Here is a 72089-nt window from a genome sequence, read left to right on the forward strand (position 1 = left end):
TATACTCTTTTGAGATGCTACTAGTTTCAGTGTCAATCAAGCGTTCACCTTGTAGGTCCCCACAAGCTTTATGCATTGCTCCTATCATATTTAAAGGTACAAGATGTGGCATTTCATCCCCCTCATGTGTTACCCAGGTCCTCCCCCTATTTCCCCAAGTGTCTATGGTTGCTTCTAGGTGGACCCAATCCACGTTGGCAGACTCAGTCATTCCAAGTAGAACATCAATATAAGGGGAATCTTCTCCAACGTCAGTGTCCTTTTTACACATGTAGCAATACTGCAATGGGGCCGAGTGAATTGTGGTGTCAGATCTATGATCAATTATAAATATGTTTCCTAGCGAATGTACCCAACTAGTCACGAGATCAACTCGAATGACAAAGTCTTAGAACTGTAAGTAGACATGGTTTTTAGACCAGTCATGCACCATTTTTGCTTCCCTCAAGAAAGGATGTCCTAATATCACCTCAGATGACATAGTGTGCTTGGAAAAAGCCATAACAATGAAGGTATGTCTTATTTTGTGTCCAAGGACCTTGATCTTGAGATCTTCTAGGATGCCAATAGGTTTAACAATAGTCTCATTGGCCATCTTTACCACTATGTTTGTAGTCCCAAGGTGAGGTCTTTCCATAGATTCCCATCAATTTTTAGTTACAATGCTAACCCAGTGCCACCATCAAGGATTCCCTTCATAGTTAATCCCTTGCCAGTGATTGGTATGGTCACATTGGATCCCTTGCTAGTGATTGGTATGGTCACATTGGATTCATTGACTTCAAAGTATTGTCCCAACTTGTTAACAAGTATTTCAACAACAGAGTTCTCATCTAGGTTGGGTTGTGGATTTAAGTGTTCATCCTCTATTGGCACCTCCCTAGCTCCATGCACCTCCCTAGCTCCATCCATCTATGCAAATTATGGTAGCCCAACTTTCAGTTCTCCATTGAGGAAAGCTCAAAGAGCTAAGAATAGCTCAAGGCTTCCATATAGTTTAGACATGATGGTGGTTCTAACTTTTGAAACCATTAAATCTATCAATTTGGCAATATTTAATGGCACTCTTGGGGCTTCAGTCCCTTGACATGGGAAAGATGGGATCTCGATTTCTTTGATAGGGTCAAGTAATCCCTCTGTAAACATTCTCTCCAACAAGAAGGGAGTACACCCACTTCCCAATGACTTAAAGTCACTTTCTTCTTGAATGACACTAGATATGGCTAGTGGTATATGGCCTTTGTGAGATTGATTTAGCGTAGGGGACATTGTGCCTGTAATCTGGATCTGCCTAGGTGTTGGCTCTAGATCCCTTTGGGTCTCTTCTGTCAAACTCATTAATTGCTTGACTCGCTCGATCTCCTCTATAGGGTTTGGGTAAGTTTCTATCTTCTTCTTGGGTTCCTTGGGTCCTAGCCATTGTGGCTCATGATGATCTTCCTTGGTTGTTTCTTTCCTAGTCACTGTTTTAGTCTCCATGGTCTCATTCGAATCAGAATAATCTTCAGTGTTGTTCATATACATGGGGTCGTCACCAGTCCCTGTGTTGGTCTTTGAACTGGGGTCTGACTTCAATGCTTTTTGCGATCTCTTCCTTTGTGTTTTCTTCTTCTTATGAGATTGGGTAATTTTGATTTTGGAGCATCGATGGTGTGAGTACATTTATTGGTACCACATGTTTACTTTGTGATGGCTACGTGTTAGCCTCAATTAAGTTCAATGGCATGATCTTTAGTGCATTTGTAGTATTAGGACAATGGGCAATCAAATGATCTATACCACATTGGTTACACATGAGTATCATCATTGTAGTTTTACTCTCTTGATTGGTTTGCATTAGTGTGGCATTCTTTTGTAGTCTAATAGGTTACTTGGCTACACGATGTGGACCCCACACTTGTAGCATTAAAGAGGTGGTCTCTTGGTAGTGAAATTGATATTTTGGCCTCTTGCCGCAAGAGCAACTACTTGATAGACAGGTTTGACTTGTCCCCAATAGTCCTCCATGTAGTATTGTGGAATTTCTTCAAGTGCATCAATCCCATAGGCAACATTAGGGTCTAACTCATCCTCGCAATCCACACAAGCAATAGATGACTCACAACACACTTGATTCACAGAAGTGGTTCTCGGATGTGGGGGTTGCGGTCCTAGCACTAGAGGTGGTAATGGTGTTGTTTGAACAACATTTTGGGCCCTAGGGACCATGTGTTGTGATGGTTGTTCAAGAGGTGGGGCCGGCATCAATGCAGGCACTCAAGATGTGTCCGTTCATGCTAAGGTCAGTCTATTGGCCATCGCGTGTTTAAATACTATACAATCCTTGGCTTGATTACCATACCTCCCACATGCATTGCAATTCCCATTAAATTTTACTATAAACATAGTAAATTTATTGGTACTATGTGGACCAAAGCAAATAGACAACCATTGTTGCTCCCTTCTTGGATACATATGATTGTTTTGTGGAGCACAATTGTCTTTAAGACTTTCTTGAATGGCCTTGGTGAGATCTACTAAAGTTATCTCAGATATATTTAGCTCTTTAGCAATAGTCTTTATGGTCATTGGCTCTTGCCATGATGCTTGCGAGCTAGTAGATTTAGGCTCAATAGACACCCTTTCTCCTTGAATCATTAAATTGTCCTCCAATTGGATCGCATTGGTGGTGACTGCTTCCCAAGTGATGATACCTCTAATGACCAGTCCATTATAGATATCCTCATGCCGTAGCCCCCTAATGAATCTATCAAGCAATTGGTTATTATTGAAGTGCTCATTTGGATTACAGTGAGAATTCAAATGCTTCAAGTGACTAATAACCTTTCTCACAGACTCCCCTTCCTCTCGTCGGGCTTTTTGGAGCTGAGAGGCTACACCCCAAAGCACTCCCTCTCGTATGTACTCTTTCAAGAACAAACTCCTAAGAGTAGGGTAAATTGTTTTCTCTTCCACCCTTAGGGTCCTTTACCAATCCACAGCCTTCCACTCAAGGTCGGGCTTAAAGCATTACTCTTATGCAGCTCATTGTGTTCTCCTAGTAAATCGCATATTTGTTCAAATACTTCAATATGCTTTCTCACATCCCCATCTCCACTAAATTTTTGTGTGAGCTTGGCTACTTGTTCTGCCTTACTTCTAGGCTCTCTATCAGGCGTGTTACACATATTTTCAGCAATAGATCGACCAATAGCTTGAGCAAATGTTGCCTAGTCAGTGCTCACTGAAGTGAGCACGTATAGTGGGCACACGCGCTGTCGAGACTGCATGTGGAATGGGGTTGCCATCAGGTTAGGCATACGGGTGATCCTCAGGTCCCAAGCTGGGTACAATGTTGTGCCATGTAGTAGCCCAAAGTTCATGTGTGTGGCCTTGGGCATAGCAGACATGGGATGTGACATGCTAATGCTAGCTGGTATGGTCTCATTGAAATAAGTACTTGGATGTTGTGGTCATTGAGCATAAGTTGTTGAAACAATGGGAGGGATAGGAGCTACATGATCACGAGGGCCCATAGGTGCATATGATTGATACACACTTGTAGGTCCTATTGTAGGCATTCGGCCACCATGTACGATGCTTTACTAATAAATGAGATCCATGGCGTGTTTTTTGTCATGCCCATCACTGGGGTAGGCATGGTAGCCATGGTATCATCAAGAGAAAGATGAGCTAAACTTGGAAAGGTAAAGCTATAGTTTGTGGGCTTAGATTGTATTGAGACCCCTGACGAAACCACATATGGAGGATCCATCGGGCTTACCAAGGGAGTATCCATTTGTGATAAAGTTGGTTGCTTAGCCCTCCCTATATCCAAGAATCTCATGAGACCCGTTGAAGGCATGTGGATCCCTCTGTTCTGCCTCTGCAGCTCAATAACCCTATGGATGACATCACAAACTCTTTGTTGTTGCTCCTCTATGCTAGTAGCACCCGACGTGGAATATAGGTTTGACATGTGTCTAGGTCCGTTAAAGTCTCCATTTGTAGTTCATACTCCCAATTTTCATTTAGAAACGCTCCATCTAGGATTGAGATGCAATGTGGCTCTCTATAGTTTGACCCTTAGTGGTTGATAATTTAGGAGCACTCAATTGCTCGACTAGCATGGATTTTGACATAGGGCCCTTCGCCTTTATCTCTCTCTATTGCTCTACCTTGCGTAAGCTCTAGATTTTCTTTTCCTAGCTGCAAGGATCTATTGTTTTACTCTTGCACTTCAGCAAGGCTTCTACTATCACGTAATATAACCTCAGAGGGGAATAGCTCTGAAGAGTCAGGGAGTCAGTGATGAATGGAATATTCACATGCACACTCTCCAAGAGCATGGGGTCTACATTGGTCATGAATGGTGAATTTACTTCCCCACCCCCTTCATTTACATCGCTAGCTCCATGTTCGGAGCGAGTGGCTCTATTAAAAGTCTCTTTCAAGCGGCTAAGCACGCTTGGCCTGGATTGTGGGCCCATGGCATGCATGTCTTGGCTTGAACTATTGGAATTGGGCATCGGGTAACCTTCCATGATGTTGTAGCTAGACGAAGAGTGACTAGATGTAATATGTGGGTCATGAGTGGTACTACCTTGGGTTCCCGCTGAGGGCCTAAAGCCTAATGTGGAGGAATAATGGGTGCCTACATAAACGAAGACACTCTCTATATGATCATCCTCTAGCACACAACTAGAATGTAGGTGCATGACCTCAACACTCTAGAAGTACTGGTGAGTGTCTGTGAAGGCCGCTCACCTATTTTTTGGGTGTTTTGCAACCCAAATATACTATTATGTTTTTGTTTTTTTTGGTCCTTTACCAAGCCACAGAATATGGCATGTGATAGCTCAAAATGAGCGCCATGGTTAGAGGGACGTGTCGTGCTTTAAAGCCCCTGATTCAGTTACTTAAGACCCTCAGAATCCTAAAAATAGTCTTTTTCTAGTCGAGAAAAAAACTAAAATTAGTATGTACAAGGGTGTAAGTGTGAAGGGAAGGGTGGAGGACTTGAAGGATTTGTCCCACATGCCTTTCCTTCCTCTTGAGGGGATAGTCTATATATATATATATATATATAGTAGTGTTTATACTAAATCATAAGACTGAAGGACTGAGGCTTATGCCTGGGCTTGGGCTTGGGGAATGATCATGTTCCCTTCCTTTTAATATAAGCTTTTTCCTTTTTGATCTCAAATTTTTCATGCATTTTGTTATTATTATAAATATTTCTTATTAATATTTTTTTCAAAAGAACTTTTTGTGGATAAGGTTGTGCTGCGTGGACGTCGAGTTCACGTGCATAGAGCCTACCTAACGCGTGCAGGTGCACCTGTTAGAACTAGTGAGGCGGCCTAGGAGGGGAAACAAGAGAGGCGACCTCTAAACACTCCTCGAGGCTCTGGTGCTGCTCAATTGGGGCTGGGGCAACCACAAGCAAGAAAAAGCAACAACAAACCCACAGCCAAACAAGTGAAGGAAAACCACCTAGTTATGGGATGCGAACTAGGACGCAAGAGAGATTTTGTCACAACCAAAAGAGGTGCAACAAAACACACACAACCAATCTCACACCAAAATACACACAAAATAGTGCAAGATAGTGTCAGAGAAAGGGAAGAGAGAGAGAGAGAGAGAGAGAGAGAGAGAGAGAGCAATGGAGTTTGTGCAAATACTTGATTGGCAACTTGCAAGATAAGGTTGTATATTATCACACTATCACGGAGCTTGCATAAACTAAACCAACAATTAGTGAATGGTAACATTGCTAGCGCACACACACTGTCTTAGGGTGTGGGAAACCTCTCACCACAAAACCCTCTTACAATGAACAAGAAACTTGGCAACGAAAACACACTAACCACTTTCTCAAACAAGCTCAAATGATGGAGCCTAAAAGATACTAGTCACCATGTATTCCCCAAACCACGCGGCAGAAGTAAAAGGACGATGATTTTAGAACCAAGACACGCCTTTGAAGCACCAAAACCTCAATTTTTGATAGTGGAAGAGCATGTAGAATTGTGTTTTGAGATAGGGCACTCATACTCTCTCACTTTGCAATGTGTAGCATCAACTCTTCTCTCACACAAATTGTGAAGCTCACAAGATGATGACTACACCTAAATCTCTCCTTGCGTATAGAGCATTGGGGTGCTTGTGAGATTTTGGGAGATGATTTACAAGAAGGAGAGGGGACTATTTATAGGTTGGAGACCCCTCATTAAAGTTATTGATAATCTTATTTACACACTAATCAAATCAAGAGTAGAATTAAAAATGAATATCAAAACATTTTGGGCCTTCTTTGTCTGTTTGAGTCATGGATGTGGGCTCAAAGGAGAGCATTATTGATGGTAGATAAGGTGAAAGTAGAGTTTTAAGGAAGGAAAGAGAGAGAGAGAGAGAGAGAGAGAGAGTTTTACTATGCATATGTCTTGAGGTGAGGTGCCTTGTATGGTTAGGTCAATGGCGATTTTGTGTTAGTAGGTTAGTGGTTAGTGTTAGCAATCACTAAAACATTAATGATATATTACAATGGGTAGAATGAGGTGGATGGTTGAAGGAAGATGCGTGCATGAAGTGAGGGAATCTTTGTGATGGTGAAGCTTTGAAAAAATTTTGAGCTTACTTGTGTAGGTTCTCAAAAATGAATGTCGATCCTCTCTTCTTACGTCGTTGCTGCAAAGGTTGAACCCCATGATGAAAGTGATGATGTTGATTGATGAAAATCCCTTAGTTTACAAAGATTAATCAAGGTTTTACATGCTGAATTTTATGTATATAGAGAAGAGGTAAAAGGTTTTGTGATTTAGAGCTAATAGAGAGAGAGAGGCATAGAGATGGTGTATGTACGTGTAGAACTCATATGAGAGCTATGAAAGTAAGAGGGTAGGTTAATGGTGAAGAGGGTGAGAGAAACCATGGGAGGTGCAGATTTGAGTGAGGGATAGAGAGGAATGAATGTGTGTGTGTGTGTGTGTGTGTGTGTGTGTGTGTGTGTGTGTGTGTGTGTGTGTGTGTGTGTGTGTGTGAGAGAGAGAGAGAGAGAGAAAGTGTGAAAGTGTGAAGGGAAGTGAGAGAAGACTACGGTGACTTGTGAGAAGAATTGGGCAGACTGGGACCCAGCAAAAATATCATATCTCACCAGTGCAGTGCCACAAATTATGAACAAATTTGAGGTGATTATTCAGCTTGTGAGCTAAATTTTTTATTTTGGACACATACTCAAATTCGGAGTGGAGGTAGACACCAAAAATCCCACCAAAATGCATGTTTTTCCTCTTAGAAAAGTCTTCAGTGGCCCCCCTTTTGTTGAATTTTCTCCAAGAATGAGCCCCTCCTTTCGTGAGAGCATGGCCTAATAGATTCTTGAGGGTTGAAAATATGCATGGATTAAGATTATTCACAAATATGATATATGAATATGATGGGAAATAACAAGTTAGTATATAAAGAATTTGTGGAATCTAGAATAATGTCAGTTGTATATAAATATAAAATGTAAAAAATCAATATATGAAAATATAGGGAATCAAATGATGGAGCCCTCATTTGTTTTATTGATTTAGAACTATTTACAAGAAGTAAAGAAGAATGCATGTAGAACAATGGTGATTTAGTAAAAGTGAATGACTGCGTGACACATATTTTTGTGATTTTTTTTTGGAGTGGTTCACACCAAGATTTACAGAGGCTTGCATGAAAATATTTGTTTATATAATAAAGAGTATGTACACTCGTAAGAAAAAAGTGGTAATGTGAGTATAACATACTTAGGCAAATAACGTACACCTAGGTAGAAATATCAATTATACTAAAAATTCCTATATTTAGGCCCTATATACAATGAATTTTTACACACAAATGGGTCATAATATATTTTTTGTTTTCTGTTTTTATTTATTTTTTTGGTTGAACTAGCCAAATGACTAGCTAGCTAAGAGTTTTAAGGAGATATGAAAAAAGTCCCCTAACGCACACACGCATATGTACAGTAAAAGGGTGAGGATAGCCACAATATTTGAGTGATTTTGATAGAATGAGGTAGCACCCTATGGAAATTCCAAAAAAAACGGCTTTAACTAGCTACAACTAACAGAATTATCTACACACTGCAACACTAATAGAACTAACAACATGCTCAACACTGCCAACTGCAAAAAACCTGCACATTATAGAGCTACTGACACTAACAGACATGCTCAAACCTGCACATTACAGAGCTTAAATAGATCTAATAAAACTCAAAAAAAATAAAAAGGACAAAAATGAATGGCTTCACGAGGTAGCATTGAGTGATCCTCGAGCTTGATGCAAGGCAATTGCCGACAACGGCGCCAAAAATGTGCGCTTCTACCACACGTGTCAAAGGTTGGGGACTTGCCAAACATTGTGTGTGAGCCACGAATGGCTTCAATCACACAACCAAACTATCCTAGTAAGCTCAAAGGGGGCAATGGTGTGTCACCCACCGCTCTATGCTTGTCGTCGTGAAGGATTCCATGCCGCAAAGAAGAGGGAGCCACTGCTCCCACACTCAACCAGCTCGCCATCGCCAATGAGGTGCAATGCTCTCTCTCTCTCTCTCTCTCTCTCTCTCTCTCTCTCTCTCTCTCTCTCTCTCTCTCCCCCCCTACACACACACACACACACTCGTGAGCACAATGGATACGAAGGTAGAGGTAGAGCAAGAGCGCTTCTTTAGCATGCACCTCAAGAATGAGGATTTTAGGTCAAAATGGACCTTTTATATGAATCTAACCCATTCACACATGGACACCCACAATAGCCATAAAAATGAGATAAGTGGTGTGCCTCTCATCGAAGATCACCTACCTCCCCATAGGACGAGCAAGCACGGTACATGACTCAAATAAAGTGATAAGGCATCCGTCAAAGGTGATAGGGTGTTCGTAAGTGTTAACTCTCTCTCTCTCTCTCTCTCTCTCTCTCTCTCTCTCTCTCTCTCTCTCTCTCTCTCTCTCCCTCCCCCCCCCCTACACACACACACACACACACACTCGTGAGCACACAATGGATAAGAAGGTAGAGGTAGAGCAAGAGCGCTTCTTTAGCATGCACCTCAAGAATGAGGATTTTAGGTCAAAATGGAATTTTTATATGAATCTAACCCATTCACACATGGACACCCACAATAGCCATAAAAATGAGATAAGTGGTGTGCCTCTCATCGAAGATCACCTACCTCCCCATAGGACTGGCAAGCACGGTACATGACTCAAATAAAGTGATAAGGCATCCGTCAAAGGTGATAGGGTGTTCGTAAGTGTTAACTCTCTCTCTCTCTCTCTCTCTCTCTCTCTCTCTCACTCATACACACACACACGCATTGAGTAATTAGTGTAATAATTAAGTATATGAATATGAAAGATATGCTTATCAATCCCCCCTTAGCTTTTCAGATTTCCCCTTCTTATCATCCATGAACCATTCCCAAAGGTTGTTGTGTAACCCAAGTTTCAAGTTGACCAGCAAATATTGAAATCTTTGCTACCTTGGGGACATGTCTTAACATTCTTGAGTATGAACTTAGTGCCATTATGAAAAACTAGCTTAATGTCTCCAAGAGCATGTATCTACTGTGATATGTAGTGTACGTGTTCAAATAGGTTCCATGTGAGATGCAAGTAGTAGACAGCAATGCCTACAAGGATATAGGTCTCAAAATAGCTCACTACTAGCACTCTAAGTGCTCATAGAAAATGTGTGTCATCCATAGTGAAATTGCTGCAAAAGTCACCACCAAAAGTACGTGCAAAAACCTTGTATATGTCCAGCAAGAAACCTATGAATTTGTGTACGTACTAAGCCAACTAGGCTATACGCATGTACATCAGAGACTCAAAATATCAAAAACTAACCACAAATGTCATACATGAATGCAAAATTCATATGGAATACCTCTGAAAGATATAGAGAATCTATAGACAAATGTGACCACAAAACAATGCATATATGGGCTATTTGCCCCCCAGTTCCCAAGGAAACAGAGGCACTCATCAGAGTGTAGTGAATAATGATCCATGAGGAGGGGGATGTACTTGTCACTAGTAAATTGGTAATATTAAAAAAACAATGGAGTAGGGTGAGCTTATGTGCTTGTGACCAAGGGGTGCCAAATGACGTCAGGCCTCAATGTTATGTCATTTTTTGCCTTTAAATATGAATGATAGCATTCATACTTATGGCATGACAATGTTCACTATTCAACGCATGAAGTTACTTCTTGCAAAACCATTATACTTCATTATAGAGAAATGTGAAAACACTCTTACCAATGCAAACTAGATATGTAATGTTCAATATCAACATAACAAGACCTCTATACGACACTGAAATTCATGCAAAAGCATTATACTTCATTATAGAGCAATGTGAAAACACTCTTATCAATGAAAACTAGATATGTAATGTTCAATATTAGCATAACAGGACCTCTATACAACACTAAAATTCAACTTCTCTATGTGTGCTCAAAGGAAAGCACGATGAACATACTATATGGGACCCGAGTATTTTTTTCCCTAACTTTGCCTTTGGAGGGAGTTGTGCCACGAGGTGCGCATGTCCACTTCTCTAAAGAGGATCTTAGACTATGGCATCTACCTTACTCTCTTCTAATCACAAGCAGTTGAAGTGGATGGTAAAGATATATCTCCTACAAGGGAATCCAATGTTGTAGCTATGGAATCCAAAACCTTCAAGACTACAGTAAATGTCCAAAAATTTTGTTCAAAATCACCAATGTAGTCAACATTAGTAATCACATCACATCAGCACTTAATTCAACCTTAGACATCTAGTTCACATTGGCAAGCTGGTCAAACACCAAGGGGCAAGGGGGACCAGATTGCAAAGGATCAAATTTTAGATGGTTTGAGATTTTAGTTGATCAAATTTCAAGTGATCAAGTTTTAGATTGTCAAATTCTAGCTGATCAAATTTCAGATGGTCAAATTTTAGGTAGTCAAATCTTAGATCACCAAAGGATCAACTTTTAAAGCATCATATGGAAACCAATTGTACAAAGGACAAGACTTCATCAGAGGATGGAGCTTTAGATGGTTTCACATCAGTTGGCTACCCCATGATTTTTAGAAATTGGAAGCCAGCTCATCACACAATATGTGGACTTGAACTTCAAAGTATCCAAAGACACAAGCTTATAAATTGTAGAACCTCCAAAAGGTCTAAACTTTAGACTATCAAAAGACAAAATGCTCGGAGGTCTGAGGTCCAAAGGTATGTACTTCAAACTATTAGCACTTCATACACTTCTTCAAATGACTAGAGGTTCAGAACACGTGATCTTTAGAGAGACACCCAGACACGAAAGGACAACAAATCAGAACTCTAGACAATGTCACATATGTGGTCCAATCCATGGGGTTCACGAGAGCTCGAGCAGCATTCTCATACAAATTAGGATCTAGACACGCTCTGATGGTGTTAACCTAGCTTCTTGTGAGGACACAAGCCAATATCCAAAAAGGAGGAATAGAAGTAGAGCATAGGGTGGACCCCAAGGTATTTGGCTTAAGCATAAAATGATCGAACACCAAATGTGAAAGTAGGGCAAGAGATGTAAAAGGGGGATGACAAGGGAAATAATGTGGTGGTCTTTGGGGAGAGTTCTTTTGAGCACTTTTACATGTAGCTTATTCTGAATTTGTAAGAGCTTGAGAGTTTGGCCATGGAAACATTCAAAATTGTTGGGTTTCAAGCCCTGTTCTGCTCATTGTGTCTAACCATATGGAAACTACTCTTGTGGCGTGCAATTATATACCATTCTTTTTGTGGAGTTTGAATGTTAAACTAGTGGTTACTCTAGTTATATATATCATGTAAGAGGTTCATCATAATAATAGTGTGGTTCTTTTGTTCTCTATAGCTCATCAAAAATCTCTCTCTCTCTCTCTCTCTCTCTCTCTCTCTCTCTCTCTCTCTCTCTCTCTCTCTCTCTCTCTCTCTCTCTCTCCAACACACACACACACACACACATTGATATTTGTTGCACACCCTCCAGCTTCCATGGCTCCTCAGTGGCACCCTCCATAACAGTGGTACCAGAGCATCCATATGATTGTGGCCATATGATTGTGGATAGCATATATCAAAACATCATTGTTGTGGAGCATAGCATAGGCGTAGTAGCATGGGGGAAAATCAGTCTCACGCTCCATTGCATTTCAAAAATAGCACCTCTGTCGATTGCATCTCAAAACTCCATCATCCCTAGGCTTGTGCAAACGGCAGCATATCAAAACGCTACTGCAAAAGATGGATGCTCTTCGACTATCTTATCAAAGAGACTAACACCAAGGGTGCATAACGCCCTTGTCAACAATGGTGGTTGTAGCCGACAAGGTGGTGCTTGGCAATGGTGGTGGCAACTTTTTAGCACATCAAAATGCCCATTGTGCCGGTAGTGAAAGCTAACGATAGGTGGTAGTCTTGGAGGAGTTAACAACTTCAAAGAGTTGCTAATTGGCTAGATTTTGTGCAAGCTTCTCAAAATTCTTGCAAAATAAAGGGAACCCATTCAATTGAAAATGGTTCAATGCTCTCTTCATCACACTACATGCAATCTTTACAAAGATCTTGTGCATTAATTGTAGTGAGAAAGGGAATGTAAGATTTAGGTATGGTGAATTTACTCAAAGCCTTTAGCAGAAGATGGGAAGAGAAGAAACACTGCTAAGGTTAAACCAATGCCTCCAAGTGTGAACTCATGGACTCGACAGGCATAGCAAACCCAAGGTTATCACAATGGCGCTTAAGGTCTCAATATGTTCCTAAGGAAGCACAATGGTATGTATTTTAGATAAGAATTTTAAAAAATATATTTTTTCATCTTCATGTCATTCCTATGCAAAAATAGAGTACCCGGATGGCTATCCGGGTACTCAATTTTTGCATAGAAATATATATAGATCAAAATGTTGTCTCGTCTCTAAGAAAAATTAGGGCACCCGGATGTCTATCTGAGTGCTCCATTTTTGCATAGAAGCGACACTACAAGATATATGAAATGTTTTTAGTTGAAGACATGATATATGAAATGTCCAAGGTGTTGGTTTGCCTCTATGCAAAAATAGGGCACTCATGCATACGTCCGAGTGCTCTATTTTTCATAGAGAGGACAAGATATGGTGTCTATCAAAGTTATAGCTATGAAACATGTTGTGTTGCCTCTATGCAAAAATAGAGCAATCGGGGCAGACTTCGGTTACTCTATTTTTGCACAGAGATGACATATCATCATGATATTGTGCGAGTCAATATTGTCAACCCTTTTTTTAGATATGTTATCTATTAATGTTTTTTTTGCGTCTTCTGCAAAAAGGCATCTTCTGCAGAAAATGCTTCAAGGAAAATTTTGGAGGGTCTTGATATTGAAGAAGTTGAAGAAATATATGATGATAGGTTGATGGACTTTCTATACCAAGTGAAGCAATTGTCCAAGTTTTCCTATGTGAAAGAAATGTTCAATGTGCCTTTAAATTTGAAGGATTTTTTGCAAGGCTTCATCAATGACATTATTGACTATTAGAAGGTTTTTGTTGACCTTACTAGTGAGCACAAGACATCTTTGTGCACTTCAATGATATTTTTAAAGCAAGCAACTTAACACCAAGCACAGGCTCAAAAAAGTTGGCATTACTCCAAGATGGTTGGAAGAAGGTCCTAAACCCCTGTCAGTGACATGGATGCAAGCTTGTGGTTAAACATATTAACTTTTTTCTCTTTTTGACTCATATTTTATCAAAGGAAGGAGAGTCCAAATCTCTACAAAATACAACAGCTGTGAATGTTCAAGATGTAGAGGAGACACCTGAAGATTTCAGAGAGGAAATGGAGAGGCCTGAAAGCAAAGAGATGGTGGTTGCAGAGTTCAAGGCAAGGAACGTCACCAAGGTGGAGGAACCCATCCACATTCCAAAGGAAGAGCTTGATCCCTTGCTCTGCACAACAATCATGCCCATCTACAAGTTAAACAATAAGGATTATTTTCTGCTATAGGATATACAACACCTCTTTGATCTAAGAGAGGACTACTACCTTACTATTTTGGCAGAGTGGTTAGAGCATGATAAAGGCTTTGTGGACCACGATACACCATGCCCATTATCATTACTTGATACAGAATTTGAGAATTTTATTGATGAATCCCATGCTGGGGAGCATTTACTAGATATTGTTCAAAGCTATGAAGAGAAAGGGCTTCCCACAGCTAAGGAGTTCCAACAAATTCAGAAAAGATTGAGCACATGGGCAAAGAAGTTTCAAGGGAGAGCATAGAAAATAAACCAAGCTTTTCCATTGACCTTTGGAAAGAGAAAATTTTTGAAGATAATGAAAACCCTAAGGTAAAATGGTACATTAGTTAGGATATTGAAACTTCATTTCTATTAACTGATTTGATATGTTTTTTTGCATAGATTTATATTGTAGATCTTTACAAGTTTCCAGGGAGAGGGAAGGGCTCCAGGTCTTTGGATCTAAAGAGGGATTAGAGTTTGTTCCATTACATTGGGAAGCTCAACAAGGAGACAATAGTTATGTACCACAGGAATCTTTCCCAATCACCCACTCTCCCCATACTTGCACTAGTGGCTCTGTCAAGGGTGGTAGGTTCACATCCAATAAGAGTTGGAATGGACAAGATCATACTTATTGAGAAGCAAAAGGCCATTAGAGTTTTTGGACTTGCTCCAGGATTTATGGGCTCAAGAAGTGCATACTTTGGCACAATGGCCAGTTATATCCTTTTCTTCTGGTGACTTGATGCAGTTGCGGGGCTACAAGAAGCAGGAGTACTTGAAGTGGAGAGGGAAAAATGAAAATCTTGATGTTGGCTCAAGCAGCAAGAACTGATCCTTGTATTACTCCCCTTTTGCTTCCTTGCCACTCTCTAGTGGAAAGCCATTGTAAAAACCTTTCACTTGCAGATGATCTATTGTATGTGTCCTTCTTTTTTTGAATACTCTTCCTATAGCTGCAGCATTATCAAAATTGTCTAAAACTTTTTGGTCTCTTGTGATCTTGTTCTGTGTCACACTTGTCTGTAAAACCACTGGAATACTTCAAGCAAGCTATTGGCTTTTTGAGCTCCTCCACCATGTTTAGTGTGTTTGAAAAACTTGATTCTTGCTTGATAGTGGGACTTCTCCATACCTTGAGTAGACCAAATTGACAAGCTTCCATATTTCTTTACAACCATGGAGTGTGATTGTAGATAATGTGTTGCATACAATATATATATATACTCTATTTAGCAATTTATGCAAGTATTGAAGCAGATTAAAAGAATCAAAGCTCATAATTATTACCATGTAGTGTGTGAAGTGCTTTGAGCTCCAAGCACTTGTCATAGCTTTTTTGAATTTGTTCAACTCTTTCTTAAAGTTGGACAGGTCATTCTTTCCCCAATGACTTTGATCACAGTCAGAAAAGACTGCATCCAGGGCTTCCCACAATCCTGCCTTCTCATTTCTAGCTTTTCCATCAACTCCATGGTCCTTCACAGCATTGTGTAGAGCCTTCCATTAGTTGTACTGGACTTTACATGCACCACTACCAAACTTTCCATAAAACCCCAAGAATGAGCTGGCCTTCATCCCACTAATAGAAGGTTTTTTAGGGACATTTTTTCCACCAGATGAACTTTTGGGGTCTGACTCAATCACAACATTCCCCCCATGAAGTCCAATATCAGAAAATACCCTCTCAATGCTTTTAATGGCAGTTTCTCTGGCTGATAAAGGTTGTCGTTTCCATGCAAACCCTATGTACAGGTGCACAATCTTCTCAATGATTCTACAGAGTGCATGTAGTGTGTAGAGGTGAACATTTGAAAGGGGAATATATAAAACAGCTTGAAATTTTGGATCTTTAGAGTGTCTATCTGGTGCTTTGTTCCAATTATCAAGATTCAGCTCCTTTGCAACACCCATGCAGTAGATACATGAGATTTTGGCATTGGCACCCCTTGATACATTGTACATACACTTTAGTGTCTTTAGGTCCCCCCCCCCCCCCCCCCCCACATGTGCCATTCCACCTTGTACCTACCAAAGCCCTCAACATCCAACTCTTCCCCAGCCTGTTGAGCTTTGATTATAGCAGGGATACTATTGTGGTGGAATACCCAATTCAACACATTTGAAATCTTCACTATCAACAAAGCACTCAACGACCAAATGTTATTCTCTGACTGCACACTAAAAATTTTAGGGATCCTCTGTGGTATGAAGAGATCTAATCATGAGAGTTATTGATACTCTCTCAAGCTTTCTACCCTCAACAGTTTTACTCTCATCTAATTTGATGACAAAAATGGCTTGCCCATTCACCTCAGTACGTTGAAGATCATAGAATTTTATCATAGCCCTCTGCAAAGTTCTCAAGTCAAAGAAGAGATTGTTGAAAGAGTTAAAATTGAGGTCTTTCTTCTTACCAGGATATATGTCATTGATGTGGAAGTTCTCTTCAAGCATCTCCATGACCTTGGAATTCATTCTTAGCCTGGCTTGTTAAACAATTGATGGCTTTGAAAGTAAGGACCCCCTTACTCTTGATTGCTTCAGGTTTCTATTGATGAGCTTGAATAGCTTTAGATAACCTGTCCTGTAAATTTCAACTTTGTCCAAAGTAGAGATTTGCAAAAAACCATTGATCCATTTCTGCCTAGCAACCCTAAATCTTCTTCCATTAAATAGGTTGCCAGCAAGAACAGGTGGAATCACTTCACAAAATGATTGTGAAGCACCTCTCATGTTTCCTTGTGTGACCAGTCTGGCTAAACCAAGGACCTGCAATAAACACAAGGAAAGGCTATAGCACCCAAAGATACCAACTTGCAAAACAAATATCATATTTTTTTTAAAAGGAAATTTTACCTCACTGCCTTGATTCTTGTGCTACAACCTCCACCTCCTTGCTTGAGACTCTCAATATTCTTCAACTTCCTTTGTCTTTGTCTAAGTCCAAGTTCTGTCTTCTTTGTTTTGACTGTATTCAGTAATGATTGAGGTTCTTTACCTTCTCCTTGCTTTCTTGAAGCTGATGATTAAGAGAATCCTTGAAGTGTAGAAGCAAATGGTTTTCCAGCTTAAGAATGTCCCTCTCTATTGTAAGGTTTTATGTATAGCCTAATAGCCCTTTCATACCATCTCTTACAAATCTCACAATTGAAGAATAGTGGGGTGCATTTGGTGATGGGGTCTATGGGAAATAATCTACCATCTATCCATAGATCAAGGTGCTTCTTTTTGTTCTAATATCAATGCTTCTATGGCAGAAGGAGGAGTTTCACAAAGCCTATTTCTTTTTCGGAGAGGGGAACATTTATCTTCCAACTCAACATGGAGATGATAGATATCTCTTTTAGCAAGATTCATGGAGATGTGGGGCAGATGATGATTCGGATATAGTGCAGGGAAAGATGCAAAGAAAAGTGTAGAGAAAAGACAAAATGAGGAGAGGGAAATTTGGACCAAAAGAGAAAAATGTTGCATTGGGAGGGAGAATTTTGGGGAAAGGGACACAATACCAAGAGATTTGAAAACAACACTACATGGGCCCCAAAAAGTAAAGTCCCGTGCACCCAGTAAAAGTATAAAGGTTTCCACCCAATTTTGAGATTGTTCTTTTTTTTTCAAAAATGAAAAGTATTTTCTCTCTCTACCATTTCTTACAGTGCCAATTCGTGACCTCAAGCTTCCCCTAATGTATATATCATGTAAGAGATTCATAATAATAATAGGGTGCACCCAAGGGAATGTCTCCATCAATGGCCATGGAAGTTGAGGCTTCTCTTAAAAATGAAGAGAAGCAACCAATGGGCAATCAATGTTCACCATAAGTGAGTCAGAACAACATACACCCTACTGGAGTGTTGGGATCTACCCAAGAATTTCCATTAACATCGGCATTTCCACATGGATCTGCAAAAGTGTCACTAGTGATGGTGCACAAACACTACACCAAGTGTTTGACAAACAATGGATGCTTGAGCTACATCTCAAGTGGACTCAATCGTTTGTCGCATGTGGGATTTCATTTAAAGATTCGTTGATAAGCACTACCAAAAAAGGGTTCACCATGCCAGATCATAATAAAATATTGCACGAAATACGTTGGCAAAGTGAAAAATAGTTGTGAGTCTAGTCTCAAACGCACCATGCTAGATTTTGTACCGTCATATGGTTGTACAATGTCACTTGATGGATAGACAAATTGTCAGAAAAAACCATTATTGATCAATGTAATGTTGATTTGTTTGAGAGGGTCCATCTATCTAGAGTCCATTTATACACCCTTGAAAGAGAAAACTAGTACTAGTTTTTTGTCAAGGACTTATGAGTGTGTGATAGCAAAAGCTAGTGGTCCTAAAAATTTTAGAGCTATCTTTATAGACAATGTGTATAACTATAAAGCAACCAGACATCAAACTCAAGTCAAATATCCTAAGATCACATGGGTTTCGTGTGCGGCGCACACATTAAATCTACTTCTGAAAGATATTGGAAAATTGAACTGTGTAAAACAAACACTCTTAGATGAAAATCACATAGTGAAGTTCATTCGTGAGCATCAATTTTGTATGCTATATTCTGAACAAAGTCTTCCAACAAGGCATTGCAAATTTTTTGTGCAGCAAGATTTGCAACAGCTTATTATGTGTTATCAACATTGCAAGATGTGAAGGCCGCTCTGTGTGGAATAATTGCTGACAAACACTGGGAAGCATGGCTCGCCAAGTACTCTAAGTATCAAGATGGTGCCCATTGATGCTCTCAGCTTATCCATTCTCCCGTTTTCTAGAGAAATGGGGAGAAGATGTGAATGTGACATCCCTTTATGGATTGTAGTGGACAAAGATTTATTTGTGTTTGGCAAAGTATATTGGTATATGTATGAATTCATTCAAAAATTTAAGGAAGGAACTGGATTGGCAACAAGAGTTATTAAGGCTACAATTATTACCCTTGCGATAAAACAATGGGGTCAGATGCATACGCCATTGCATGGCGCCACGTTTGTGTTGGATCCAAAGTTGTAGTTACACCAACAAGCTCTAAACAGTGAAGCGATGAAAGATTTTTAAAAAGTCTGTTGAAGATGGCGGAAAGTTGGCATTCCATCAAAGCGTTGCATATGCTAATTGGGAGAGAATATTTCACAATCCTTGGCACATTGATGCAATCAATGTGGTCGGCGTCCCAATTTGGTGGAATTTATAGGCTTGAGTTTCTCAATAGCTTAGATGGTGGTGGCTTTCCATTACATGTATTGAAGTTAAAAGATAATGCTTTGATCATGCTATTGTGCAATTTATATCCAAGAGTGTAATAGAAGCAAAAATAATCGTTGGTAAGAATGTGAGAGATATGGTGTTGATGTCAAGGATTGATTTTATTTCTTTAAGCTCTTTGCATTTCCCTTTGAAATGAGGTGCAAGCAATTCTCTATAAAGCTTGCCTTTGGAATGACAATCAAGAAAGCACAAGGGCAAACACTTAGTATCTGGGATTATATTTGGCATCACATTATATGTGGTTATGTCATGTGTCAGATTTTCAAATGCTATCAAATTTCTTATTAAAGGTAGAAAAGTAGAGAGACAGTATAGCACTAAAACAATTTCTATGAGAACTCCAAATTTTGTATACAAGGAAGTGTTGCAGTTCGCTAATATGAAAATGTTGGTGCCTCCATTGGAAATAAACAACCTATTGAGTTTTTAATAAACCATATTAACAAGAGTGATTTAAGTTCCTTTCTCTCTTTTTCAAAAAATAGCGGACCTGGATGTAAAAGGATTCCTCACTGATGACAGCTGTGGGATTTGAACCCACGCCCTTTCGGACTGGAGCCTAAATCCAGCGCCTTAGACCACTCGGCCAAACTGTCACGTGAAACTGGCCCATGCAGGTTTCGAACCTGCGACCTTCGCGTTATTAGCACGACGCTCTAACCAACTGAGCTAATGGGCCCTTGTTAACATCGTCGGGGAGAAAAATTATAATAAGTGGACAACATTGTTATACGAACGTAATGTTCCTCAAGTGTAAGCAAAGGACGACAGACCGCTCAAATTGCATGGCTGGGAAAGGACACCCTCAGAAAACATGGCCTCCCACATGGCGAAACTCGTTCACTGTGCTCGGTGATTAGATGGGAGCGAGTACAAATCTTTTCAGCCACACAGGAGGCTGAAGGCTAGAATCCAAAGCGAATGCAGAGAAAACACGGTTATAGCAAATATAGGTATATCTCAAGCGTAACTGCACACTCACATACTCACACCACCTTCTTTAACGGAATGTACTACATTGCTTTTTAAAGGAGGAGTTTTGTGATATGAAAATGAAGGTATTTTAAGTGGGGGAGGTAACAAAAACTTTGGGAGTAACCTGTAGTGACTCTACAATTTAGGTAGGGGATGTCTCGACTCTCAACCACGCCCCACATTAGAAGTAGCACCATTTGGATAGGCTATATGAGGTAAAAGGGGTAGGGATGCTAGAAATAGAATAAAAGTAAAGGGCTCCAGCAAGTCACGTTTGGGGATAAAGGGGAAATGGGTTGGTGGTAGAAAGGCTGAACATGTTATATCTTATTGCCTAGGTCACCGTCTTGAATTCTTTAGCATGTTTTCTTTCTATTACATTGCCATTGGCTTCATCCGCAACACGATGGCAGTGCTCACAGTAAAGAGTCTTATGGGTCAGGGTGTATTTACATTTGAATGGCTTTAATAGCGCTTTACTAACCGCACTCTAATAGCCATCTCTGAATCAACAGCCCATTATCAAGCATGGCTTCCAATCTGCAGTCTGGGATTTTCTCGTCATGCAACTACAGTTAGCATGAGTGTTCTTTAAATATACCAAGATGAATCCAAGATAAGCCCAAATTCACCCTTCACGGAAAGTGCAAAGTATAGACTCACGATAGACACCCACAAGACAATATAACAGTTAGCTCAATCATGCATACTATTGACTAAAAACTACGACATCCCCACTAACATCATCGGCAATGCCAAATAGTGGGTGTAGAACTAGGTACCAATATATGCTCCCTCACACCCAAACCACACGCACACATACACACACAAGCAAGCAAGCATGCATCAATACAAAGATATGCGTACTGAGTTTCTATATGTTCTCTTAGTAGCAGGGCCAAGTGTTTTGGCAAGATTACACTCCACAACGGTGTTGGTAGCATGCAACATATCCTGCAACCAAACGCATTCCAAGAGATGACATTCTGGATGGAAAGCTCATAAAGCATTTCTGTGGTTTGGTGAAACACTGCACTTTCCAAAAGCCTTTTGAAGATTGTTTACCCACATCACTGTCTTGTGTAAAGCCATGTGTTCAAGTTGCAAGTAAAGTGATCACATCTGGAGACAAAACAGCCCACAGATTTCTGGCCCTGCTACTGGAGTGTCTTTGGGCCCTGGGGGTAAGAGAAGCATCAGCCGACAATTGATTTCCATGGGTCACGGATTCACTCAAATACCTGGACATATTAGAGGGTCAGCTGCTTGGAGATTATATATTTGTACTTGATTGTTCATCGTGTTGCAGGCTACATGTTCTCAAATAAGTACAAAAAAGCTGAGGAATGTGAGGGCCATGAAGCTGCGTTCGTATGACACCCCTGTCAAACAAAATAGTCACAACTCTGGAGAAAAATAGTGTTGCATTCCAATACTGTCAAAGTTCAGGGTCTGGGGGGGGGGGGGGGGGCGCTGCAGATCTCAGCCCTCCGTTTACTGCCATTTCTAGCCAGAATCCTCAGTTGCCCTTGGATGGGTGCCACATCAGCATGGAGAATGATCACCAAGCTTTGCAAATGATTTGGACACACGTCAACAATCAGAATATTAACAAGGTTCACCATGTCAGCACACGGAAAATTGACTCCATGCAGCCAATCATTGCATCTGAGCCTGAGCAACTGTGTCGTCTGTGCAAGCTGCATGGCCCCCCTCCCCTGGACATTTGACGGCCGGGAATGGTCATCCACTGACCATTCCCTTCAGAAAGCACTCCCACCGTGGCTTATCCGCCGGTCACCATGTGATCGCCCTTTCTTTCAAGGATTGGTCAGTGGATGACCATTCCCTACACCGTCAAAGTTCAAGGTCGAGGGGCTGCAGATCTCAGCCCTCCGTTTACTGCCATTTCTATGCCAGAATCCTTAGTTGCAGCCGTTGGATGGGCACCACAAGAGCATGGAGAATGATTACCAAGCTCAGAAAATGATTTGGTCGCACGTTGTCGTGATGTGCGTCCATAGGAGGAAACTCAGAGAAGAGAAGATGTTGCTTCCTGGGTGTTATCAGCTTCAGACAAATTGTGGGAAGTTGATATTGGACTACCCCAGTTGATATGTATACCGTATGCTGACTCCTGAGTACTCATGCCAAATATGGTATAGTTAATAGAGCAATAATTTCTCAAGGAGCATCTTGTCCGGAATGTCATCTCTTGCAATGCATTGATAGCGGGGTATGCTGGTAGACTTGTGCTCGGCACTACCGTTATTGAGATGTATGCGTAATATGGTGCTTTGGCAATGCTTTGACCGATAAGTATGCCGAATTTGGTGCTTTAGCATTGACTTGGTTGATATGTAATTAAATGTGGTGCTCTTACGAACACACATAAAGTTCTTGATGAACCTTCAGATAAAAAGGCCGACTCTTGGAGAGCATTGATTGCGGGGAATGCCCAACATGGCAGTGGAAGGCAATTAGGCGATGCTTTGGTCGATTATGTATGCCATTAAGGTGGCTTTTGGAGAGCCATGTTGTGTTGGTGATACCTTGTTCATTTCACGATCTTCATCAAGATCATTAACCAGCGTTCGCCATGTCAGCACGCAGAAAATTGACTCCATGCAACCAATAATTGCATCTGAGCGTCTGAGCAACTGTGTCGTCTATGCAAGCTGCATGGCCCCCCTCCCCTGGACATTTGACAGCCTGGAATGGTCATCCACTGACCATTCCCTTCAGAAAGCGCTCCCACCATAGCTCATCCACCGGTCACCATGTGGTCGCCCTTTCTTTCAGGGAATGGTCATCCACTCCTATACCGTCACAGTCGGGGGTCGGGAGGTAGCACATCTTGGCCGTTTATCTGCTTGCCATTACTGGCCAGAATATCAGCCTGCAGCCATCTGATGATTGCCACATCAGCTGCCGTAATTCCCTGCAGCCTCGTCCAATCACCTGCAGCCGCTCAGAGCATGGAATAGATGCCACATCAGCATGCGAAATATAATTTTCTGTCCGCCCACGTGTCAACCGCTGACACCTCCACTCTGTGGCCTCCCTCCCCCCAACTGTGACGGCCGGAAATGGTCGTACAGTGGCCAATTCCCTACAAAACATGCTCCCACCATTGGCTCCCGGCCTCCACCGGTCACCATGTTGGGTCGCCCGTTTTACAAGGAATGGCCATTGCACGACCATTCCCTACCCCAGAAGCTAACAACTTGCAAAAGAACAAAATAAAGAACCAGGCAGACTCTACTTACAACTAGCTTTTATCCTCTTTCCAAATGAAAAGATCATTGGCTAAGGCGCCCATTTTCTCTTCCCCCGCATCTTAAAAAGCTGTAATCCATGTGACGCCATTGTGATCTTGGACTTGAGAGAAGATATCTATAGTCACATTCAGCAACTGCCTTATTACAACGATTCACATCTCCAAGTCCCATCAGCATTGCTGACAACTTTTTTGTTGCACGGTCGATCCCCCAATAGAAGTGGACAAGCAGTGTAATAGAGACTCTCATTCATGATGCTCTAGGATGTGTCTCAATCCAGTGGGAGTAGGCATTACCTAGACCCATATTGTATGCCATAAATCCGTACGGGAAGCATAGCATTCCATTGTAGCTGGACAGTAAATCAACAGTTAGCCTGGCTTTTGAAAACTTTGAGACGCATTCATTCTTGCCCATCTGCGCAAACAAACATGATATAAGACAAAGAGCCTTTACAAACTGCCAGAAAGCTATCCACCAAATTAATGGCTTCTGATCATACTGAGGTCAAGAATTTTACTAACTATATGACTATCTATTGCACAACGAACAGGAAAATAACCATATTTGTCTCAAAAAATGTGCTTTAGTGCTGCTCATAAGTGCACGCTTTGGCTACCATAGCCATGTCATCATGCAGATGTGCAGAAGCTCTGACCATATTATCCACTAAGGTATTTGATGTGGAGGAAAGAGAGGTGCTCAAAACTCAAAACATGTGTGCATCTAGCCTTCAAAATAATCCATTAAGTGATGCTGCAGATCGTGACAAAAATGATGTGGCATGGGTGGACATCAAAATCATGGACAGTGGAAGGCAGCATTACTACAGTGTACAGGCAAGAAGAAAGCATGAGAAATCTTCTGCTCAAGACAAATCTGCATACGGCCAGGATAGTACTATGGTAGGAGTAGAATGGTCATGTCGGAGTAGAATGGTCCTACCAATACCCCACATTGTACTCAAAAGAATGAGACAGTACGCCCGGATGTCTGGCGAGAAGGCCACATCCACTCTCCTTGATTCCAAGCCAAGCTTTTATCCTCTTTCCAAGTGAAAAGATCTTTCGCCAAGATGCCATTTTTTCTTCCCCAGCATCTTGAAAAGCTGTAATCCATGTGACTCCACTGTCATCTTGGACTTGGAGAGAATATATCTATAGTCGTACTCAGCAACTGCCTTATCACAATGATTCGCATCTCCAAGTCCCATCACCATTGCTGACAACCTCTTTGTTGCACTGTCGATTCCTCGATAGAAGTGGATAAGCAATCTAATAGAAACTGAGAGTCTTGATGAAGGAGATTGTAGCTCATAAGGCGATCCAATCAAACTTGTTCAAACAACCAAGCCCCTCATCCTTGATTCGAGAGACTGTCTTTTGCATGTCACAACAATGTCCACCACCATCTTCCTTGGAGATAGGCTAGGCTAATGTGTTTTTATCCTGTTGCTCAAACCAACCCTTGCCAGCAAAAATAGGAAGAGACCAGAGACACATTTCTTGCAACTGGTGACCTTCACTATTGCAAAATGCACCCCACATGGCCACTTCTACACTGCAACCAAAGGCATCCTGAAGGTGAAGAGTTTCTCTTTTGAACCTCTGTTCCATTATTTGCCATAATTGATGCTGCAGGGTTGATTGACACAACAACTCCCCACGACATCTTCCATGGCATTGCCTTCCAAACTTCCAACCCACTTATATAGGCTTAAAGTCAAAGTGCTGCTGTGGAATTAAGCCGTCCTCATGCATCTCTCCACAGTCGATGAGTTTTCTATATAATTTTTCCAGTCATTCTTGAGATGATTGAAGTTCCTCCGTGCAGGTTTGAGAGATCCTTTGTAGATTATGTAAATACCACCATGTTCAAGTTGTTCATAAAACTGGTCAGCAAAATTGTTGGAGCATGTAACATAGATTTCACCTCCTCCTGCAACCCGCGAATATACCCTTAGATGTGACCCGGGCTCTAATAGCCCATCTGCCTTTGTAAGGGTTGATCTAGCCAACCTACGCCCATCTGCCTTTGTAAGGGTTGATCTTACCAAAATTTAGCCAACCTACCCTATTTGGCAGGTTCTTGGTTTTATTAGTGGAATCTTTGCATATTCCTATCGCTGGAAGAGGAAGCACCCAAAACCAAAACCCAATCGGTCGACCGCGGGCTGATGACTGAAGCATTTCACGCGCAGCAGTCATAGCCTCTTGGTACGCTGACCAAAAGTTTGTTTTGTATTAGGGAAAAACGGAGCACTCCAGCACCTACTGCTCCCACTGCCGTCTTCGTATCATGCTCGTACTTCTGCTGCGCCTGGTTTCATTCCACTCCTGCTCCTGTTGCCATCGCAGGCCACCTCCTTACTGGAGTCTCGAAAGGATCTTGCGAGATTCGTAGGGAGTTTAAGTCGTTGTACAACGCATCACCCTTCGTAAGGTATGTTTTATTTTTTTTCTCTTTAATATCTTCTTTTCTCTCTCTCTCTCTCTCTCTCTCTCTCTCTCTCTCTCTCTTCCTTCATAGCGCAAACTGTTGAGTCTGGCTTTCGCCTCATCTTGGATTACTCTACCTACTGACACGACACTATCCAACGGTGGTCCGCGCGGTCTATCGGTGACTGTTGCAACTTACGGTAGCTTCTACAGTGCAGATTGTTTAGTCTGGCTTTCCTTGTTTCGAAAGAGTTTTACGGTGGAGATTGCTACATTTGGCCTTCCTAGAGTTTTACACAGCTTAGCCACGTGGCCACACTAGGTTGCAGGTTCATGCATAGACAGGCTTCCGATCATTCTCATGACGATTCCTAGGCTTCCCCATTTTCTCCAAACACCACAAATCCTATTGGTCAAGACACTTGCAGGTCTATTGGCACTTCTTTGACGACAAGGAGTTGTTTTCACACTCAGTTCAGGACCTTCACATATTATCTTCACACTATACCGACGGAATACAGTAGTTTGCTACACTGCTCATGATGGCACTTTACCACAGATATTTATTGGCGATCGGGACACCCCAGACTGCTGGTACACTCATGGAGTATTGTCCTTCAGTGGACATTGCAGCAGACATCTTCATCATTTGCCCCACGTCTTTGGCTTCATGCAGTATGTTCAGCATCAATTGTTAAGAGGGGGTGTTAGATTTACACCACTCTGCTGCTTCACACAGGTTTAGGACACTTCCTTGTATGGCTAGTGTCTCCGGACTGCTGACCACCCATAGCATAGATTGTACCTTGTTCGGTCGCACGAGTTTGGGACCTGCCCCCCACTTAAGTTGGGCGCCCACCTTGGGCACTCATATATATGAGGCCAGGGGGGGTACACATTTCATTATCATCTGGCATTGTACGGGTCTTCTTGCTCTAGTAGTCATGGGGGATGATTGCCCGATCTTCTCCACATCTAGCATTTGTGATCTCTCTCTCTCTCTCTCTCTCTCTCTCTCTCTCTCTCTCTCTCTCTCTCTCTCTCTCTCTCTCTCTCTCTCTCTCTCTGTTCCGCACACACGCACTCTCACACTTGGCATGGGAAGCTTGGCATGCATGGTCATATAGGTGCTGAACATGCAGTCAAAGCGATCGGAGTTAACTGGTAAATAGCCGCGATGGAAAAGCATGGGCAACCCAAGAAGGATGGAAGGCCCATAAACAATCGTCCACAAGAAATGTGAAGCTTGCGAAGCTTAAACACACAAGCCATGCGGTCGACAAGGCAAGTCGTCACAGGTAATTAATGAGGTAAGCAGTAAATTTTGATTTTTGTTGTTGACAGTTTTAAGGACATGCGGAGTGGCTATGGCATGCATTGGTCATGCACGATGCTATGAAAGTTTTTCAATGCTTGCGCAAATCAAGCCATGTTGTATCAAGGCACAAGCAAGGCTTGTGCAAAGTCACGATAAGCAACAAATTTCAAACAAATCACTTAGCACGAGCACGATTTCTTGAGTCAATCAAGCAAGTAAGGCTTGTACAAGCAATGTTCTTATCAAACTCAGGGGGAGGGGGGACTACAATATAAAAATGCTTAACACATGGGTTCAATAGTAGAGATTACTTTGTTCTATATTTTCCCACATTTTCACATACAGAAGGGTGTTGAAAATCTTTTAAAAATAATTACGTATTGAATAGGAAAAGGGTCCCTTTTATTGGTGAAAAATTTACACTAAGGGGTTTGATAAATAGTCCTTGAATGCACGCAATATATAGATTTTATATATAATGACCCCCCCCCCCCCCCCCCCCCCCCCCCCCCTCCTCTCATTATCAAACTCTAGTACAAGCATGGCTTGTCAAGGGCGTACAAACCAAGCAAGGTTGGATCATGCCAAGATTTAAAAAAAAAACTTTGCCCAAAGATTCTTGCAACGACTCTAATATCATCTTGTCTATCTATGTGATGGTGGTAACAAATCCATTACCAAGCGCAACAACGGGGATGAGTCATCTACGAGACAGTATACATAGGATGTCACAACATAAGAACGCATAATTTCTTCATTTTGATTTTTCATTATGGAGTTGCCGATTGTTACCATGGGGCAAGGCCCTAAGTAAGAATCCTAGATGATTTTAGTTGAGATGTCACTATCTGAAGTAAAGCTTCCTATTTTTAGACTCTTGTATCGTAGCTTCCAATGTTTGAGATATGCTATTAGTATACAAATTTTGGAGTGCTTTTCCAAGGTATCAGATTGTTTATCCAATTGATGTTGGCATGAACAAAGCCACAGGGCTTATGCAGTAATGGAACAAAAGACACCGTACGCATACTCACACATCGTGACACCTCAACACAACACAAGGAATTCACTTAATTTCCTCACCTCACACACAGCCACTCAAAAGCTCAATGAAAATCCTTCCCCATGCCAAATTCAAACTCCAAACGCCTCGACCTACAAGCCCTTACTTTCCCATAGACACTACAAGGTGGATCGAGTCGATCAAGGCTTGAAATCACACTCGATGCCAACCAAAAGATACAAGAAAAAACATCAAAAACTCCAACCACAAAAAGGCCTCTCTCAAACCATTGCAAAAGCTTCACCAAACTCCACGTTGTTGGACTCTTTGGTGTAGCCTCAACCCTAATGGCACCGATACAAGGTCACGTAGTTTTGCAGAAAGTTGCACATTCTTTTCTCAATTCCTCGCACGCACACATCCATGGAAACCTCAAAACCTCCATAGACTCTCATAAGTGAAAAATTGAAGAGAAGATTCTCTCATTCACTCCTCCACACACTCGAAAACACGACATGAACAAGATAGGGCTACGTAGGACCACCTGTGGAAACCTTGCTTCTTCCCACACATAAAGAAAGGTGAAAGATATAAGAAAAAACATCAAAAACTCCAACCACAAAAAGGCCTCTCTCAAACCATTGCAAAAGCTTCACCAAACTCCACGTTGTTGGACTCTTTGGTGTAGCCTCAACCCTAATGGCACCGATACAAGGTCATGTAGTCTTGCAGAAAGTCGCACCTTCTTTCCTCAATTCATCGCACACACACATCCATGGAAACCTCAAAACCTCCATAGACTCTCATAAGTGCAAAATTGAAGAGAAGATTCTCTCATTCACTCCTCCACACACTCGAAAACAGGACATGAACAAGACAGGGCTACGTAGGACCACCTGAGGAAACCTTGCTTCTTCCCACACATAAAGAAAGGTGAAAGTGTTGATAATGCACTTTAAAAGTACTCCCCCAGTCTGAACACTCACGACACTGAGAGTGATGTGTCAAAAATCACCCATTTCGCACCGTTTTTGACCTTTTTGGGCCCATTTTTAGCGTGTTTTGACCCACGACGGACATTTTTCGCGGGAAAATACCAATCGGACTTCAAAAACCACCAAATTTTGTAATCTTGATCCTTGATACCCAAAATCCATTCCCACATGTCCACATTCTATTTTTGACCACTTCTAGGGTAGTGCACGCATTGCTGCACATCAGGCATCGCAAATAGATAGCTGGGGCGGGATGAGAGTGAACACACTTCCCACTTGCATTATTTACATTCTTAAAAACTCACACATCCCCAAAATCCAAAACAAGCCCATTGGAATCGCATCTAAGGCTTCAATACCCTGTCCACACATGTACATATGTGCGATTGCCGACACGCAAGCATGACTATTCACAATGTGTACACATGGCATCATGTTTGGAACTGAAAACCACATTGTGAAGCTTCCAAATGCATGTATTCACATTTCTATTGACACATGAGGATGCATATACACACTACTATGTACATGCGAGAAGCAATTTATCATCATTGTCCAACCCCCAATTAAGCATTTATGCTCAACACTTACATCAAACAGTGACATAAACCTGGAAAAATGACCCAAAACTTCCTCCTAGATCATAGGGAAACTCATCTATCTCCATAGCACCAGCTACATGTTCAAGCATGCCAGTCACAGTAAAAAAGGAAAACCATCTATTTTCTTGCCACAGTGCCACCACCCACCTGGATCGCAAGCATGCTACGTATCATCTACATGACTCGCAAATTCCATCTCAAAACATAAGTCATCATAATCGATTGGAACCATAACTACTTCAAAATGCATCTCATGACTAGAAAACGTCCCATTAATAACCATAAATTTTACATCATCTTCCGGATGCCTCAATCGTTCTTCCTTCTCTTCATAAAGCACCATCACTCCAACCACTAGCAGCTCCATTCCAAATTGGAAAAACACCTCAGAAGCATTATCACTAGAATCTTCTTCTTCCACATAAGGTGTTTGCCATTTGAAAAGACAAAGACATACATACACAGCCACGCAACACATTATAAACAAGTCTTCACCATGCCAACATGTCCCACAACTCGCTAAGTACCAATCAAGATCTGCACAGATAGAAGGCTATGGTCCAACCACACATTCAAGCATGTGAAATGCATCCATGAGATCATTGTGCAAGCAAAAGATCACTTTAACTTCTTTTTCTACCACATCCTCAAGATGTTTATATTGAACAACCACAGGGCATGTATCATCACTAACATCCCTTGGAGACGCCACTACCATCAAATCCTTGCACATATAGAACTCATTCCTCTTGCATTCATGACTCAATACCTTTGCATCACAATCACTAAAGGGTTGCCCAACCCCTAGCTCTGGTAAAGCACACGTATCCAAGGTCACATCAACCATCATAGCATCACGCCTTCCTACGTCATCTTCACTTAGTGTAGAAAATCCTTAACCATAGCCCATCATCTCATCATCAATGCAAGCATCCATGTCTTTTTGTTGCAAATATTCTTCCCCAAATATACACTACTCTTTGTGTAAGACTACCATGTTCTTCATTGATGGATCTTGTAACTCCATGTCATCATCGCATACATTGCCCCGCCAACTCTCGTCAGCATCAACTGTCTCACCATCATAGGCCACCTCATCCTCCTCAATTTCATTCTCATCATCTTCATTTCCATGCTAGTGCTAAGATTTTCAAAATTTCTCTATTGTGCCCTTGACATTTTGCACTATAAGTGCCTGCATGATTTTCACAATTGCTCTACATACCTCATTTGCATTGACTTGAATCATGTGATCATCTACATAGGTCTCCAAATTGTTATTCTTGCCAGCATGAGCATCTACAACTATGACTTTATGCACATAAAGTTCATCAACACTATCTATACTTAACTTTCTACAACTATGACTTTATGCACATAAAGGTCATCAACAAAGGGAAATTCATGCATGTAGCAATACTTAACTTTCTCTCTTTTTGTAGCACTATCTTCAATGCAACACACATGGTTTTGGGCTCTTTCTACTACACTTTCAAATTAAGGGCTAGCCGCAAAAAACTATGTTACCATATACAAGTGGTAGTGATGTGTGTGAACACACTAGGACCGCCGGGGCATTTTTTCCCTCTTTAGGAGGTTTTTTCCCCCGAGCATTGTATATACGCCCATCACTCTAGGGCTATCAATTTTTCCATTGCATACTAAGTAACACACTCTCTATTGTGTGCCTTGAGCTTCCTTCGTCTTCTCCAAGCTGTGAATGTTTCTCTGCAACCCTAATTCCAACAATTGGTATCAGAGCAAGTTGCGTCCTCCCGGGCTTAGTCGCCAGCTGCTCCAGCACACGCCTGCTCACTTTCTCCGATTTCAGTGAGCTTTGGCAAGCATTCGCAGGTCGAAAATAATTTCGGATGAGCTCAAAGAGCTCAGTCTGCTCAGATTTTTTATTCGGGCTCATTTCGGCCTCCGTTTCCACTACAGGCAGTACTGCACAAGCTATTTTGTCATTTTATGCAGAATTTCTGTCAGTGCCGTTTTTTGCATAACAGGTGCCTCATAGTCTTCTACGGTTTGTGCTATATAGCACGTGTTGTTCCCGCCCGGTTTCTCCTATTTTCAGGCAGTTTTTACATCAGGTACAGCATTGACCATGGCTGACAACAATGGCTGACAACAACACAAATGTGTTCAAGATGTTTGCTGCTGAGGACAGGTTGGATGGGGACCACTACCCTATGTGGGCTTATATGATGCAACATGTTCTTGTGTCAAAGGATGTCTGGAACATTGTGCAGGGCATTGATGTACATCCTGGTTCTAAAGATGTAGGCGATGTTGAGGATGTTGTAGGTCTTGCTGCAAGGATTGCTGCTGTTAGAGTTGTTTTGCCTACGATAGAACAAGCTCGTTGGGATGTTAAGGATGCGTAGGCTCATGCATTGATTGCCTTGTCTGTGAAGCGCACCATTGTTCCTCACATCCGTTCAGCCAAATCTGCAAAACAAGCTTGGGATATATCGGCTGGTCTTTATGCAAGTCGCAATGAGGCTAAAATTGCTTTGCTGCGTAAAGAGCTAGAGTCGAAGATTATGCATGAGGAAGATGATATGAACACTTTCCTTGCTAGTGTCAAGGATATCAATAAGCAACTTATTTCTGCAGGTGAAGTCATTTCAGACAGCTCCCTTGTGCACACAATTCTTGATGCCTTACCAGATTTCTACCAGACTTTTACTAGTACTTGGAGACTGATGACCCAAGGAAATCTAGAAGTTGTCAAGTTTGATGCATTATGCACATTGTTGCTGCAAGAGTCACTTTTCAAAAAAAAATAGGACTAGGCAGCATGCAGTTGAACAGGCTTTTATTGCTTCTCAAAGAAAGGGTGGTAACAGCAATGCAGCCACTTCTTATGGTTCTGTTGCGAGTGGCAAAACTTCTGTTCCTAATGCTTCTGCAGACAGAAATTCGTTTGGAAATTCTAGTGATAAGGGCAAAAAGACGATGCATTGCCATTATTGTAAAGCTAATGATCACTTGATCAAGTCGTGTCCTAATTTGTGAAGGCCAAAGAGACAAAGAAGAAAGAGAGTGGTTCCACTGCAAATGCTGGTTCCACTACAAATGCAGCCATTGTTGATTCTTCTATGAAAGGAGACTGTGTTGCTGATGTTGATGCAGAATGGGCTTTTAGCGCAGAGTGCACTTACAATCTTGATGTCCATGATGCATGCTTGTCAGTTGCTGCAGATTCACATGTGTGGTATTTCGACAATGGTTCTACAAAGCACATTACCTCACATCGTGAATTGTTCACCTCTCTCGAGTTTGTCCCTCATGGGAATTCATCACTTGTACCAACAATGCCTCTTATCCAGTTCAGGGAGTTGGAAAGATTGTGCTTACTGCTGCAAATGGCAGTTCCTTCACACTTGTTGATGCACTTTATGTACCTGGGATCAAGAAGAATCTCTGTCTGTATCCACACTTGCTACACTTGGACTTGTAGTCAAATTTGTGGATGACAGATGTACAGTTCATGATCTCAGTTTTGGTGATGAAATTGTTGCATCTGGCCTTTTGTGTCGTGGGTTGTATAAGCTCACTTTTTATGACAAGTGTGGATAAAATTTTACAAATGCTGTTGCAGATTCAAGGGCTATTTCAGATGCAAAACTTTGGCATGCACGTTTTGGTCATCTGAATTTTGCCAATTTGCTGCGTTTGCAGAAATCTGATATGGTTGCTTCTTTGCCACCTCTTGAAGAACCTATCAAACATGTTTGTGAAGGTTGTATTTTGGGTAAGATGCAGTGTTCTAAGTTTCCAAAGGATGGTTCAGTTCGGGCCACATGCAGGTTGCAGCTTGTGCATAGTGATGTTTGTGGGCCCATGCAAACTCCGTCCTTGGGCAATTACCTTTACTTCGTGACTTTCATTGATGATTACTCCAGGCATGCATGGGTATTTCCGCTTAAAGCGAAGTCCTCAGTTCCGATCGAGGGGGGGAGTATATGTCTCATGAATTTAATGCATTTTTGGCTAGTCGTGGGATAAAACACCAATGTACAGTGCCTTATACACGTCAGCAAAATGGTGTTGCTGAGAGGAAAAACAGGTCGCTGACGGAAATGGCATGATGTATCGTCAAAAGTCAAGCTTTGCCACATTCTTTTTGCTTGAGGCCATCACGTGTGCCACTTATGTACTTAACAGGTGTCCTATGAAAGCTTTGCAGTCTATTACTCCATATAAAGCATGGCATGATAGAAAGCCATCTATTGAGCACATGCGTGTTTTTGGTTGTTTGGCATATGCCTTGGTGCCACAAACACAGCGCAGAAAGTTGGATGATAAGGCTGTCAAATGTATTTTTGTTGGTTATAGTGTTGAAAGCAAAGGTTACAGGTTATATCATCCGCAAACAAAGCGTATTCTAGTTTCACGAGATATAGTGTTTTTGGAAGATTCTGTTCAGCCCTTGTTGTCATGTACTAGAGACAGTAATGTAAGCTCACGGGACATTTATGACACTTTGTTGCCTCTTTTCAGTGGTGGAAATATGAATGTAATTTCCAATGAGGCAAATGTACAGCCTATGGGGGTTTTTGAAAATGTTACATATCAGCCTATTACTGATGCAGATGTACATGATGTACTTGATGAGGAAAGGGCTGAAAATGAGCAGGCTACAGGTATGCCAAAATGGCTGGTGCACACTTTGCGTGACAATAAATTGGATGCACCTTTGTCTAGTCCTACTCGTTCAGGCTCTCGCCATGCATCTTATGCATCAGATTGTTATGCTTTGGCTGTGTCTAGCTTACATGATGTTTAAGAACCTCTGTCTTTTGATGAAGCACAGATTCAGAAAATTGGATGGCTGCCATGCAATCACAATATGATGCACTTATAGAAAATGACACATGCACTTTATGTGATTTGCCTCATGGTAAAAAGGCCATTGGTACGAAGTGGGTTTACAAGTTGAAACTCAAGGAGGATGGTGAGATCGATCGCCATAAGGCTCGACTTGTTGCAAAGGGTTATGCACAACAAAAAGGCATAGATTATGAAGAGACTTTTGCTCCCACTTGTCGTATGACTACTGTGCGTTTTCTATGTGCATTGGCAGCTCATTTTGGTTGGAATGTACATCAATCAGACATTGTTACTGCGTTCTTGAATGGTATATACTCTGTTTGAGATAACCAAATCAACTTCTTTGATCTGTCTCTCTCAATGCGCATACCAAGTATATGACTTGCCTCACCCATGTCTTTCATGTCAAACGATTTTGCCATCTTTGACTTCAAAGCTGAAATTTCTTCCAACTGCTTGCCAACAATCAACATGTCATCCACATACAAAATAAGGATTAGCCAACTGCCATCCTTAGCCTTCTTTGTATATAGACAGTAATCGAACTCACCACGTTTGTAGCCTTGAGAAAGCATAAACTTGTGGAATTATGGTACCATACCCTCGGTGATTGTTTTAAGCCATAAAGACTCTTTGACAACTAGCATACCAAATATTCCTTGTCTTTCTCAACAAACCCTTCTGGCTGCTGCATGTAAATTTCCACATCTAAATCACCATGCAAGAATGTTGTCTTGACATCCATTTCGTGGAACACCAAATCTAATATGGTAACCAATGCAAGAAAGCATCTCAATGTAGTCATCTTTACCACCGGAGAGAAGACTTCATCAAAGTCAATGCCTTGTTCTTGCTTAAAGCCCTTGGCAACAAGCCTTGCTTTGTACTTTGGCTGACTATCATGAGCGATGATTTTATACCTATAAACCCATTTACAAGGTAGAGCCTTTTTGCCCTGTGGTAATTTAACTAGCTTCCATGTCTGGTTTTTATGCAAAGCTGTCATCTCTGACTGCATGGCCAATTGCCAATTCCCGGAGTCCTTCATTTGCACTGCTTCCTTGTAACATGAAGGCTCATTGCAATCAATCAACATGACATAGTTCATAGATGGAACAAACCGATCAGGAGGTCGCGTGATACGTCCAGATTTATGCAAAATAGGTGGCTCAGGCTCAGCCATAAACTGTGGTTCAACTCTATCATGTCCTTGCTCCTCTTGAGCCCTGACGTTTTGTCTTGCACGTGCAGGTCCATCTTCTTGGAAGACAACTCTTCTCATCTCCTCAACCCTCTCTGGTTTAGAATGATATTTGGCTTCATTAAAGTGAACATCATTGCTGCGGATAACCTTTCTGGATTCAGGATCCCAAAGTCTGTACCCCATCTCACCAAAATTACCATAGCTTAGAAAGATGCACTTTCTACTCTTTGGCTCAAGTTTGTTCTTAAATTCCTTTGGAACGTGAGTATATGCCTCACAGCCAAAGACTCTGCAATGCCTGTATGGGGGCACCTTGCCTGACCATATCATCTTTGCCACTGAATCATTCTGCAAAACCTTGCTAGGAGATCTATTTATAAGATGAAAAGCTGTTGATACAGCTTCAGCCCAAAACCCATTTGGCAGTTGTGCATTAGACAACATACTTCTGACCTTCTCTTGTATGGTCCTATTCATCCTCTCAGCAACACCATTTTGAGGAGGATTGTAAGCAGTTTTATACCTTTTGACTCACAAAAGTCCTGAAAGGACTTTGAAACATACTCTCCACCATTCTCAGTGCGTAAGCATTTAAGCTTCTTGCCACTCTGATTCTCCACAAGTGTCACAAACGTTTTGAAAACACTAAACGCTTCATCCTTGTGCTTGAAAAAGTAAACCCATACTTTCCTCGAGTAATCATCTATAAATGTCATAAAGTAAGAAGCTCCCCCTAGAGATAGGTTAGGCATAGGTCCACACAAATCACTATGAACAAGTGCCAACTGTGTATCTCTTCTACTGCTTCTGTGCTTATGTGGCTGCTGTGTTTGCTTACCATATAGACAATGTTCACAGAATTCAAAATCATTAAATGAAAAGCCAGGCAAATAACCAGAACGAGACAAGATTTCCATTCCCTTCTTGGACATATGTCCTCACCGGCTATGCCACAAAGAAATGTTCGGCTGCTCGGTTACATTGATTACATTTTTAGAGACATTTGATATATAAATCATGTAAAGTCCTCTAGACTTTACTCCATGTGCTACTATCATAGAACCCTTGGATATCTTCCACATGTTCTGTCCAAAAGTGTTGATGTAGCTAGCATCATCAAGTAAACCTTTGCTGATCAAGCTCTTTGTAATTGCGGGAACATGCCTCACATTCTTCAGCGTGAAAGAAGCATTCTGAAACTTCAATTGAACATCTCCAACACCTAAGATCTCACATGTGTGCCCATTGCCTTGCCGAACATGATCTTTAGTGGTCACATAAGAGGTAAACCACTCCTTGTTTGGAGACCCATGAAGTGATGCCCCTGAGTCTATAATCCAGTCACTCAGTGCATGTCCATCAGATGCTGTAAGAAGAGCTGAGTCCATTGTATTCTTCAAGAAGTAGATGTCTCCTGACGCTAGACTGTCCTCCTCTGCAACAGTGTTTGTCACATTTATTTCTTGAATCTTCAGTGAGGACTTGTTCTTCTCACCATGGTCTTCAGCTTTCTCTTTGCCTTTTTCTACTTTCCATTCTCTGCAGTCTCTTTGCATGTGACCCTTGTTGCCACAATGGTAGCATTCTATGTCACTCTTGCCTTTAGCACTGCGGGAGTTGCTACGAGACTGATTCCTCTTTCCACCTTTGTACTTTTCTTTGGTCCTTCCCCTGACAACTAAGGTTGTTCGTTTGCCTTTGCCCATTGTCTTTCTGTTGGTTTCTTCAGTAAGCAAACTGCCTTCTACACCTGTTATGGTCAAACCATCTGGAGGTGCAGAATTACTCAAAGCTGTGCGAAAAGTGTCCCAAATTTCCGGCAATGTGATCAACAGGAACATAGCTCTAACACGTTCATCAAGCTTGACACCTTAAGCTGACAACTGACTGTCGATGGTGTTGAATTCATTTAGATGATTGGACATAGGTGTCCCTTCTTTCATCTTCAAGTCAACAAGCTTCTTAAGCCAGTATACCTATGAAGCTGCACTCTGCTTCTCATAAAGATCACTCAGCTTTGTCCATGCTTCATAAGCCGACATCTCGTCTACTACATTAAAGTAAACGCTTTCTGCCAAAGTCAGCATAATGGTAGAAAGTGCCAATTCATCCATTTCGCTCCATTCATCTTCGTCCATATCTTCTGGTTCTATCCCCTTGAGCTTTATAGGTTTTATCTGCTTTTTTTGTACCAACACGTGCCAAATCTGCTTCTTCCACAATGGGAAATTGGTTCCATCGAGCTTCTTGATATTGTAAAGAGCAATGTCCTGTGACCCAGCCATAGCTACGCTTCACAGTAGTTTACTTTCCTGGGAAAAATTCGACAGAGTTTCCCCTGTAAACTGACCTCTGAACCAATATCAACTTGTCAAATGAACCAAGAAAGCTTCAGATTCTGCAAAAAATTTGGTAGAGTCTCCTTTGTAAAATGGCTCTGGTGTACTCAAAAACAGACAAATAACAGCTCAAAAAACCACTATCTCTCTAACACTGTAAGCTGTGGGTAAACCTGTCCTGCACCTGTACTGTCTCTCATTGTTTTGTCACTATCCTGTAAGCATAGACTGCGACAATGCCTCAACGGCAGTAAAGCAAAGATGCAATCCTAACTGTCTAACTCACAGATCAATACATCCTAGCTGCCTATCTAAGGGTGCTCGAGGGATCGCTCCAAGACCTGTATCACCGAAAGGATCTCAACATTCGAGAATCCTTAAGCTCAATAAAACCTCACTCGACCTTCAACAAAGGCTGCAGTAAATTTGACAATACATAAACTTCCCACAAAGTCATACATCCACAAATTTCCCACTGTATGTTGTAACCACTGCGGCAGTAGTTTGCTGCGTGACTCACAGCTAGCAAACCCTCAACAGACATACATCATCTCTAACAATACATCCCATGTGGAAGTACCTGCAATGTCAGGATGAAATCTGGAATATCAAGCAGCAAACACAAGCTACCTGATGAACTAGTGGATGTCGCCTACAGTCTGTGTATAGATGCGCACGTGTCGTATGTGACACGCCTCCAAGAACTGTGAGCTGTCCTTCGATGTGTAGACAGCCACAAATCATCACTCTGGGAGTGCCGATAATCCTCAGCACCTACAGTCGTAGGCCAAAACCCCAAATTTGCAAAGTCGGATCCGCACCCGCCTAGACCACGTAGTCGAAAATGTCCTGCACAGAACTTTGTCGAAGCCGAACGGTGGCCGAGATGACCTCAGAATGAAATTCTGATAACACCAAGGCCCTTTGGGCGCTCCCACAGGATTTGGGGCCGTGTCTTCTCCTGTCGAATCTCACTCCAATCTGAGCAGATGACTCTAGCTTCCTAAAATGCTGCCCCGAGCCTCGATCTGAGCTCTGATACCATTTGAAGGAGTACGAGCGGAAGTACGACGCGAAAGAGAGTGCGAGAAGAAGAGCACGACGATATGGTGAACTCGCTCTGTTGTAATGTGTAGAGTATAGTGAGTTCTTATTAGGTTTTTACATTAGAATATGTGTATATACCTGGCGGCCCGCCCACTTACCTGGGCGACCACATTGGGCTTTATACCCCAACAAGGATCGAGGACAAAGAACATAGAGTTAGGTAATTGGAAAATTTGGGATATAAGCTCACATTTTGTGCTGGCAATGTCGAATTATAATGTATCCATGCCCGTATAGATCATGCAAGGCACTTACGATATCAACAAACTATTGAGGCCATCATTGTAGCCAAGGGCTTATCAATCTTTTTCTCACATTTGCACACATGGCGTGCTAATAGGGTGGAATCAATTCCAATCAATCGTCATTTATGCTTCCGCTACAACACCAACTACTCTATCAAGGACATTATTATCCGCCTCATGGTCACAATGGATACCACTCGTTATGTGATGTCCACATGCACTGGACTTACACGCTTCTTTAAGACAAGGAGTTACCCATAGTTGTTACCTTCTACTCAATAGCAATTGAGGTTGTATCCTTGCTTGTGTTTGTTACATCTCAATGCATTGACATGCACTTTATATCATAGGTTATATGCATAAAGGTGCATGCACTACCTATGATGAATTTCATTTGTAGCAGATAGGCATGGCCTTGGTATCAAGAACCTAGTTCATGTGATAACATGACGCTGCTAAGAGATCCTCAAGGCAAGCAATTATTTCAAAGATATAGTTTTGAATAAGAAATTAACTTGAGAGGATTTCTTTCTTAGTCTATAACACTGATTGTGTCTATAGGAGTGGTATTTTCAAAGGTATGACCTAGCTAATCACTCCATAAGTGTTGATGGTCATTGATTGGCCTCTTCACAGTTGTGCTTTCTCAAGTGCCAATGGTTAGTACCTAAGTTCACTTTATCAAGCTACTTATGATTACTATTGGTAGCACGGTAGCCTATGTTGGTCTTTGCTACCTAATGGTTTAAGTAGTTTCCTTTCAGAATCTGACAAGGGGTTCAGATTTCCAAGGCAACACCAAGGGTTCTAAGTTAAATATTGTTTATCTTCACTAATCTCTACTTTTAGTGCTTAAGAAGTCAAAGAATTACTTGGCCTTTTGAGGTTAAAATTTTGGTAATGTACCTTTGAGGCTTGAAAATTGCCCTTGACCTTCTGGTACACCACATACTAAAAACAAGAAACTAGATTAGACAATGCTTTTGAGGCTCAATCCTAGGAAGCAAACCTCTGACTATAACTTTGGCAAGCAAAGTGCCACTCTATATCCCTAGATCAATAATGCCCAAACCTCTCTCCTCTTGAGACATAATAACAATGTGCCACTGTGATCTAGTTTGCTTGTCACTAGAGCCATCATAGCCACCCCACAAAAAATTGTGCACTTTAAGCGTCGCAACCAGGTATTAACTCTAGGGCATAGAGTAAAGCAAGAGGTAGTAAACCAGGCTATCGTAAGAAGAACCTGATTTACAATCAAATCTCTGCCAGCCAAAAATAAATGCAAAGAGGAAAGTTGGCAAACTTTCCTCTTCGTAGACTGCCAACACTAAAACCCAAATATCTACAATTCTAAACTCACACTAGCCAAGTGAAGTGATCATGACTTCCCACTAGCAGAACTCCTCAACTCCCATCAAAAAATTGAATGACTCGTGCAAGTTGATAACAGCACCACTAGTCACGCAAAAGGTAGTGAGAGATTCTTGTAGACAATTGAGAAGGTACATCGATCATATTGAGTGAAAAAAAGGGTATCATCTGCATACTCCTTGTTGAGAAAATCATGCAGCCCCCCTGCCAAGGACATAGCTAGAATGCACACCTATAGAGTATAGCCTCTCAAGAAAAGTGGCATAGCCTCAGCAAAGAACTAAAAGAAGTATGGGGCCAACGACCATCCTCACGCATAGCACAAGATAGATGTGACCTCTAATAGTAACAGCGCTTCAAGCCAAAATGATAGAGAGATGCACTCTTGCAATCCATGATGAAGGAAAGCCCATCCTTTGCAAAGTGTCCTCTAAAAAGCCCATTTCACCTGGCCATATGCCTTCTCAAATTTGAGAAGCATAATAGCCATTGCCCATTAACCTATATCATAAAAGAAGAAAATATTCTCTAGATTTTGGATAAAGCTAGTCTAAGAAGCATGAATGAGATCTAGCAAAAAAGGTCACAAATGTGCACCAATCATATTAGCCAGACTCTTATATACAGAGGACATAAGAGTAATCGGCATGTTGGTAACCCTATGATAATGGAAAACCGTACAAACTAGCTCTAAGCTCATTTAGATGACCATGATGCATAAGCATATCTGCCATGTTCATGATGCAACCAATGTCTATGTCACCCATGATGTATTGAGATTCCAAGGCATATAAAAGTGGCACTCTTGTATCATTTCATGTATGCAATAAAAGTTCTTCTAGTCTCTCTTTCATTCTCTACCTTGTTGAGTCTTCACACTCTCTATCCACCATGAATGCTACCCTTGACCAACCTCTTGGAATCAACAACCGGTATCAAAGCACTTAAGATCTAGGCCTAACTATTCCCATCTTCTTTTTCCCTTTTTTAGGTGACCCGTTGATAGACAACTTTTGGCATGTCTAGAGTAGTGTGTATATGCATTGACATGTGTACAAATAAATTTAAATACATGAATTTAGAAGCTTTGCACAGGTGATGTTGGTTTTTGAATATGATAGGCCATGTACCCATTGTAAATAGTCATGTTTACGTGTCGGCATTTGCACACATGTACATACCTGGACATGGTGTCGGGGCCTTGGATGTGGTTCCAAGTGGCTTCTTTTGGATCTAGGGTATGTATTAGAGATTTTTAGAATGTATATAGTGCAAGTGGGAAGTGTGCATATGCTCATCTCACCCACGAAGTTTGACACTTGTGCTAGCTATCTATTTCTGGTGCTCGATATACAGTGATGTGTGAATCACCTTAAAAGTGGTCCAAATTAGAATTTTCATATGTGGAAATGAATTTTTAGTATCAAGGATCAAGCCTACAAAATCTGGAGAAATTTGTTTGGCACTTTTCCCACACAAAAAATGGCCATTGGGGGTCAAAACAATGTGAAAAGGCTTATTTTTGCCACATCACTCACAATGGAATGAGCGTCCAAGCTGAGGGAGTGCATTTGAGCCAATATCAGCACTTTCACCTCTCTATGTGAAAGAGGAAGCAAGGTTTCTACAGGTGGTCTTATGCAGTCCCGACTTGCTTGTGTCTTGTTTTTTGAGTGCATGGAGGAGTGAATAAGGGTCTCTTCTCTTCAATTTTGCACTTGGGAGAGTCTATGGGGTTTATGAGTTTTCCATGGATGTGTGTGTGTGCAATGAATTGAGGGAAGAAGGTGTGGATTTTTGCAAGACTGTTTGACCCTGTGTTGATGCCATTGGGGTTGAGGCTACACCAGTGAGTCCACCAAAGTGGATTTTGATGAAGCTTTTGCAATGGTTAGAGAGTGGCCTTTTGCTGCTAGAGTTTTTGTGTTTTTTATGGTCTTTCTTGTGTCCCTAGTTTTTGGAAATGGGTCACCAGTATTTTTATGCAAGAAAGTGATCCCTCACTAAGATGCATGGAAATAAGTCACTGGTATGTTTATGCAAGAGCACGAGTCTGTTGTAGAGTTTTGGTCAAGATTTGATGATTCTTGGAGAGGTTGAGAAGATGTTTTGCTTCATGTGGAAGCCATGCCTAAAGAGGAATTTTATTCTACTTTTACAAATAGCCAAAGAATACAGATCTTCACAAGATTGTTGCGGCCAATTCCTAAAATGAAAGTGCAAGAGAAAGAGCATTGAAGATAGTGTTACAAGAAGAGAGAAAGATATGTGTTGCTACATGCACGGAGTACCTTTTGTCTATACCTAGTATAGATAGTGTAGATGACCTTTATGTGCATAAAGTCACAATTGCAGATGCTCATGTTGGCAAAGATAACAGTTTGGAGACATGTGAAAATGACCATATGCATCAAGTCAATGCAAGTGAAGCATGTAAAGGAGTTGTGGAAACCATACTAATGCCTATGGTGCGTCAAGGACACAATAGATAAATGTGAAAGCTTGAGCACTAGCATGAAAAGTGGAGATGAGCAGAATAAATTTGAGGAAGATGAGGCTGCCTACGATGGTGACACATCTGATACTGGTGAGAGTTGGAGTAGATTATGGGCTATGGTTGTGGAATTTCCACATTAAGTGAGGATGATGTAGGAGAGAGTGATGCTATGCTAGCTTATTTGACATCGGGTGATGTGCTTTACTAGAGCTAGGGGTTGGGCAACCCTCTAGTGGTTGTGATGCAAAGGCATTGAATGATGGATGCAATAGGAATGAATACTATGTGTGCAAGGATTTGATGCTAGTGCCATCTCTAAGGGATGTTGGTAGGAGTACCTATTGCGTGGTTGTTCAATATAAACATCTTGAGGATGCGGTAGAAAAAGAAGTTAAAGTGATATTTTGCTTACACAATGATCTAATTGATGCATTTCAGGTGCTTCAACATATGGTTGGGCCATATCCTTTTATTTGCAAAGATCCTCATTGGCATTTAGTGAGTCTTGGGGAAGGTTGCCATGATGAGAACTTGGTTATGATATCTTGTGTGGCTTTATATGTACATCTCCAACTTTTCAAGTGGCAGATGCCTTATGTGGAGGAAGAAGATGCTAGTGGTGGGGTCTTTGAGATGCTTTTCAAATTTTGGATGGAACTACTAGTGGTTGCATTGATGGTCTCTCTTACTTGGGGAACGAAGAGAAATTGATGCATCATTAAGAGGATGTGAATTTTATGGTTATCGATGAGATGAGCTCTAGTCATCATATTCATTTCACAGTAACTAAAATTTTGACTGATTGTGACAACTTATGGTATGAGATGACATATACCAACCTTGGAGAAGATTGATAACATGCTTGGGATCCAGGTGGGTGGTGGCATTGTGGCCAACAAGTAGATGCTTTTCCCTTTGATGTGGGTGACATGCGTGTGGTGCTATGAAAGTTGATAAGTTTCCATATCATCCACGAGGAACTTTGGATTATCTTCCAACTTGGTCTACTCTTCTAGGTGCTTGTCAAAAATGGCTAAAAGAGAATCTAGGAGAGTTTTTTTGTTCATACTCCCATACAATTATCTAGTTGTAAGGCTGCAAGAATGTCCTTAAATGAAGCATCCAGGATAAACCTATCAAGTTGATATAAGCCACAATGTTCACATATCTATTATCAGAGCTGCCCAGCATTCGCAAAGGTTCCTAAGCAAGGTACGTCTCTTGAACTAGTTCAAAAAGCTCTTGCTGTTTTTAGTGAATGGAGAATGAGGAAATCTCTCCAAATTTGATCACATGTGCTTGCATTGTTGAAGGCATATGGAAATCCAATTGAGGTAAATATCAAGTGGAATAAACAAGTGATTGGTGAGGAGTGTGGTCAATTTGGCTCAAAAAAGTAGGTTACAAAATCAACCAATGGGGAAAGAATAGATGAATGTGCACAAAAGGAGAGTAACATGTGCCAGCTAGAGATGAAGGGAATGTGGCACTTGTGGAGTTTGGGGTATGGCATGTAAAAGGATTGTGAGAGTGACTGTGGTGATGGCTCAATCAACAAAGGTAGATGTTATAAGGATGATTAGTGAGATTAGTGTGGATGTGTGGTGCACTCAAGTGCTCCAAGTGGAGAACAATTTGTGGCCAATACGGGCTATGGAGATGGCATTTTAGGTCTATGAGTATACTACAAAACAGAGGGCTCAAGTTAGAACTCGGGTGCTTGCAATGGGTACGCAATCATGGATGAGGTATGGGCTGGTGCATAACGGTATGAGCATGCGGGCTAATGTGAAATGGGGGACTGGCTAGCTTTGGCAAGACCCAATGGGATGGGCAAGCATGGGTTGTCATGGTATGGTGAAGCAAAGGTGCAAAGGGTTGTGTGTCCAAGTAAGTGTGCTCCTAGCATGCCTATTTTCAAGTCAGGGATTGGTCGGGATGATGCAAGTGTGATGTTATAAAGGCATGGAGCTAGTGGGGTAGTTTGTTGCTGGTTGTTTTTTAGTCTTATATATCATGATGTACATGAATGATAGGTGACTCCTTATGAATGGTGAAGATTGAGGAGCCAAGGTGCTTAAATGTTAGAACAAAAGTGGGGAGTGTTATGGCCGCCAAGAATTTGGTCAATTTTTTATGCATCATCTTGGATGTGGGATGACCTAAATGTGGGTGTATAGCTAATGTTGGCTGGTCTAGGCTTAAATATATCCAAACAATGATGTCATTATGGTGGTGGTTTGGTGTATGCAAGCTGAATTGGAAGTGTTGACAATGTTGGAAACACAAGTGGCATTAGCATGCAGTTGCTTGGCTACTTGTACATAAAGAGAATTGGCTTTAGAGTGGGGCTAAACTCATCCTAGCTACATAGGTAGAAAATATTGGGCACATCAAAATCTAAGAGGAGGTGTGGTTTGCTTCCAAAATTGTTTCTTTGACCTTGACGTACAATGAGTCATCTAGTACATGTCAAAGGATTTGTCTGGTTGCATGGTGTAGGGAGTATCAAATGATACATAATAAGATTTAATAGAGGGACTCAAGTATAAGTTGCTCGGAGCTATGCGAACGCATACTACATGTAAACCTATGGTGGTTGTACCAATGGTGGCATCAAAAATTCACCCATTGTGGTTATGGATGCATGAGGAGTGTGGATTGTAGCCTGGCATGCCTTCCAGTCATCTAATATTATGGATTGTGGCATGTTTTATTACTGGATAATTGTATGGATGTGGGGAGTTGCTACAAGAACCTCCATGATTGGATCTAAATGGCATTCCATGTGACTAATTTCCCGGTCAACAATGCATGGCAAGGATGAGGGGGGATATATGATGACATTTTGAGTACAAGATTGTCAAGCATCATATTATGATGGTTGGTGTCCTAACAAGGTCCAAACCCATCCTTGATGCTTACGTAGTGTGATCGGCTTCATGCATGAGGCCTGTAGTGGTCATAATGTAGACGGCAAGGTGGAAAGTGAAGTAACATAGAGACTCTTGGATATGGAAGGGAATGCACATATGCGGGAAGATGATGGTCCAAAGCCATTGGACCATTTCCTTTTCCACATCCATGGAGGGACCACTACAGCTTTGTCTTGAATCTTACCAAAGACGAGGTAGTGAGGAGGTGAACACCAATGTGCATTGCACGAAACTTGAATGCAAAATCATGCTAGATGGTGTGGGTAGCAAACTCTAGTTCTCTAAGGAGCTCGGATGCACATATGCTTTTCAACCCTACCACAGTAATTGGTGAGTTGTGAGATAGCCATGAGGAAGAAGATGATGCAAGTCTGACTTATGGAGCAATGAACAATGAAAAATAGGACAATATCTCTAGAGGTAGTAATTTGGTGAGTTGTGATGAGGTACAAGGTACCTAGCAGTGATGCTCAACAAGGAGTAGCAATTGGGCTCAATAGTGGAGAATCAATTGATGGTTTAGTGTGTAAGGATGCAAGGCCATGGGACTAATTGTTAAGACATGCGGGTCAAGTGACAATGCATATACGAACCCCTATCCCCTTCTTGTGTTGCAGACATCTTGTGCCAAGAGATTGGGAGATTTGGTAATGTTTTCTGTTAACTCCACCTTCAATGCTATGCAAGCCTATACAATCCTTGCTACTACCCAAGATACAATGTTTGTATCCACGTACAATTCTACAACAAGATCATCATGATGCCACTATTTTGAAAACTTGAATGTAATGATATCCTCTTGATGCATTGCAAATCCAAAAGAAGGTGACCCTCCTATACTTGAGGAGAAGCAAACATGATCATCCAATGCTAGAGAGGGAGCATATCATAACTCTCTAACATTGGTGGAGAAATGAACGCTCCCTACAATTTATAATAACTGGGTGAGGATAGTGCCACCTTCCCACCATACTTACATATGGTTTTTTCTTTCTCCTTGGGTCACAAGCATGCAATCACATACTACATTTCTCATGATATTTTAAAGACCATGAGAAATGTAGTATGTGATTGCAATGTAATGAATTCCTCTAGATGCATTGCAAATCCAAAAAAAGGTGACCCTCCAATACTTGAGGAGAAGCAAACATGACCATCCAACGCCAGAGAAGGACCATATCATAACTCTCTAACATTGGCAGAAAAAAGAAGCATATGAGGGAAGGGCACGCTCCCTACAGTTTATAATAATTGGGTGAGGATAGTGCCACCTTCCCACCATACTTACATATAGTTTTTTCTTTCTCCTTGGGTCACAAGCATGCAATCACATACTATATTTCTCATGATATTTTTAAGACCATAGCTCAAAATTGTCATTACTATTGACATCTATTAACTCCCAATTTTTCCAATATTGCAAGGTTTAGACCATCAATGAACTCTGCACGAGCTCCTTCAATCAACCTACATCACCTTCCCATTGCAAGATACATATCACACACTTGTATATCATAAATAAAGTAAAGGTGGAAATCAACCTTTGTAAGAGAGGGGATATCATTGGATATACCATAGCTAGAAGAACAAATTAGAGGTAAAGAGGTCTCTCAGCTTGAGATCTCAATAACTTCATACTAAAAGAATGCTATTATTTTGTACAGTGAGGTTTTTGGAACCCATACCAATGCTTTCCACACTAATGGATGATGTTGAGAGTGAAAAATGTAGGTCTCATGTGCTATAACAAGACAATGAATAGATGTGTCCCTTTCATGAATTTTTGTGGGATAGGTGATATATTGTAATGAGGAGAGGGAGGTAATGTTTTTTGGCGTGTCCAAGAGAGAGTATAAGGAGTGGACATGTGTGCTCCTTCTTGTGTGTGTCATCTTCAGAATTGAGCTTGTGTGTCCCTTGAGTCTGAGAGAAAATCCAAAGAAAAGCATGTTGAACACTGCTTATTTGTAGAGAACCCAAAAAGGGAGGAGAAGGCAGATGAAGTGTGGAGAAGATGAAAAAGCAAGTCTCTTGTAATGCAGTTATAGAGGGAGATACACAACAAGAAAGTTTTGGACTATTCGAGAATCTCCCCATATGGATGAGGGTAAAATAAATCTTTACAATATGAGGAGGATCATATGTAGCTTGGGAAATGATGGTAAGGCTGAGATTACCCACATGTAAGGGGTTTGGTAGCACTAACGGTGGTTGATCGCAACTCATTACATGTGTGGTACCCAATGATTATGATTGCTAGCCAAACTTTGTCTTGAAGAAGAAATTGAATGTAACAACTTCCTTCCAATATATTGTAGATCCAAAAAAACAAGTGACCTTGCTCGGCTAGATTGTGATCTCAAGTTGGAAATCAGGCTGAACACAAGAGCAACCATGCAAGATAACCTTAACATCCAAGAGTGACCAATGTGCATGTCATAATTGTGTTCAATATGAGTAGGGCCTCTTAACCCACTTCCTCCAAGCTAAAGTTTTGATACAACCATAGCTTCCCATGTTGTGCCCAAGAGGGGCCACACACACACACACACACGCATAGAGGAAGGGAGGTTTCCATGCACCACATGGATTTGAACTCTGTTCATCATTCACCTTAAAGAGCTTTCTTCCACATTCTCATATTTGAACAATCATCTGTAATAATCCTCGGTTCACATAGCCAAGAAAGATTTTGGATGATGCCCATTCACATGACCTTGTACCACAAAGATGGGCTTATTTGATGTCTTCATTCTCATGGTGAGCATCAAAATTGTGTTATATACATGTAATAATTATTTGGCAACTAACAAGTAACGTTAAAAATATGTCCAAAGCGAACATCAATAGAACCACAACTTTCAAAAACACTCCATCACAACATGTCTATTATCAAGACATGTTGGACAAAATAAGAATTTTTAGACACTACCCTCTCGATATTGGTGCACAAGTGATAAGACTACCTTATAAATACATCATGTTGAGTCCACTATACCTCTGTCTCAATGAAGACACTCTATTACCATGCACTTGTTTAAGGGGACGCTCTCAAAGTAGGACTCTTGTGACACTACAAGGTTCTCTTACTTGGCAATAATATACTCTCTTTATATGGCAACACTCCATCGCCAGACTCTCTTTACACCTATCACAATCAAGGCCTCTTTCCTTGGATTTTTTAGTGGGTCTTTTTCCTAGCATCTCCATCATTTTCACCCAACCATAAGCAAAGGCTTAAGGGGAGGATTGTTGGTAAGCCTATGATAATGGTACACCATACGACCTACCTCTAAGCTTAGTTAGATGGCCATGATGCATTAGCATATCTACCATGTCCATGATGCACTAAGTGATGTAACCAATGTCTGTGTCACCCGCGATGTAATCAAGTGCCAAGGCCTATAAAAGAAGCACTCTTGTATCATTTCACATATGCAAAAGAAGGCATTCAAGTCTTTGTCTCATTCTCTATCTTATTGAGTCTTCACACTCTCTATCCACCATGAATGCTACCCTTGACCAACCCCTCAGACTCCAACATGGCGTCCACTATCTTGATCAAGAGGAATCTCTACCCGACAGAAGAGAAATCAACCTAGAAGATGTAGAGGGAGGCATCACTCCTACATAAAAAATATGTTTCAAACCTTGAAGCAAAACATGGGAAAGCGTATCCCAATGCTGCAAGAATTACTGGAGCCTCAAACCATCCTCACTAGGATAAGAAGCACCATTAATACCAAGTAATGCATCAGGCATCTCTTGCATAGAGAATGGAGCCATCAACATTTGACACATGTCCTCGATATTTATATACCAAACAAGAGACCAAACCTATTCTATAGCCTGGAAAATAGCATCAGTCATTGTCTCAATAGAAAATAGTGCATCAAAGTATCATAAGAAATATGAAGAAAGTCAATCGGCCAAAATGTCTATCAATTCGCACATAGCCTAGACAAAGCCCCTTGCGACCAAATTTCCTACATAGTCTGGGAAAACAAGATATCTTGCAATCCCAAATGAGGGGATGCATGATCCTTGTCTAGGCCCAAGATACATGGAACCTCAACTGCAAAGAACTCGGTGCATGGTCAAGCAACACTATTACAGAAGGATTCATTCCAATTATCCTTATATCATGAGAAGAAATGAGTCTATGGATGAACTAGGTCTTCATCTGTAGGGTTAGACTACAACTAAATTAAACCTCTTTAAGCAAGGATGAGATTCTCACCACCATCCATATAAACAAGACAATAAATTTTGCTAGCCTTGGATACATATTACAGGTGTCAAAGGACCTATTGGTTGTTATCCATGTCAAACTTAAAAATTATTAGAGATTAGCTACTATCCTCCTCGGTTCAAATTTGAAAGAGTATGGTAATAAAGCTAGATGTGTTTTGATTACAAACTACCAGGGAGGCAAAGACTTCCTCAAAAGGTTCAAGTATAATGTTTTAATTTCAACTTCTCTCTCTTTTTAAAACAGTAAAGTTTTAAATAACTCTTGATTTCCATCAAAAGACCATTACACCTATTGATGGGCATGGCAATAGGTGTTTTTTGTTAAAAAGGTTTTGCCAAATAATCTTGTTTCCTTATTCATTATATTTCTTGATTTTTTTAAATCAAATTTTAAGTAAAAATGAAAAAGTTGACCACTTTCTAAGCTAAAATCACATTGTTTCCTTTAAAGATCTATGTAAATGTTGGGGTAAATGCATTACGCCTTTGCCCACAACCGACAATCGCTTAGCAGCGGCCCCGTCCGCCCACTATGTGTACATCCTTTCCTTATTGTTCATATAACAAAAGAATAAGGAGCCCTTCACTCTCTTGCTTGAGGAAAGCTCCACCCACACACTATCTTGCTTGGTGACTGTATGTAATTTGTAGCCACGCAAGCATATGCAACTCTCACTCCTGCGAGAGTAAATATAAGAAACACCAAATTTGTGTACAAACTGACAAGACCTATAAAAGTGAGAGTCAAAACTCGATCACTGCCAAAGTGGAGTCATGCTCGATCACTAAACCATCAAAGAGTAAATTGCAGATACGCACAAATCATGGCAAGAATCTAAGAAAAATGGCAGAGTTTTCCCTGAATCTGGAACAAAATCTTAAAAACCTCACCAAAATTGCATCATAAACCATGAACTGACAATCAATGTCTTAGTAGGCAAAACCACATACGATATACATAAACTGCCAAAACCATGGCAATGTAGCTCACTCTTGAACAAGTGGCTCTATGGACGATTGTACTCGTCCAAAATACATGTAAACCTGTGAATCTGCCACCTACGAGCTATACCTAGCTCACGTAGTATCCACATATGCATACAGAGGCTTTCCAATCAACGAGCAAAGAAAACCAAGCGAAGCCAATTTTCGAGCAAATATGAGCAACACCTTTGAACAATTCATACAAGCGTAAGGTATATTGAAGAAAATAATCATGGCATGTTGGATTCGACCAGCACCTCAACACAAAGGGGTCGTACACCTAAAATTACCACAAAGCAGTGGAGGCTTCAAAATCTCAAACCTCCTTACATGTTGAGGTCCTTACAAAATCCCAAGTCACACAAGTACATATAAAGAAGTTAATTATAAATGCATCAAAAATACCAAAAACATTTGGAACTAACAAACTTTTAGTAAGTCATTGAGGCCACTCGAGTACCTAGCAAGTCTATCACTATCTTGTTAAACATATTCCAAAATACAAATTGAGCATGTGTATTCGTCACTGTAAACTCATACATAGGCAAAGTCACTACAACACAACATGGAGATATCGACGCGCGTATATCGACGAAATTAGCGGGCGTCGATATACGCGTCGCAATGTGCGTCGATATACACGTGGAAAGGCTTTATTTCCCACGCGTATAGCGACGCAAAAAAATTTGGGGAAAAAAAGTGAAACTTGGCCTCCACCTGCTGCGCAGGTATTATGCGCCCCCCCCCCCCCCCCCCAACCCCTCTCTCTCTCTCTCTCTCTACATCGCGTGTGTGTGTGTGTAGGAAAGAGAGAGAGAGAGAGAGAGAGAGAGAGAGAGAGAGAGAGCGGTGTGTGTGTGTGTAGGAAAGAGAGAGAGAGAGAGAGCGGTGTGTGTGTGTGTAGGAGAGAGAGAGAGAGAGAGAGAGAGAGAGAGAGAGCGGTGTGTGTGTGTGTGTAGGAAAGAGAGAGAGAGAGAGAGAGAGAGAGAGAGAGAGAGTGTGTGTGTGTGTGTAGGAAATAGAGAGAGAGAGAGAGAGAGAGAGAGAGAGAGAGACAGAGAGCGGTGTGTGTGTGTGTAGGAAAGAGAGAGAGAGGTGTGTGTGTGTGTGTGTGTGTAGGAAAGAGAGAGAGAGAGAGAGAGAGAGAGAGAGAGAGAGAGAGAGAGAGGTGTGTGTGTGTGTAGGAAAGAGAGAGAGAGAGAGAGAGAGAGAGAGAAAAATGTGTGTGTGTAGGTAATCAAAGAGAGAGAGAGAGAGAGAGATAGAGAATTAATGTATGCTTAGGAAATTAAAATTAAAGAAAAATAATTAAAGAGAGAAATGAAATGAAATGTTATATTAACGTCTTCGAAAGGCCAAAGTGACCTATGAGACATGAGACAAGAAAGTTACAATGTGATGGATCTGATACAAAGTCAGAGTAAGAAGATGAAAAAATAAAATATTATGGAATCCTAAACTGCTGGGTATGGACTAAACGGCTAAACCAGCTAGCTGGGATATGTAGATCATAGGAGATCCAGCAGCTGTCGCTGACGGATCTCATCAATCTCCTCCATGGTCAGTAGTCTCACCGGGCGTTATGCATGTCGAGCCAAAGTGACCTAGCTAGATCCTCTGATGCAACCTCTGTCGATGTTGTGTAGTCCTCCGCAGTCGTGGACGTCTAGATCTCCCTAGCTCAGTCGCTCGTTTGATCAGTAGAGAGAGAGAGAGAGAGAGGTAAGTAGAGAGAGAGAGAGATAGGAAATAGCTAGAGAGATAGAGAAAGAGAGTTATATATATATATATATATATATATATATATATATATAGAGAGAGAGAGAGAGAGAGAGAGAGAGAGGAAATAGAGAGATAGAGAAAGAGAGTTATATAACTGTCAGGGTTGAAATCGCACGACTGGCATAAGTTCTTGCAATTCATTCTTCCAATTGCGATCAAGGGGTGTTTAACGGAGGAAGTGCGGACCTGCATATACAAGATTTCAGAGCTAGTGCGGTGGATCTCTTCCAAGGAGATACGGGAGGAATCTATTGCAGTCGCAAGGGCTAACTCCATTGAGGCAGTTTGCATGATTGAGAAGTATCTACCCACGAGATGCCTAACTATCCAAATGCACTTGCTCGTCCATGTAGTAGATGAGGTTGCAGTGGCAGGTACAGTCCACAGCCATTGGATGTTCTTTCTAGAGCGGTTCATGAAAAGACTTAAGGGTTTTGTTCGCCAAAAAGCGCGTCCAGAGGGGAGCATGGCAAAAGGATGGCTGGTGCAAGAGTCTCTTGTATTGACGACCGAATTTCTATCCGTTTCTGACCGAGAAATGCCTCGACTGTGGAGAGATGAGGAGGATGCAAGATTGGTGGGAGAGGAGCCGCAAGGGCAAGGGGTGCCGAAGAAAATGAACCTGGCCATGCGAGAAAAGATCATGACGTTCTGTATACTAAATTCAGCGCCGATGCAAAAATGGCTTGAAAGGTACGAAGAAGAGAAAGAGAGACGCAATCTAGAGCGACAGGATTTCAGGCGAAGTCGAACGACTAGAGGCTTACCCTTGCCAGACTATCTCGCTCCTCTACCTGAATTCCCTACAATGGCATGGTTGGACAAGACAGTGAGAGCAGCTCGACAGATCGGAGAACCCATATCTCTAGAAGAGGAAGAGCTGGCTATTGGATGTGACTGGAAGTATCATACATACATGGCACTATGGTCGCATGGAAAGCATTTCAGAACACAACAAATTGACAGCAGAAGAAACACGTTTGACAGTGGGGTAATGGTTAGTTTCATGCAAAAGAGCAGGGCCAGCGCTAGAGACACGAATGAGAGCACTAGCAACCTGGATTACTATGGTCTGGTGTCAGATATCCTGAAAGTAATCTTCAGGCGGTTTGAGATGTTTTTGTTGGATGTGAAGTGGTTCAAGGTGATTACTTCTGGTCGCAATGCAACGGTACACAGAGATGGAAACAAACTTGTGCAAATAGATTCTACAAAGACTTGGACAGATGCGAGCGACACATTTGCTCTCCTCGAACATTGCGAGCAAGTGGTCTTTGTACCGGACCCTTGAGAGCGACAATGGTGGTTTGTGGTTCAGGTTGCTCCAAGAAATAAACAAGTATTTGAAGGGCAAGATCTCCTGGAGGAAAGTCAGTCAGATGACGTCCATACTACTATGACACTGGATGAGATGGACGAAGGTATGGCAGAGGAAGATGACAGATATACGAGGGATGACGCAGACGAGCCAGAATTGACACTTGTAGATGAAGATGCAATGGATGAAGACAATCTGTCAGAACGAGTTGGGGCAGAGTTATGTTTTCAATTAGAGATAGACGATGATACAGTGCAAGATCTTATCGATGATGCCTCACTCGTCGAGGCCTAGGCCTGTAAGTGTTTGTGTGAAGACTTTGATTTAAAATTAAGCTTAAAGTTAATTTAAACAATTGTGTTCTGACGCTTTATTTTACTTTCTTTGTGCAGGACTTTAGTATGGCAGACGAGATTCCAGATCCCGCTTCCATGAGTGCAGATGCATTCATGGGCTTCGTTACACGGATGACGTCTGCTCAGATGGTAGAGGCTTCTCAGTACTGGGTAGCTAGAGGCACGGGTACTACGCCTCCGGGCTTCACACCCGAGGGACCGACGCAAGGGGGGGGACGCCTACGGGGTTCAAGACGCCTATGGGTACGACGCCTTCTTCTCCCATCACGACCGCTTCGACACCTAGGGGTGGGACAGAGGCGCGTACGTCCTCATCTCTGCAGCACAAGCGCACTCGCTGATCTCGGCGATCGTCAAGTGGAGGTGGTGGTTACTGTGGAGGAGGGTCCACAGATGCTTCGACCCCTCCTCGCTCACGACCCCCATCTTACCCAGGCACACCTCTCGACACACCTCTTGGCACACCTCTTGGCACACCTCGGACACCTTGGGGGACACACGATCCTAGTGCCTCCAAGCTCTATACTGTATGGGGAGATGGTTCTGTTGACATGGATAGAGTCGAGACTGAGATGCGACAGCGGATTCTCCAGCTCGTGGAGCTGCAGTTTTCGACCAGCATTCTGATGTCTTGGGATCAGCAAGAAAAGGAAAAAGTCACTTACATAGTGGAGACCATCCTGAGAGAGTACCAGCCTGCTCTGGGTTCTTCTGTTGTTTCGACACGGTGGATCAAGGGTGTTGCATTGGACACCATCAAACATCGACGAGATGTAGCTCGGAAGGCTTTCAGGACCGGCTCGCCGAAGCCTTCGGGCATCCCACATGAGACGTGGCTGCAGATCAGGGAGGATGAGCGGAGAGCGGCCACGCGGTTCAGACAGCAGCGTGAGGCCGCGCAGGTACGACAGATGACTAGGGGGACATCTCATCTTGGCAGCGGAGGCTTCGACACCTTTCGCTATGAGTTTGTGAGTTTCTAATCCAATTTTAACTATGGCGTTTTTTAAAACGCGATGAATCATGTATTCTTATTACTTTGATTTTTGTATAAACGCAGAATCTTGCGATGCATCAAGCTCCATCAGGCGAGGAGGAGTCAGATGGATATCGCAGAGGTATCTATGAAGTACTGAATGATCTTGAAGCTTCAGGAGAGCCTGCAGACTGGGAGGCCTTACAGTCTCGTTGATCGCCTGAGGTGAGACGTTAATATGTGTGAGTTAATTTAATTAAGTCAGTATATGTGAAGTAATATCAATACTAATTTTGTGAGTTGTCCTATGTGCAGGTTGCGACGCCTAGTCATTAGTGGACCAGATTTCATCTATATGCTTTGTGAGACACAAACACGCTTGTGTGTCTCTTTTTTGTGCAAACAGTTAGTGTTCAGACAGTTATTGTTTCCCTTATGGTTATGATTATTGTCATTGTCATTGTATAGACAGTTATTGTTTCTCTTTCTGGTTATGCTTATGGTTATTGTTAATTTTGTTTATGGTTATGGTTATCTGCATTATGGTTTTGATCAAAGTGATTATAGCCGGTTATGGATTTAAGTTATGGTTTTAAGTTATGGTTATGGTTCGTTATGGTTATGCTTTTAAGTTATGGTTATGCTTTTAAGTTATGGCTATGCTTTTTAGTTGGTACGGTTGTCTTTCATAGGCCTTAAATCTCATGTGAGATCCTACATGGATAGCATGTAGGAGGCGTATACATGATATGGTTTTTTTTTTAAAGTTTATGTAAAAACAAAGGGAACTCTGCCGAAATTTTTGCACGCGGGAGCATGGTTGATATTTTGGTGCTGCTCGCTTTCTTGGGCAAAGGGCAGGAAGTCTGGCTGTGGCTGTGTCCATCTTTTAACTGAACACAGGCCAGGCTACCTGCCCTCTGCCCAAGAAAAAAATTTTCTGCTATGGTCGTCGTTATATGCGTCGCTATACGCGTCGCTATCAGCGTCGCTAATAGCGACTGGTTTCACAGCGACACGTATAGCGACGCTCATAGCGACGGGCAGTGTCGATATATGCGTCGATAACACCTTCTTTTGTTGTAGTGAGTTAAAAGCTCTCAAATGTGAGGATCATAAGCATGGGCTAACATAGTTAGCTATCCTTGCCATCCTTCCACTCGATGCACATGCTCAAAATGCTCAAATTGTAGACATCTTGATAGCATGAGACTGTTGGCCAACACCCGGTTCACCAAGGAAAAGAACACTATGCAGGTAGGGATATTGACTCTTTACACTTGAGTTTTAACATTGACTCAAGACCGATAGATGTAATAAGAATACCTTTCCCTATGGATCTTACAATTGCTTTTTTGATGGTTGGCCCGTCGAATTGGAAGGCCCTCTATAATCAGGTGTGCAACCCTATACCACTCATTTTCAACGACGACTACAACAGTATAAATAGGCTAGTAGCCGGTTGCTTTTCCGCATGGGCATTGTCTTCAATTCAAAAAGGTGGGATTGAATGGGAAATCTGCAATTTTGAAGGTAAGAGCCCCTTCTGGAGGGTGTTTCAACCACCCCCAAACTAGCAACCTTTCTCGTCTCTCGATGTCACATTCATGAAGCCTATGAGGTTGCCTTTTTCATTCACGGACACACTATCAAATTGACACTTTTGGAAATTTTTGCATTGCGAAGAACACTGTCTCTTCAGCAAAACTGAATTCTTGTCCTCCTTTGGCACCACCGCATGGGTGAAATGTGATGGGGTACGTAAGAGAACGGCCGTGGTGGTGAACAACACTCTTGTCGTCACTGTCTTCGGGTTAACTCATGGCCGTCCCACATGGATGCCCTCGTTTTTTAGCGTTATGAACGCTTCACTACACATCTCATTGTTCAAAATTATGGATTGCAATCACGGGTTGTGAGTCCAAAAGGCTCCATGCTTGAGAAAGCACTGCCCAAGGTTTTGACTTTGACGTGGCAAGAGGGTGGATAACAAAACGGGTGGGAGGAGTGGTGGGCTAGGAGAAGGAAGGGTGGAAAATGACAAGAAAGAGTGAAGTTCTAGCAGCAGCACAAGGTGTTGATGCAGTGTGCTCATAGAGGCGAGAGAGTTAGAATTCTCTGCCATGGTGTGCTCATAGAAGCGAGACAGTTTCATCCAGCTTACTCGACAATTATCTTAATGCCCGAATCATCTCGGCACCACTGAGACGTCCCAGCTCATCGCAACTCAAATTATCAGCTTTGCTCGTCCCCTCTCCACTCTGTGAAGCTCCCTCACAGCCAGATGTGTTAGCACAGAATGCCCTCAATCTAGGCTTTGTTGTTGGCTGCTCTCCAGCTAGGCTTATGATAGAATTCTGCTCTCCAGCTAAACTTCATTGCAGGCCACTCCCTTTTGAAACCTGTCAAAACCAGTCCGCACCGATGCGTACTAGTTCGAGCAAGTTTTCCTCGTGCATATATATGGCCGATATATCTTTCACCAGTCGAGAGTTATTATTACCAATTTGATGAATACAACATCATGATGAGTCGGCATTTGTATTATATATTAAAAAATGCTACCAAGCATGCACAAGCGTGAAGGGGAAGGGTCCGTGGTTACCGTCGACGGCTCTCCAACTAGGCCTAGCAAAGAATGTCGCTCTTTAGCTACAAAATGTCGCTCTCCAGCTAGATTTTGTTGTGGGCCGCTCCCTTTTGAAACCTGTCAAAACCAGTCCGCGCCGGCGCGGACTGGTTCGAGCAGGTTTTTCTCATGCCCAATAGCTATATATATGGCTGATATATCTTTCGCCAACAGAGTGCTATTATTCATGGATCACTAGATCCAATTTGAGCAATATACAACATTGTGATGAGTCTCCTTATTTCTCCCAACATTTGTATTATAAAAAAAGATGCTCACGAGCATGTTGCAGAAGCGGGGTCCGTGTTTCTTGCAGTTGTCCTCTCCAACATAACCACGACTTGTATATGTGATCAAGTTTTAATGACTTGTCAACTTTCTATTAAAATTTTTAAAAAACTAGAGCACTTGTGCTCGGATCCATTGTTGACGATGATGGCACTACCCTATGTTGAAACTAGTCCACATCAGCAGGTATTGGTTTGGAGTACTTTCACAAAGGTCATCAGAAGGCCTACTAAAGTTGATTTTTTTATTAAAAAAAACCTTCTTAGGTACACATTGTATAGCTTTACTGAAACCATACGTATTTAGATCCATCTACATGTGGCAATGGCACTTCATATATCCATGCAAGAAATGTATAAGTCTCTCTCTCTCTATGGGCAATCCCTGGGTGTGTGTCTGGCCTAGCTTCAAGCCCTGTTCCAAGAGCCCTAAGCAACTCTTTTGGCAAGACCATGCAACTCTCTCAGTCCATATGCAATCACCTCCACATATTAGGTTCACGACCTATACAAGACGAAGATTGAGGTCATGTGGTCTTAGTGAATGATGAGTAGTTTGAGGAGGTGGGCATAGGAGGACTTGACAAAAGAATGTAGTTGTGAGCTGAGAGATAACAATGCCATGGAAGTAGCCATCCAACGTTCTTTGTAGGCATAGAGGAGCCACAATTACCGTCAATCAAAGTCAATGTTAGACTAAAGAGCTTGGTGACATAATCAGATCCTCATTGTAGGAGGGGTTATGAGCACTTGTGGATGTGGTCTAGAAGCAAGCAAGGAAGGTATTATGGTAAGGCATAGGGGCAAAAAGAACAAGAAAGAAGAGGCAACCAGGGCCTTCGGGGGGGACACATTTAGGTGTTTGTACATTTCAAGATGTGATCATGGTTGTTCTCTTGAAATAAATATTGTGTATTTTTTTCAAATGAAGTGCATTGATTGTATACATAGAGGCACATGCAACCCGCATGATGTCGGACCCACTAGATGATGGTTGCCCAAAAGATAGGCCTCAAAGGTTGCATCTCTTTATTGATGATAAAGGTAATTCAAGTTAAATTATGTGCAACCATAAATATCGATGAGATGGTTTTTCCCTTGTTGCTCTAAGCTTTGGGATGGTAGTGTGTTTTGCAATATTTCCTACTCTATAGCTCTTGTGTATTGTATTGTTTGAAAAGACATTGTCATGTCACTTAATCTGCATTGATTTGTGTATAATAATATTTTGTTTTGTATTTACGGTGTGCATTGTCTCTTGAATTATTTCTTTGTCATACTTTACGACCATCTCTTTTCATTGGCTCACAAATAACTTTATTGAGGGACTCGCTCGTTTTTTTCATTGCTCGAAAAAAATTGCTCGCCATCTTGTAAGACTCTCCATACATAGCATAAAACCACACAAAACCGTGTTGAAACTACTTTCTTAAGTGACCCACACAGTCATACATGAGCACAAAACCTATGCCGCATGATCTGCTCTAGAATCTAGCACACAATCTCGTTGATTAAAAAAACTCATCAACCAGCCACCTGTGGTCATAAACGCCATCCAAGAGTTGAACTCGCTCGTGGGAAATCCGCTCCAAAATGGTCTGTTGGAGCTGTATGTGTCAGATGTGTGTCATCAAAGCCGGAAAGGTCATCACCGAGGAGACTATGTCGGAGCTAATCCACTCCGGATGTGGGCTAGAGGAGAGCCTATGCCACTCTCTCTCGATCGTCTCTTGCTAAGTCAAATCCGGGATGTCTTGGAGAAACCGTCGGAACAAAATCGCTTCGGAATGGGTGTGGGAGGGTAGCTGATCTTGAGGTTGCACCGGAGGGGATCCAAACCGCTCTCTCTTTCTCTTACTATGTCAAACTCGGGAAATACATGCTAATGCTGCCTTTCGCAACCGGACAGAAGCCGGTAGCCAAATATCCGATGGAAAAACCTTTGATGCCGTAGAGAATGTGCCCGCCAATGCCACAACAGAGAACCTCTACAAATTGAATGGTTTACACAAAAGTATCATAAGTCCGATAGGCATTTTTGGTGAGTAGTATTCCAAAACTTGGGTACTAAGTTAAGTATGGCTAATCATCCTGAAATTGATGGTCAAACTGAATGGGTAAATCAAGTCATAGAGGATATGTTATGTGCCTATGTTAACAATAAATAGTTGGATTGGAAAGATTATTCACTAGTATTTGATTTTGCTTACAATAGTGCCAAGTATGTTTCTACAAGGCTAATCCCTTGATGTTAACATGGCTTTCAACCTTGTTCACCAATTTTGGTGGGGTCAAACAATGATAAGATCTAGTAAGTCAAGGACTTCTTTGAAGATCACATTTCTATGTTACATTCTGCTCATTTAAATGTTAAACAAGTGCAAGATAGATATTGAAAGCAACTAATCAAAAACAAAGTTTGGTTACTTTTGAAGAAAGTGATTAAGTTTTTATAAGTGTACCAAAGCATTTGGAAAGTCTTAAGACTGTTTTAGTTCCAAAGTTATCTTCTCATTACTGTGCTCCCTTCAAGATCATAAAGCCTATTAGTAAAAGTTGCCTATAAGTTGGACTTACCATCCTCATCAAGTGTGCATCGTGTTTTGTGTTAGAGGTTTGAGGTAATGGCTAGGCATTGAGGATGATGTTGTTGACCCACATATTTTGGTCTATCGTGTATGTGTGTGTGTGTGTGTCCCCAACATCAATCAATCGGCAAATGGTCATTTTAGCTCACGGAATTGATCACAAACAAACAATAAAGAGCACTATGATGCCAAGCGATCCTATATCGACCACAAATGATATATAAAGTTACATAGTCCACACAAACACCTTCCAAGTAAATAATGGATCCCACTTCATGCTATTTCTAAAATCAACTTTCTTAATTTTAACATATATACTCTAGAGTTAATGCCCTAAAAGGTGATAAAAATATCCATTTCAAGAGTGCACACACAAGTAGAGACATAACAATTGAAGCAAATTTTGAGCAATTGAGCCATGAATGTGTGCACGATGGATTTTCAACAAAATAAATAATTTAGCAAATGCACACAATCCGTTTAGGTTCATGCACACACGCGTGCGTGTGTAAGTAGTGCACACATAGTGTGCTATTAAGCATACATGAGTCAAAATTTGTCATGATTAAGGATTTTTGGTGCACATACCTATAATCATCTACAAATGAAAACAATATTATTTCAGACTCTTACATAGTCTAACTCATCAACCACTTAAAATAAAACCTATTCTAAGTCTAAAAGGTTCTCGGCAAGTATGACTACTCCCAAGTCACCTCTACACAGCTGAAGATGACAATCTTCAACTATGTGTTTTCTAAAAGATGATGTTTATTTCGCACATAAACCTAAAGGAAGTGATAGACAATGATATCCAAGCATTGAGGTTTTCCCTAGTTTAGGTTACTTTGTCTCTGGCAACGGTGCCAAATTTTGGGTGGGGGTTGCTAAGCCTCTCTCTATCTTATTGCAGACATAGCTAGAACCATATACATAATTGTCAGTTTGTGGGACATAGATGACATGACTACTTAACTGCCTTGTTTAGAGGACAAAGGACAAGGATATTAAAAGAGGCACAGTAGGTAGTCCTAGTTGGAGAAAATTCAAAAAATAAGGAGAACCAATTCATAGAACCCCTCTCTGCCCAACTCGATGGCACTCTCTCTCTCTCTCTCTCTCTCTCTCTCTCTCTCTCTCTCTCTCTCTCTCTCTCTCTCTCTCTCTCTCTCTCTCTCTCTCTCTCTCTCTCTCTCTCTCTCTATGTGTGGTGAATTATTATAGGAGATACACATTAGATGTCTATTCCTAGATGCAATCACTTATGCTTGTGCCTTGAAATCCTCTAGCCTATGCGTGATGTTTACATGGCTGAGTGAATTCACAATTAGATCGTTGGTTAGAGATTATCGCGGAGAAATTTATATTGCTTGGGGCATTTAGGCCGGTCTGTGTGCCAAATGTGGCAGGGAAAGTTTTTTATGAGCATCATGCTTTGTTGTCATCTCTTGGGTTGCATTTCTTGAGCAAATTGATGATGGAAGAAGAAGGAAGAGACTGGAAAATACGGAGGTGGAAAGAGCAAGCCATCTTGCTAGATATTGGTTTCTTTCATAAATGAACGAGTAGGATAGAATGACAGATAGGCAAGACATTTGGCTTGTGAGGGGAAGAAATCTTGGGACCATGACAAAAGATTGTGCTTGCAGCAGCTTTGCAACAAAAAAGATGAGGGTGGGCTTTCGCAAGGCCACCTTCCCTAAATTTTTGTGAAGCCCCATAGTCTTGGGGCACACCGGCTACACAACTCCCTGTGACATTAGACATTTCAAAGAATTTTTTTACACTCCATATATGAGAGCATGTGCATGAGCAAATCATTATGAGAAACAACATCTACTTGGTTTGTGTAGCAGCCTATATGATTCACGAGTCTCCTTTCCACGATTCAATGATAATGAGAAGATATATGCTTATCTTTGTGATGAGTATTTTCTATCTTTTTAAACCAATCAAAAATTGTGTATGTTTTAAAAGATAACCTTTCTTTTTTCATTAGCAAAAAGGGGAGGCATCACTAAGGCCTCACCCCTTTGGGGGAAGGCCCAAAAAAAAACAAAAAAGAACAAGTGATAAAATTACAAGGCTTGCCTTGAAATTAGTGGTAACAAGGCAACAAGCTACATGCTATCTATGAATGTTGAAGCCACACTGCAAACTAAATGGAAGAAAGTAGTTATTTTGTGTGCTCAAAATCTGCCTAACATTACTCATGACAGAGAATGTCTCTTTTCCCATTTACTTTTCAGGTCCAATCAGCTAGTGCATTTTCCATTTGGCTCATTCACACCATTTCTCCTCCAAGCGGCACTTGAAAAAACCTTGTTCTATGTCGTAGATTTTGCACCTCCCAGAATCCTTTTTTGATATCTCTCTCAAATCTGTCAATGACCATTAGTGAACCCATATGTATTCAAAACACTACCATTTGCAAGTAGCTTCAACGGTAACCACGTCGTGATTCCTTTCAATTATAGCTCTTGATAGAATGCCACTCCACATGCTATTGAAAAAGAGATTGATATATGTTACCCTTCTATGTAGCCAACCTTTGACAGCACAACTCTAAGAGCTCTTAAGTACCATCTCAATGCGCAAACCACAATAACAATGACTCATATTTCACAAGGACGATTGTCTTGGGGTGGACATCCATAACAACAGTTCAATGTGAGATCTACCATAATTTTGTCATCTTCAACAATGATGAAAATCGATGGGTCTTGCTTCATGTGAGAAGTGAATATCTGCAATAAAGTTGAGCCAAATCAACGCAACCATCCCATCAATCAGGAAAAGGGTAAGCTGTGTCAAAATTGCAATTGAAAAGCAAAAAAAGACATCTTGTATGCAATTTCTATTGAGGGAATCTATTGATAGAGATTATCACCAATGATGTCAAAGGGAGCATCACCTTAATTATGGAGTTCCATTTCTACTTGCTTGGTATCGAAGCAAATGTAGATGATGGCCCACACTATGGAAAATTGTGATGCTCATGTAGGTGATGCCCCATACGAGAGAGGATTCTCTAGCTCGGCCCCGCTATGTACAGGCCCAAGGGCTTTAAGCTTCTCGTCTCTCATATGGACATGCCCTTCTACACTCTAGCAAACCTAGCATTGCAAAAACTAGACGCACTCACCATTCCAAAACACAAAGGGGCACAAAACCAAGGAGAACAAGAAGAGGGGCTCCTTCAACCTTGCAAATCCGAGAGAGAGAGAGAGAGAGAGAGAGAGAGAGAGAGAGAGAGAGAGAGAGAGAGAGAGAGAGAGAGAGATGTTAAGCAAACCTAGAAAGGATCACTCACCAATCTGTGTAGGTAGCTTGTCCTATTATCCAAGAAGCCATGAGTTTTTGACATCGTCTTTCACTGTAATAATCGTTGTGTCTAGCTTGTGGATGTGATGGCATTACCTTGCTCTATTGCTAGTGACACTGCCAAAGCACCACCATTTTCCCCTTTGTTCCTGCACCACAAGCAGCTATGTATTGTGCTCATCCGTAGTGCACCTCCTTATGCTCTCACCCCAAATTCATTGCCAGTAGTGCCATCTTCATGTTGGTCCATGAGTATGACACTCCACTGGATGGACAAGTTCCTACTGAAGCGATCACATCTCCTCTCAATATTGTTCATGTCGTGACAAGTTGATTGCATGAAGGAGGTGTAGTTTTTTGTTGGGCCAAGTAGAAGTAGTAGAGCACCACCAAGCGACGTTGTCACTATCATAGATGACATGATGAAGAAGGTGTTTCCTTCGTCTCAATATTGTGAGTGGCATATCCATTGCATATTTGGCCTTAGCCATGGCTTGCACTATGGACAGGAGCCAACATGGAGTGCACTATGCAAGAAGAGTGTGAGAGGAATAGGAGTCAAGACTATAGGCTAAGCAAACTACCAAATTACCTCTCCCATATGCTCATAGTAGCTCCATAAAAATTGTACCTTGAAAATGTCAACCATCATATATGTTCATGCATGTGCAAATCAAATAAGAATGAGGAGTTTAAGTTTTGGCGTTATCTATTTTCAGTAGGCGTACTAGTGATGGTGGCTGTGATCAGTTCGAGAGTGCTGGCAACGACAAGCGGTCATGAAGGTAGAGGAGGGGTGCTGGGTGCAAAGGAAAAATTATGAATATGGGGGAGCGTCAATGGCTAAAATCAACGGTGTTGTCCTCACTGATGAAGAAGGAAGGCAGCTACAACCGAGACCCGCACATGTGTGACACACAGAAGGGGAAGGGGAAGCTTCATCATTTTGAAAGCGTTCCTACCACAATGAATTCCCACTATCTTATGTGTTAATAAAAAAATACTATGCATTGCAATCACATGCCTGCCTACCATTTTGGAGGTAGAGCAATGTATTTCTCCATTTTTTTCAATTTTAAAATTCTAATAAAAAATGATAGAGACTTAAACCAAAGGAAACTCTAAGGCTTGCCCTTTGAGCAACACGAAAAAATAAACTTTATTTACTTACCATTTTAGTGTTACCATATACATGTGGTAGTGATGTGTGTGAACACACTAGGACCACTGGGGCATTTTTTCCCTCTTTAGGAGGTTTTTTCCCCCGTGCATTGTATATACGCCCATCACTCTAGGGCTATCTATCTTTCCATTGCACACTAAGTAACACACTCTCATTTGTGTGCCTTGAGCTTCCTTCATCTTCTCCAAGCTGTGTGCGTTTCTCTACAACCCTAATTCCAACAATTGGTATCAAAGCAGGTTGCGTCCTCCCGGGCTCAGTCGCCAGCAGCTCCAGCAAATGCTTGCTCACTTTCTCTAATTTCTGTGAGCTTTGGCGAGTGTTCACAGGTCAACAGAAATTTCGGCCTCCGTTTCCACTACAAGCAATAGTACACATGCTATTTTGTCATTTTGTGCAGAATTTTTGTCAGTGCCGTTTTCTACATAATAGGTGCCTTACAGACTTCTACGGTTTATGCTATATAGCACATGTTGTTCCCGCTTCATTTCTCCTATTTTCGGACAGTTTTCACATCAAGTGCAGCATTCCATGGTTGACAACAACACAGATGTGTTCAAGATGTTTGTTGCCGAGGACAGGTTGGATGGGGACAATTACCCTATGTGGGCTTATATGATGTAACATGTTCTTGTTAAGTATGGAGCCTGATTTACCCTTGTAATTTTTTGTGGTAAAAGCGCACATTTGTAAGCCCCCCATTATGAGGAGAAGCCATCGTGCGTGAAGGAAAATCACTCGTCGGAAACCAAAATTTTCACGGCCAAAAATCAGGGGCAACTTTAGGGGCCTCGGGGGCGAAAGCCCAAGAGACTTTTTTTCCCCTCGTCGGAATATTCCTTTTTGTCGGAATATTATGGCCGGATGGCGGTCGGAAAGTGGTCGAAAAACAACCAGTCGGTTGGCCGGTGGCCGGTGGCCGAATTCAAAAGTGGACTTGTCTTCTCAAGGGCGGCCACACATGGGCGGATTGGAGGGTCCGATTTGGACTTATCTACAGAAGGGCGGCTACACATGGCTGCCTCTCATGAGAGAGGGCAGCCCTTTTGGCCTATAAAAGGAGGCCATTTCTACACACATTTTATAGTGTGAAGTTGATGCAACAAGGTGAGTGTGAGGTGGTGAGATTAAAGCAAGGCGGGAGCTCCATTAAGGGTATAATCCCTTTGTAAACTACTTCTTGTTTTGAAATACTAAAGCCATTGAGTGGCTGCTTTCCCGTGGACGTAGCCCACATTGGGTGAACCATGTATATCGTGTGTACTCTGTCTCTCTCTCTCTCTACTCTATAATCTTGTGTATGTAAATCTGTCTCTCTCCATTAAGTAATCTACTCAATTATCTATTTAGCTACGTCTTATTTCCTAACATTTCTTGTGTCAAAGGGCATCTAGAATATTGTGTAGGGCATTGATGTATGTCCTGGTTCTGAGGATGCAGGTGATGTTGAGGATGTTGCAAGTCTTGCTGCAAGGATTGCTGCTATTAGAGCTGTTTTTCCTACGACAAAACAATCTCGTTGGGATATAAAGGATGCACAGGCTCATGCATTGATTGTGTTTTTTGTGAAGCGCGCCGTTGTACCTCACATTTGCTCAGTAAAATCTGCAAAACAGGCTTGGCATATTTTGGCTTGTCTTTATGCAAGTCGCAATGAGGCTAAAATTGCTTTGTTGCGTAAAGAGCTGGAATCAAAGATTATGCATGAGGAAGATGATATGGACACTTTTCTTACTGGTGTCAAGGATATCAATGAGCAACTTATTTCTGCATGTGAAGTCATTTTAGACAGTTTCCTTGTGCAGACTGTTCTTGATGCCTTACCAGATTCTTATCAGACTTTTGCTGTTACTTGGAGACTTATGACCCAAGGAAATCCTAAAGTTGTCAAGTTTGATGCATTATGCACATTGTTGTTGCAAGAGTCACTTTCCAAAAAAACGGGACTAGGCAGCGTGCAGTTGAACAGGCTTTTATTGCTTCTCAAAGAAAGGGTGGTAATAACAATGCAGCCACTTCTGATGGTTCTGCTGCGAGTGGAAAAACTTCTGTTCCTAATGCTACTGCTGGCAGCAATTCATTTGGAAATTCTGGTGATAAGGGCAAAAAGAAGATGCGTTGCCATTATTGTAAATCTAATGATCACTTGATCAAGCAGTGTCCTAAGTTGAAGGCCAAAGAGGCTAAGAAGAAAGAGGGTGGTTCCACTGTAAATGCTGGTTCCACTACAAATGCAGCCATTGTTGAGTCTTCTATGAAAGGAGACTGTGATGTTGACATTGATGCAGAATGGGCTTTTAGTGCAGAGTGCACTTACAATCCTGTTGTCCATGATGCATGCATGTCAGTTGCTGCAGATTCACATGCGTGGTATTTTGACAGTGGTGCTACAAAGCACATTACATCACATCGTGAATTGTTCACCTCTCTCGAGTGTGTCCCTCATGGGAGTTCAGTCACTTGTGCCAACAATGCCTCTTATCCGATTTAGGGAGTTGGAAAGATTGTGCTTACTACTGCAAATGGCAGTTCTTTCACACTTGTTGATGCACTTTATGTACCTGGGATCAAGAAGAATCTTTTGTCTGTATCCGCACTTGCTAGACTTGGACTTGTAGTCAAATTTGTGGATGACAGATGTACAGTTCATGATCTTAGTTTTGGTGATGACATTGTTGCATCTGGCCTTTTGTGTCGTGGACTGTATAAGCTCGTTTTTTATGACAAGTGTGGACAAAATTTTGCAAATGCAGTTGCAGATTCAAGGGCTATTTCAGATGCAAAACTTTTGCATGTTTTGGTCATCTGAATTTTGCCAATTTGTTGCGTTTGCAGAAATCTGATATGGTTGCTTCTTTGCCGCCTCTTGAAGCACCTGTCAAACATATTTGTGAAGGTTGTATCTTGGGTAAGATGCATCATTTGAAGTTTCCAAAGGATGGTTCAGTTAGGGCCACATGCATGTTGCAGCTTGTGCATAGTGATGTTTGTGGGCCCATGTAAACTCCATCCTTGGGCAATTACCTTTACTTCGTGACTTTCATTGATGATTACTTCAAGCATGCATGGGTATTTTTGCTTAAAGTGAAGTCCAAAGTTTTTATGTGCTTCAAATAATTTTTGGCTATGGCTGAAAATGTCTCGAAATGTACTATGGGCACCCTCCGTTCCAATCGAGGGGGGGACTATATGTCCCATGAATTTAATGCATTTCTGGCTTGTCGTGGGATAAAACACCAATGTACAGTGCCTTATACACCTCAACAAAATGGTGTTGCTGAGAGGAAAAACAGGTCACTTACGTAAATGGCACGATGTATGGTCAAAAGTCAAGCTTTGCCGCATTCTTTTTGGCTTGAGGCCATCATGTGTGCCACTTATATACTAAATAGGTGTCCTACAAAAGCTTTGCAGTCTATTACTCCATATGAATCATGGCATGATAGAAAGCCTTCTATTGAGCACATGCGTATTTTTGGTTGTTTGGCATATGCTTTGGTGCCACAAACACAGTGCAAAAAATTGGATGATAAGGCTGTCAAATGTATTTTGGTTGGTTATAGTGCTAAAAGCAAAGGTTACAGGTTGTATCATTCGCAAACAAAGCGTATTCTGGTTTCAAGGGATGTAGTGTTTGTGGAAGATTCTGTTCAACCCTTGTTGTCATGTACTAGAGACAGTAATGTAAGCTCACAGGACATTTATGACACTTTGTTGCCTCTTTTCAATGGTGGAAATACGAATGTAAATTCCAATGAGGCAAATGTACAGCCTATGGGGGTTTCTGAAAATGTTACATAATCAGGCTATCATTGATGCAGATGTACATGATGTAATTGATGAGGAAAGGGATGAAAATGAGCAGGCTAGAGGTATGCCAAAATGGCTGGTGCGTACATTGCGTGACAATAAATTGGATGCACCTTTGTCTAGTCGTACTCGTTCACGCTCTTGCCATGCATCTTATGCATCAGATGTTATGCTTTGGCTGTGTCTAGCTTACATGATGTTGAGGAACCTCTGTCTTTTGATGAAGCACAAAATTCAGAAAATTGGATGGTTTCCATGCAATCAGAATATGATGCACTTATAGAAAATGACACATGGACTTTATGTGATTTGCCTCATGGTAAAAAGGCCATTGGTACGAAGTGGGTTTACAAGTTGAAACACAAGCCGGATGGTGAGATCGATTGCCATAAGGCTCGACTTGTTGCAAAGGGTTATGCACAGCAAAAAGGCATAGATTATGAAGAGACTTTTGCTCCCACTTGTCGTATGACTACTGTGTGTTTTCTATGTGCATTGGCAGCTCATTTTGGTTGGGATGTACATCAATCAGACATTGTTACTGCTTTCTTGAATGATGACATGTAACGCAGCCTTGCGGTTTTTTCATAAAAGGACAAGAGGACAAAGTGTGCAGATGTAAGAAGGCTTTGTATAGGTTGAAGCAATCTCCTCGTGCTTGGTATGAGAAAGCTGACACTCATTTGGTTAAACGAGGCTTTCGTAACAGTCCAACAGAAAGCACATTGTATGTAAAGCGTGAGGGTGATGTACTTCTCATTGTGGTTCTTTATGTCGATGATTTACTGATCACTAGACCAAATGAGAGACATATTTCTGAATTTAAGGCTGATTTGAATGCTACTTTCAAGATGAAAGATTTGGTGCTGTTGCATCATTACTTGGGTATATAGTTTAAGCAGTGTGATGGTGGGATTGCCTTGCTTTGAAATAAGAAATGTCCTCTTCTGAATAAAAAAATGGCTGATCTCTATCCGTGCAAGTATAAAAGGGGTAATCATGATGAGGAATGTAGAAACCGGCTACAAAAATGGGGGGCTCTTTTTGGTGTCATAATTTTCAGCCATATATAACGTTTGTACTTGTCATCTTTCACAATTGACACAAAATCTTCCAATCCTTTCTTAACCATACATGCTACCCCTCCTTGTCCTCTTCATTGCTTAAGATTCTTTGACCACATCAATGAATGTGCATTGTAATTCTCCAAGCCGTTAATCCTTTGTGTATCATGCTCCCAAGTTTCAATAAGAAGTACAACATCGGCTTTGCTTGTTAGTTCATCAATGCCAATCCCCACATTCCATGGATATCCATTACAATTCCAAAATCATATTTTCAAGTGTAACTCGGTCTCATAGGTCACACTGTCAGAAAAGTTACATAGAGACATTGCTATGTGAGTTTGGACTTGAGGATTGCAAACCTATTGCCACTCCCATGGAAACAGGTTTGAATTTCAGTCTACATGATGCTGGTGATCCTGTTGATGTCACTCTTTACCAAACTGCTATTGGATGCCTCATTTATGTATGCAACACGAGGTCGGATATTTCAGTTTGCAGTCTCACAGGTCAGCATATTTATGCATAGCCCAGGGTCTAAGCATTGGCAGGCTGTCAAGAGGATTTTTCGCTACCTTAGTGGCACTTTACATCTTGGCTTGTTTTATCCCAAGGGGGGATCATTGCCGCCAGACTTACATGCTTTTTCAGACTCAAATTGGGCTAGTTTTTTTGACACACGAGTGTCCACAAGTGGTTTTTGTTTCATGCTTGGCAGTTCATGTATATCATGGTTGAGCAAGAAGCAACCTACTGTGGCCACTTCTAGTTGTGAGGCTGAGTACAAGGCAATCTTCACAGCTACGGTTGAGTGTGTATGGCTCAGACGCCTTATGGCTGATTTGGGTGTTGGACAGGACACTGCCAAGACTATCTATACTGACAGTCAGAGCGCATTGGCAGTTGCGAGGAACCCAGTTTTTCATGCTCGCACAAAGCACATTGAGGTGCATTACCACTATGTTAGGGAGGGGCTCTCAACAGGAGAGATCAGCTTGGCTTATGTGCCAACACAGGACAACCTTGCACATCTTTTTACAAAGGC

At 41.6% G+C, this 72089-nt stretch overlaps 1 protein-coding gene and 2 non-coding genes across 3 annotated transcripts; 1 reads left to right on the plus strand and 2 right to left on the minus strand.

Annotated features, from left to right (window-relative positions):
- Positions 1-19849: 19849 nt before the first annotated feature.
- Positions 19850-19929, minus strand: TRNAL-UAG (transfer RNA leucine (anticodon UAG)). The gene has a single exon. It is a non-coding gene; the product is annotated as a tRNA-Leu (tRNA).
- A 9-nt stretch (positions 19930-19938) lies between these two features.
- Positions 19939-20012, minus strand: TRNAI-AAU (transfer RNA isoleucine (anticodon AAU)). Its single transcript has one exon. It is a non-coding gene; the product is annotated as a tRNA-Ile (tRNA).
- A 4634-nt stretch (positions 20013-24646) lies between these two features.
- Positions 24647-56659, plus strand: LOC147454028 (uncharacterized). The gene is made up of 5 exons (XM_086516038.1): positions 24647-26031; positions 27170-27337; positions 55220-56154; positions 56244-56384; positions 56475-56659. Exons 3-4 carry the CDS (start codon positions 55735-55737, stop codon positions 56373-56375), a joined length of 552 nt encoding a protein of 183 aa, XP_086372164.1. The 5' UTR covers positions 24647-26031; positions 27170-27337; positions 55220-55734; the 3' UTR covers positions 56376-56384; positions 56475-56659.
- Positions 56660-72089: the final 15430 nt, after the last annotated feature.

This window comes from Adiantum capillus-veneris, chromosome 7 (genome assembly GCF_014529385.1).
Source record: "Adiantum capillus-veneris isolate H3 chromosome 7, ASM1452938v2, whole genome shotgun sequence".
Taxonomy (NCBI): Eukaryota; Viridiplantae; Streptophyta; class Polypodiopsida; order Polypodiales; family Pteridaceae; genus Adiantum; species Adiantum capillus-veneris.

Coding starts and splice junctions, on each gene's coding strand:
- LOC147454028 (XM_086516038.1), top strand. CDS start 55,735: ATGGATAGAGTCGAGACTGAGATGCGACAGCGGATTCTCCAGCTCGTG. Junction 56,155..56,243: donor ACACCTTTCGCTATGAGTTT/GTGAGTTTCTAA, acceptor GTATAAACGCAG/AATCTTGCGATGCATCAAGC.